Source organism: Odocoileus virginianus, chromosome 11, assembly GCF_023699985.2.
Source record: "Odocoileus virginianus isolate 20LAN1187 ecotype Illinois chromosome 11, Ovbor_1.2, whole genome shotgun sequence".
In the NCBI taxonomy this organism is placed as follows: Eukaryota; Metazoa; Chordata; class Mammalia; order Artiodactyla; family Cervidae; genus Odocoileus; species Odocoileus virginianus.
In genome coordinates, this window is record NC_069684.1 from 70,853,342 (window position 1) to 70,922,924 (window position 69,583).

The following is a 69,583-nucleotide window of genomic DNA, read 5'->3' on the forward strand; positions in this document are numbered from 1 at the left end:
GGGGCCGGCACCTGCATGAACCCCTGTGTGCCACGGCCCGGGGTACAGCGGTGGCCTCCGGTCCCGAGAGGAGCTGCAGCGAAGCAGCGTCTGCTCCAACATCCCTGTCGTGTGCTCCTCCGTTCTGCCCCTCTTCCCCTTTGCCCTCCGTGAAGACCCACAGCTGCGGCGGCTGACAGACCTGGACTCTATTTCGCTGTGGGACCCCAGGCGGGTCATTTAACCCCGGGGAACCTTACTGTCCTCACCAGCAAAGCGGGCAGAAAGGGGGCTGCTGTGAGGCTTTGATGAGACGCACAGAGGAGGCACAGAGTCGGGACCTTAGTAAACCTCAGGTCTTGCTCGTCTCCTCCCAAATTCAACCTCAAAAGCCCAACGCAGATCCCCACCAACATGGTTCCTGGCCCCTGCCCTCCAGTTTGGTGACCGGCTGCCTGTAGGAGGTGAGGGGATTAAGGCTGGCAGAATCAATGTTGAGAACCAAGCCCTGATCCACCCTCTGCGTCCATGGTCTTGGGGCACACCACCCAACCTCTCAACACAAGCTTCCTCCCCTGGGAAGCAGCTGGCCCCTCACGCGTGCCAGCAAACTGGAAAGTTCTCATGGCCAGATGTGAGGCATTAGACACAGCCAGGAGGCGTGGTTTGCAGCCGGACATTCTCAGGGTGGTCTTGGGGAGAACAAACCTGGACACCGAACTAGAAAACAGCACGACGCTGAGAACTCTGGGAGGTGAGTGTGAAAGGAGACGTGAACAGATCCAAGGTAAGGGGGCATCTGGGAAGCGGGAATGGGAGTCAGGTCTGTGCAGTTACCGTTGGGCCAGAAATACTGGAGGTCTGTGCCCTAGTTCTGCTGTGCTGGCCTTGACCATTCTCCACATCAACCCGCTCTTACACCTTCCTCCCTACCTCCCAAGAAGTCAGAGACTCACTCGGTTGGGGGAGCACAAAGGTCAGCTACATCAGACAGAACCCAGACCCTTCCCCGGGACCCCTGGCAGCAACTCGGGCCACGGCGGCTACAGACAGCACCAAGCCCCAGGCCTCTCCTGCACCCACCCCAGGGTACTCAGGACTGATTCCCAGCCCTGAAGGCAGCAGCATCCAGAACACAGCAGGGAAAATACAGGGCACCATGCCCATAGCCCCGAGTGGGCTCAGGGACACACACTAACCAAACTCTCCCCCTTTATCTACACAGACACAAGCCCGGCCTGCACTCAGGAGGCCTGGGGAGGCCCTTCCGTCCTCCACCTCTGGCATCAGTTTGTCAACATCAGCTTTTGTGCAGGAGACTGCTCACTCCTTTCTATACATGAATTAAATATATTATCTGTCTTTATGCTGAGTCACAGGACATTCACAGTACAGTGGTGGGGGGGGGGGGGCACTTATGGGGAAGCCAAGACCCTCTAGGGCCGCTCCTCAGGCGGAAGGGGGTTGGGCAGGCGGCCTGGCCTCCCTTTGGCCTTGACATCTAAGACCCAGCCCAGTGTTGAGACTTTGGGAATACAAGAGGCGTGCTCCATAGGGGGGTAGAGGCGCCTTCTCGGGGGCCATGGCCCTGCACACTCCCGGTACCCTGGGGCTCAGGGTAAGAGCTGACCCCATCCCACCCCACCTTCCTGCACCTCAGACTGTGGGCGCGGTCTCCTCTGGGCATGGGGAGGCTCCAGACAGGCCAGAGCAAGGACAGAGCCACGGGCACTGGGGAGGAGGAGGGAGGCTGTGCTAACACCACAGAGCTAGGGCCGGCCTGGCACCAGGCTCAGGGTGAGCCTGCACACCCGGGAGCTGCCCGCAGGACGCTGGTGCAGGGCGGACCCACCAGCACCTGGGGATGGTGAGCAGGAAGAGCTCTGGGGAGAGGGCAGACAGGTAGGAGCGGGAGGCAGAGCTCCCAGGGCAGTGCGTGCTCTCCCGCCTGCAGTTTAAGGCAATCCCGCTCAGACTTGGGGGGAGGGTGGGCTCCTCAAAGCTGCAGGAGCGCGGCTGGGGGCCAGGGCCCCGCGGGACTCGGCTGGGCCCCCAGCAGCACACAGGGCCCCTGGCGGGGAGCGGAGCGATGGGAGAGGGGGTGTGGCTCTGTCCCTTTGCAGACACCCGCCCCCTCAGGTGGGAGGGGCTTTGGCACAAACGTTGGCACTCAGGGTTCCAAAGTCCCAGACCAGGTGCCATGTCACTTCCTGCCCTCGGAGGGGAAACTGGGGGAAGATGTGCAGGCTCCCAGGGGGCCTGAAAGGGTCTCGACCAAACTGGTGAGGCAGGCAGGCAGGCAGGCAGGCCCCCAGGCGGTCGGCGGGCACGGTGGTGCCCGTATCCAGGGCACAGCGCTCAGCCCGGCCTCTGGACTCCCCGGTCCGTGTGGGCTCCCCGCGGGTGCCCCAGGGCTTCAAGGTGGGAAAGGGCCTGAGGTCTTCTCTGCCCACCGCCTCTTCCCAGGGAAGCAGCTCATGCCTGGCCCCAGGGCAGGTGGTGGAGGGGCTGGTGCCTGGGCCAAGGCCACCGGGGAGGCATGTGGGAAGCAGGGAGAGGAAGCAGCCACGGCCAGCAGGGCTGCCCGAGGTCTCCTGGGCCGGCCACTAGCCCGCACTCGTCTGTCCTCCGAGGCCGCGCGGGCCCCATCCCGCCGCAGCTCTGCATAGAGTGACCTCTCGCCCCTGGGCCACAGCAGGGCGGGTGCAGCTCAGAAGATGCTCTGCCGCCGGTTTTTCCCTCGCCCTGGAAAACGGAAGGAAAGATGTGGGGCTGCAAGGAGCAGGCGGGGGCCAAGATCGCCTGAGATCAGCAGGGGTGGACTGCTCTGCCAGACCCAGCAAGAGTATGTACTCGGGAGCTGGTCAGTCCTGAGGTCTAATCCCATCCCTTCTGCTCACCAGCTGTGTGAAACTGCAACTCAACCTCCCATAGCCTCAGTCTCCTTGCCTGAGAAATGGGGAGTGTTAGCCAATGGTATCAACTTCAAGGAAAATTTTAGGATTAAATAAGATGCTACATGGAAAGCACTTATCACGTCTGAGGCCATCAGCTAGCCTGGAAATAAGTACAGTTCTCCCAAGATAGAGGCTACATACAGAGCTCAGAATTTGCCGAGAGAAGGCACCAGGAAACAGGCGCACCTTCCTGGGGCTACTGTCAGACGCAGCGCTCTGTCTGGACTGGGGGTTGAGGAGGAACACACAGGGAGGAAGCCTGGGCAGGAGATAAGGAAACCGGCCCTGCCCTCCTCCCTGCAGGTCCCCGGAAGACAGGATCCCCTGTCTCCCCGCCCTACCTCTGTTCCTCAAGGAGGCAAGCGCTGCCCACCCTGGCCTCCTCTAATAGGGGCGAGTGGTGGGGAGGACAGGCCCCTACCTGGCTGCTGGAAGGCCAGGCGCTGGTAGCCGGGATCCTTCTGGAGCTGGATCTCCTTCAGGGAGAAGAGGGAGGCGGCTGTGGGCAGAGAGGGCACAGGCCAGGAGATGGCTCAGTGAACAGGTCTCGCTCCTGCAGTCTGCGGCCCCTCGCCCATCATGCGCAGGGAGCTGGGGGCACCCCTTCAGTCAGGGCTGGCAGCCCCAGGATGACCGGGTGTGCTCCCCTTGTTACGAAGGAAAACCCGGCAGGGAGAGCCAGGATGCTCAGCCAGACCCGGGCCCTGGGCTCTGGGCTCTGGGCTCTGCTCCCTCCTCCCCCAGACCCGCTGCCCCTCTCCCAGGTCCAGGAAGGCCCCCCCAGCCTCCCCTTCACACTCACTGTCTTCAAGCTGGTGCACACGCTCCCCCAGAGACCGGAAGTAGGGGTGCCTCAGTGCCGCCTCTGCTGACACGCGGCTCTTGGATTCATACTGAAAGGCAGAGGGGGGTGGCTGCAGGGACCTCTAGGCTAAGTCCCCTAGTCCAGATGGAGGGCCAGTCTGAGCTGAGCAACCCCTGGGGTCAGCTGCTAGCCCAGCTCAAGACCGGCCCAGAGCCCAGGGTCCCAGGTCCCCAGCCACCAGGAGAGAACCAGACGTGGGACCTAAAGAGGATGACCTCCTTTGGGGATAGAGACACAGATGTGAAAGCATACACAGTTATAACGTGAGTACCAGCAATGCTAACAAGGAACAGCAACCATCACCCTTGCCGTGGGCTTACGCAAGACACGCACAGTTCAAAGTGTCTTCAACAACCTCACTTTATCCATCTTACAAGGTGTGAGTGATTCTACTGTGCAGTTGAGCGAAGCGAGGCACAGCTAAGTTCTGTAACCCTCCCACGGCTACGCAGCTAGGGTTTGAACTGGGGTTTCCGTTTGGAGCATGCCCGCTCTGAAGCCTGGGGAGGCCGGCGCTCCTCTCATACCGGTGGGCTGGGGGTCCCAGGGAGCCCTAACCTGGGCCCGGGGCTGGGGCTGGGGGCCAGGGTGTCGTCCTGAGGCTCAGCTCCCTGCCTGCTGGGCCCCGGCCGACAGGGAGCACACTCACCAGGAGGAGGCCGCTCAGGAGGTTGATGCCGTCAGGGTCCAACCTGCGGGAGGAAGGAGCTAGTGCAGGCCTGTGGGGGTGCGGCGGGCCCCAAGGCCGCTTCCCCGAGGGACTGTAAGGACCACAGCAGACAGGAGCGGGGAGGACAGGCTACCTGGGAGCATGGCTGAGGAGCGGCTGCGGGAGGTACCGGGGGAAGTTGTAGGCTCGGAACTCGGACAGGGCCATCACCCCGGGCCACGTCTCTTCCGTGGGGGTCCCTGGGGAGATGAGAAGGGGTTGGGAGGGTGAGAGGCCAGGGCTGAGGGTGACGTGGGGTGGGGGGCAAGGGAGGAGGTGGGGGCAGAGAGTGGTCGAGGCCACCGGGACCCCCACCCTGGAGGAGGATCTTGCCCGACCCAGGAAGCGTCCATGCTGGACGGGGTGCTGGTGCCCCCTCGAGGTGAGACGGAGGGAGAGGCAGGAGACTGACCGAGGAGTCGGAAGATGAGGTGTAGCTCCTCCTTGACCGTGGAGCCGGGGAAGAGCGGCCTCCCTGTGGCCATCTCGTAGTGGATGCAGCCCACACCCCTGCAGGAAGTGATGGGCAGGGCTGGTGTCAGCCTGGGGCTCCTTGCACCCGCGCTCCCTGGAGCTGCTCCCCCAGGATCCGCCACCACGGAGGCTCCAGTGGGTCATGGCATGGGGGTGGGGGCCCCTAAGGGTGCCGAGGCCCCTAGCACAGCACCCCCCCCCATGCTGTCTCCGTCTGGGGAGCCTCTGGGCTCCAGGACACTTTGAGCTCTCTCCCTTTCACTCTGTAGGCTTTGTGTCTGCATAGCCAGCACTCCTGTGGCGGCTCTTCAAGCTGCACTATCTCAAACTTTGTCCATCGTGTACCCACACAGGAAGACAGAAGTCCACAGATCCACTCTCCAAGGAAACCCCTGCAGACCACAGAGGCCATTCATCGCAGACCTGTGTTTTACCTGGAAACCTGGGCCAACTTTTCATTCTACACTGAATCCTGTGTGTGTTAATTTTAACACAAAAAGCATGCATCCCTTCTAAATTTTTCAGCAGAACTGATGCTTGGGGAAGATTCATCATATGCACTGTGGGAGCCCTCCTGCACCCTCTGGTGACCCTCTATGTACTCTTGGGGGGTATTTCAGAAGCACAGCCCAGCACAGTCTGTTGAGAACCAGGGAAACCCCAATGTAGCTTTGACTTAGTTCTCTGACATCCAGTTCAGTAGGATGCCACAGAGCTTTTATTCAAAGGAAGTTAGACAGCCCTTTGAAGAAGCCCGTGGGGCAGCAGAGGCGAGTCGGGACGTCCCACAGGCCGGCTTACCACATGTCGAGGGGGGTGGAGTACTCCGTGGACCCCAGCAGCACGTCGGGGGGCCTGTACCACAGGGTCACCACCTCATTGGAGTAGGTCTTCGTGGGCACTGACTTGGCCCGGGCCAGTCCTAGGAGCAAACCGTCACTACACCTCCCCGCTCCACGGCACCCGCATCCCGGAGAGATTGTCAGGTCCTCCCAGCCCCACAGGCTCTGGCCCTCACCAAAATCAGCCAGCTTCAGCTCCCCTCTCTCATTGATGAGCAGGTTCTGGGGCTTCAGGTCCCGGTGCAGGATCTTGCGGCGGTGGCAGTAGGCGAGGCCCCGGAGCAGCTGGAACATGAAAATCTGGAGGGAGAGAGGGAAGGGGGCAGCCCGAGGCTGGAGCACACCCCGAGGCGGGAGCACGCCCCACGGCGGGGGAGCAAGGGGGCCTGCACCTCTGCCCCGGGGCTGGGACGTGGTCGGGGACACGACCGGGTGCAGGTGAGGTACTGGAGGCTATCTGGTTCTCCTGCCCACCTGGATGCCCCGTCCTGGGCCCCACCCAGAGGGGAGGGCACCGGGCAGGCAGAGGAGGCAGGAGGGTGGGCAGGAGAGAGCACTCTAGCGGGGAGCTGAGAGGGGCCACTGTGGGTCGGGAAGCCCGCCCGGTGTGTGCACACAGAAGAGGCCATTCACTCCTCCGAGCTTCCCTGGAAGCTCCTCTTCACCCTGGCAGGGAACTCATGCTCTCAAGTGACAGATGTGCTAGAAGCAGGGAGGGTTATACCAGCCCCGGTGGGGGTGGTCCATGAACAGACGTGTTGGAAGTGGGGAGGGTTACACCGGCCCTGGAGGGGCGGTTCAGAAACAGATGTGTTGGAAGCGAGGAAGGTTACAGCAACTCTGGGTGGGGGCCGTCCATGGACAGATGTGTTGGAAGCGGGGAGGGTTGCACCAGCCCTGGAGGAGCGGTCCAGAAACAGATGTGTTGGAAGCAGGGAGGGTTACAGCAGCCCTGGGACGGGGCGGTCCATGGACAGATGTGCTGGGAGCGGGGAAGGTTATACCAGCCCTGGGGGGGGAGGGGGCGGTCCATGGACAGATGTGTTGGAAGTGGGGAGGGTTACACCAGCCCTGGGAGGGGCGGTCCATGGACAGATGTGCTGGAAGTGGGGAGGGTTACACCGACCCTGGGTGGGGGGGCGGTCCAGAAACAGATGCGTTGGAAGCCGGGAGGGTTACAGCAGCCCTGGGGGGGGGGGGGGGGGGGCGGTCCATGGACAGATGTGTTGGAAGTGGGGAGGGTTACACCAGCCCTGGGGGGGGGGGGGGGGGACGGTCCAAGGACAGATGTGCGGGGAGGGTTACGCCGGCCCTGGGGGGTGGGGGGCAGTCCGTGACAAGGAGGCTCTCACCTTGACGTTGTGCATGCTCATGAGGTTCCCACAGTGGTCCAGATACTGCTTCAGGTCTCGGTCCTGGAACACGGGGCCTGGCTCAGCCCCACACTGACCAATCCCTGGCCAGAAGCCCTCCCGTAGGCAGGGCCCAGCCGTCGAGTGGGAACTCCCGAGCCTGGGCCCTCGGCAGTCCCTGGCTGGGGCCTCTGGGGGCAGGCCGGGCCAGCCTGCCCCAGCCCCGCGCACTCACCAGGTACTCAAACACCAGGGTGAGCGAGCGCTCGGTGTGCACGAGGTCATGCAGCGTCACGATGTTGGCGTGCTTCAGGTTCCGCAGGAGAGACACTGCGGGCGACAGGTGCGCCTGAGCCCCGCCTGCCCCTCACCCTCTTCCGGGGATCCGCCTCGGAGGCCCCACCCCAGCCACGTCTCCTGGCCCCCGGTGCCCCCAGCCCGCAGGACCCCGGGGCGCACCCTCGCGGATGGCGGTGCAGGGCGCCCCCTCCTCATGCTCCAGCCGGATCTCCTTCAGGGCCACGAGGTTCTCCGTCAGTTTGCTGCGCCCCTTGAAGACCGTGGCATAGGTTCCCTGGGAGCAAGAACCGCACTCAGGGCCGGCTCTCCTCTGTCCAGCGCCCTCCTCTCTGTGCCTCTGCCTGGACCGTGAGGTGGGCCAGACTGCCCTGCCAACTGCAGGGGGAGATGGCAGCCCACTCCAGTGCTCCTGCCTGGGAAATCCCACGGACAGAGGAGCCTGGTGGGCTACAGTCCATGGGGTCGCAGAGAGGCGGACACAACTGAAGTGACTTGGCATGCATGCCCTGCCTACCCTCCCCACCCTCTACCCTTCACTGAAACTCACTTTCCTCCAAAGCCCGCTTGTCTGTGAAGCTGTCCCTAATTCCTCCCTGGTCAGAAGGAACGTCTCTCCTGTAAGCTCCCAGCAGGTGAGGTGCCCCTCTATAACAGCACTAGCTTTTTCTTCCTTATATTCTGCCAATGTTTACAGGCAGGTCTCCTCTGGCTTCCTAGAAGGATAGGGCTACACCCTCCTCCTCTCTGTAAACCACTGCCCACCCCCAGCCTGGAACACAAAGGCCAATGCAGTAATAATGGAAATAGCCAGTAAATACACAGCACAAAAGCTTATTCTAGGGACCTCCTCAGTCCTCACAGCACCCCATGAGGTAGAACAGTTACCACTTCCACTGACAGAGGGGGAAACCAAGGCACAGTGGGGAGGTCACCCCAGACCTCACCCCAGGCCACACAGCTAGCCAACAGTGGAGCTGGGACATGATCCCAGGCATGAAATACTTGCAGAATAAAAAGACTGCACTCTGCCCCAGAGTTCATCAGCCACTCCATCCTCAGGGCCTCTGCCAGGACCTGGGCCCACCTTAACACCTGCCAAAGGCAGGGCCAGACAGACTGCATGGCCAAGAGCATGGATGGCAGGAGCTGTGGGCAGGGGCGTGAGCACAGACCAGGGGAGGCTGGGGAGACCCCCTTCCTCCTCCTCGCCATCCTGCCTGGCAACCTGGCCTCTTACCTCTCCCAGCTTGTCTAGTTTCACGTATGTTTCCAGTTTCCCAAAGCCGATATCTGACTGAGAGAGAGACAAAGGGTCCGTGAGCCTGGAGGCCCCCACATCAGTCAACCTCCCCACCCCGGGCTCCAGGTGGGAAGGGAACGAGACCCTGTGGGTCCGAGGCGAGCGGGGGAGGGCAGTGCCAGTCGTTCTCTCCCCCTCTTCTCTCTGTCCCTGGGAGTGAGTTACTTTCTCCCGTGGCAGTGCAGGGACCCAGGGTGTTGGCCTGGGATTGCCACATGCCTTCATCACCTGTCTCCATCCTGCTCAGAAGCCCCTCAAGGACAAGAACCGTGCCTTTTCTGTCACCGCACTGTGAGTGTCCAGTTCAGAACCCGCCTCCCTACAGCCTCCCATAAGCACACTTGCTCTCACTCAGCACTACCCAACCCTTGAAAGAACAGATTCCCGGGACCCACCACCCAGAGTCTGATTCTGTAGGCATCTGGATGGGGGATCAGAATCTGTGTTTTGTAAGATGCTCCCACGGAAATCTGACAGGCCAAGACTTGGAAACACGTGCCAACTTGCTTACTGATCTCATCTCAGTGAAGACTCTGGAACCCAGAGTGGGCTTGGAGCCCAGCTCCATCACTGGTGGGACCCAAATAGGCAATGGAGGCTGACAAGGGAAGATCTGCTGTGGGAATCCTCTCTGGCCAGCAGGTGGCGCCAGAGGCCCAGAAACCTCGCAGGAAACCGCTGCAGGCCTCAGCTGGCACAGGCGAATCCAGGACCGCGCGGGGGCGTGGGCGGCCATTCTGGTGACCTCTGACCCTCTTAGGACTCACCAGGGACGCGCGGCGGGACATCCGGGTGAGCGGTCTGGGCAAGTCTGGGCTCTCCAGCTGCAGCTTCTGTAGGAATTCCTGGGGCAGGCGGATGTCCACGGGCAGAGAGAGCCTCTTACTGATGTCCTGCGGGGGCCAGGATGAGACAAGGTGCCCGAGTCTGCTCCCGGGCAGCCAGCGCTTGTGGGGCCTGCGTCTCCCACCCTGGGTCTCGCCTTCCCTGTGACCAGTCCTAGCAGGGTTGGATCATGGGCGGGGATTGCGTCAAAGTTGTGCTCGGAGACGAACATGACATCCAGGCGGTGCTGGGTGATCTCGGGAGGTCCCGAGTGCTCTCTGGGCCTCAGAGCCACCATCTGTAGCATGGGATTCCTGTAGACACTGTGCTTTGGTAAGCCTGTTTTTCATACATTTGGGCACATGGATATGGGCATAAGAACAGTAGTCAAATTGTCTAGCCCTTGCTGTGTACCAGGAATGTTCTGAGCACGTGCCATATATTAACTGATTTCATCTTCATCATGATCATTGTAACAAAAGGAGACTGTGTTATGCAGAGGCTGAGTAACCTGCTCAAAGTTACAGATTTAATCAATAGCAGAGCTGGGATTTGAACCTCTGAAGTCTGGCCCCAAGGCAACCACCTTCCTGGGCACACACACTTGTGGATGTGTCTCTTATCACATCCACAGCATAGAGCCCGGAGCCCCTCACCTCCATGGAGAAGCGGCGTTGGTTCTGCCGCCGGTACTGCACGCCTGGGGATGGCTGCCCGCGGTCCTCCCCACTGTCTGTGGGGGAGAAGGTGCCGGACTCTGGCTGGGGGTCTCCATCAAGAGGACCAAGCTGCAGGTCTGAAGGGAGAGGCATCAGCTACCCTCCCGGCCTCTGCCCCGGGGTGGGGGCAGAGTGGGGAGTCCAGTCCACCCTGACCTCTGTCCTTCCCCACCAGGGCCAGTTGTGCTGGTGTGTGGGAAGGCAGGGGAGGGGAGGGGTGGGGAAAGGGCCCCAGACCCCTCACCCTCGTTGCGCCGGTTGTGGAGCTGGTTGAACTGCTCTGTGAACTCCGCCAAGGACTCCTCGATGGTCTCCGTGCGGGGCACGGATAGGGAGAAGCGGCGCTTAAAGTTCTTCATCTTGTTCATGATCAGCAGGGAGCAGCAGCAGGTCCTGGGACAGGAGATGTGAAAACAGGTGAAAACGGATAAGAACGGTGAGAACGGTAAGAATGGATGAGAACGGTGAGAATGGTGAGAACGGGTGAGAAGGTGAGAACGGGTGAGACCGGCTGAGAACGTGTGAGAATGGTGAGAATGGATGAGAACGGTAAGAATGGGCGAGAATGGGCGAGAACGGGCAAGAACGGTGAGAACAGGCAAGAACAGTGAGAATGATGAGAACGGGTGAGAACAGATGAGAATGGTGAGAATGGGTGAGAATGGTGAGAACGGGTGAGAATGGATGAGAACGGTGAGAATGGGTGTGAACGGTGAGAATGGGTAAGAATGGTGAGAACGGGCGAGAACGGGTGTAACGTGAGGATGAGAATGGTGAGAACGGGTGTGAACGGTGAGAACGATGAGAACGGTGAGAACGGGTGTGAACGGTGAGAACAGGTGTGAACGGTGAGAACGGGCGAGAATGGTGAGAACGGTGAGAATGGGTGAGAATGATGAGAACGGGTGAGAACAGATGAGAATGGTGAGAACGGCCGAGAACGGTGAGAACAGGCGAGAACGGTGAGAACGGGTGAGAACGGTGAGAACGGGTGAGAATGATGAGAACGGGTGAGAGCAGATGAGAATGGTGAGAACAGGGGAGAGTGGTGAGAACGGGTGAGAACAGTGAGAACGGGTAAGAATGGATGAGAATGGTGAGAATGGGTGTGAATGGGCGAGAACTGTGAGAACGGCGAGAACGGTGAGAACGGGTGAGAATGATGAGAACGGGGGAGAATGGTGAGAATGGGTGAGAACGGTGAGAACGGGTAAGAATGGATGAGAATGGTGAGAACGGGTGTGAACGGGCGAGAACTGTGAGAACGGATGAGAATGGTGAGAACGGGTGTGAACGGGCGAGAACTGTGAGAACCGGTGAGAACGGGTGAGAACAGGTGAGAACGGGTGTGAACGGTGAGAACGGGTGAGAACGTGCAGTGGGTCTCGTTGACACCAAGTGAGAATCCTGGGTCTTCCCATCAAGCTCTGACAATCACCCTGCACTTGGGGGCCAGGGCGACATGTTGCTAACCATCTTCCTTCCTGGGAATCTTATCCCCTCTGGATTCCCTGCCCCTGGGGAGACATTCACAGGTATAACAGGAAGGTATAACAGGATATAACAGGAAGCAGAGAAAAGTATTGCTCACAATAGTGATTTGATGAGCCAATAGGATCCTGAAGGTCTCCCCAGGGCTGGACAGTAGCCTTTTAGCTGCTGGAGGCCTAGAGAGTTCTGGAAGGAGGCTGGGGGGGGGGGGGGCGGCGGTGCAGGGGGGACACCAGAGCCTGGTGGCCCCTGGGCCAGCAGCTCTTTACCAACTTAGGTGAAGGAGACCGAATATGCAGTCTGGCCCAAACATTTTCATCCTAATACTGACACCTAGAAGCCCCTCTCCAGTTTGCTGTGAGTTCCCTGGAGACAGGAAAAGAGAGGAAAGGGATGAGGGGAGGATGTGTGCATCCGAGCTGGCCCTGCTCCCATCTCTCCTGCTGAAATAAGGGAGGTCTGGAGCAGCTGAATGTCTCAGGGAAAAGACAGAAATTTGCCGGCAACAGACAGGGCCCCGTGGGGAGAGGACACAGAGCACTGTCTGCCCTTCCCATACAGAAGCCAGCAGGCAGGGCATCCACTGCAGTGAAGACCATGAAGCAGCGGGGCAGGCTGTCTGCTCACCCCAGGGCCCCTTCCCCAGCCAGTTCCCTGCCTAGGCTCCGCAGCCGTCTTGGACTCTGAGAAGGGGACACCCTGCTGGCCTCTCAGTGGGACTGGTGCCACTGCTTCTTCACACCGACTCTTCCTTCTCTGTTCTGCCCTGAAAACTCAGAGTGGAGCTGTCACGCCTCCCCCTCCCCTTTCCTTCCCTTCCCTTCCCTTCCTTTCCCTTCCCTCCCCTCCCCTCCCCTCCCCTTCCCTCCCCTTCCCTTCCCTCCGTGGTTTCATAAGCTTCCAGTGTGTCCGCCCCCTCATTCTGCTCTGCCCACTTCTCCCTCGGCTACAGTGGGGCCAGGATCAAGAGGCCTCACCAGGCACACCCAACCCCCAACGCCTGCCAAGAAGCCATCAGGGCCAGCCCTGCGAGAAAGGGACCACCCTGCACTCTCTCCGGATTTCACCCATGCACCAAGCATGGCCCCTCCCCAGAGGATGCTCTCAGCACTGTCACTGGCCAGTAACCAGTTGCCAAGGCAACCAGGCCCCTCCTGAATCCTGGTTTAAGGGATGATGGGTCAGTAACATGTTTACTTTGCATAATGATCACATCCTTCTGTCCTCAGCCAGCCTGGAAAGGGTCCTTCCCCTGGCTCCTGGCTGCCCCCAAAGGCAGCTAAGTTGAGACCCTCCAGCTCTCCTGAGCCCAGACCCCCTGCTTCCTCGGGCTGGCACCTCTCAGAGTATAGGCCTCAGGTCCACACTGCCCGCTGAGCCTATCTCTGCCAGTGGGCCCTGAAGTCTCCCTCAGTTCAGCCCAACAAACGAAGAGCCAGGCCCTGGGGCTAGTGGTGAGTGAAGGCTGGTCCCTCTTCTCAAGGGACTTGGGGCTGTGAGGGCTCCTGAGGTGAGAAGGTAGCCGAGAACTCCTCTTGCAGCTTCCCTGCAAACCTCACCAGCCTGGAACTTCCCTGCTTCTCCATCTCCAAGCTCATCCCCATCAGTCAACCTCAGCCACTCCTCCAGGCTCCGTGTGATGTCCCGAGCCCACAGTCTGCAGGATTCTCAAGGACAGAAAGCTCCCAGAGGCTGCCAGCCACCTCACTCTTGTGTGGAGCTCGCAGGGAAATAGGAGCAGGAACGGGGGCTTCCTGATGGAGGCAGCATGTAGGTTCCAGTGACAGGAGGACCTCGACATGCCCTGCGTGTTTGCTCATACCTCCCACACGACGGGAGAGTAGAGATCTCCCCATTGCACAGACCACCTGTTTACAAGTTGGCTGAACATCAGCATCAGCAAGGAGCGTCAGAAAAAATTCCAATTGCTCGGTTTCACTCTCAGATTCTAGAACTGAGGCTCTGAGAGTGGTGCCTGGGAAAATGTGTTTTTAAAAACCATCCCCAGTGGTCTGAACATTGGAGCCATGGTTGGGAAGTAGCTGAGGTCCAGGTAAGGGATGGACTCTGCCCAGGTTTCCAGATGGCCCTAATGTGCTGAGATGGGGAATCCGGGGGGGGGGGGGGGGGGAACCACAGGAAGGTGGAGTGAACGCTGAGCGGAGGGTGAGGACCCCCCCCCCCCCAGGAGGGGAGGAAATGACTGCATTGCACAAACTGATGCCCCAAGCTCAGTCATGATCATCCTAGTGGGTGGCGGAACTGGGCACTGGGCTTCCTGAGGTCTGTGTTCCACCAAGGGGGGGCCAGTCATGCCCTCTTCCAGAAACAGGGCTTCTCATAAAGCCATCCTACAGTCTGGGATTTATGGGATGGCAGGTTGAGTTGGTGACTCAGGAATCCACCAGGAGCTGCCATAAATCTGATGCCCTTGCTCTTGCCTGGAGGGGAGTGGGAGGGAAACTCATCAGAAGCCTTGTGGGAGGGAAGTCCCCAATTTCTACAAGACAAAGGAGAACCAGCCTGAATCCCACCCGCCCTTCTCGTGGCTAAGTTGGGAGCAAGGAGCCACCAGTGGGACCAGGAGGCATGGAAAGAGTGAAACTGGAGACTTAAGCGGGAATGCGGAGCCAAGCGATGCAGACAACACAGGGGACCAGCTGCTCTCAGTGGCCTGAGAAGAGACAGAGGGGAAGTGGCTGCCACTGCAGCAGCAGCGATGGGGGCGAGACATCAGGATGGGCCTCCTGATGGCGGCCGGGGGGCAGGCGGCGGTAACCACCGAAGAGAGTGGACGCTGCTCTCCGATGGGGACAATTGGGGCATTGAACCCAGCAGGGTCTGAGTGCGACAGGGCAGACTGGGCAGTGAATGATCTGTTGTTTCCTAGCTCAGGACACAAGATGCCTCTGTCACTTCTTTCTTGGGAGCGTCAGCTCCTCAGATTTGAGGGTCAAGGGGGAAGGGAGACAGGAAAAAGGCCTGTTACCTTCGTGCAGTCTGCCCCTCACCCGCATCAGAGGACAGAACAGCTCAGTGTCACCCAGCCTGAAGCCAGCCCAGGGCTGGGCACAGTGTGGCCTTTGTCCCCAGGGCCAGGGAGCCATCTGGGGCTGTCCCCGGGCGACCGGTGCCAGGGGAAGAGGGAGATGTGCGTTCAGAGATGCTGGCCTGGCTGGGTGTGGGGGTTGTTGAAGAAGCAGTTCCCCTCGGGAGCTGCAGGGATGGAAGGCAGACCCTAGCCCGTCTTCCTGCCCAAGTGAGTCCATTAAGTTCTTGCCTAACTGCCATCACTTCCTCCTGGCACACACCAGCCAGCCAGAGAAGTGCCAGAGAAGTGCGTCGCACAGGATGAAGGGGGAGCTGGGCCAGGAGGACACTGACACTTCTCCAGAGGCCGCTGTGAGAAAGGGCTGGGCTCCTGGAGTGCTAGCCAGAGTGGGCAGTCACAGAGCCAGCATCCCAATCCTCACTGGCTCCCAGAGGGGAACTGACTTGCTCAAAATCATGCAGCAACTTCCTGGCTGTTTCCAAGTGCACAAACTCCGTGACCACATCTCTCCTTTCTTCTCCTAGCTGGAACTTCCCCCCTGCCCCTCCAGAGGCCCAGGTTGTAAGAGCTGTTCTCTGCCTCCCAGGTCTCCTCCACCCTCACCCCAAATTCAAAGCCAGACAACCCCAGATGGCAGTTCTGGGCTACCACTAGCGGCCGATGACTGCGTGCAGCCATCACTCGTAGTGACACCATTGCTCATATTTCAGCTCTAGTCTTTCATCCCATGAACACCTAATACGTGCCAGGCGCTGTTGCTGACCCTGATAATCTACTTGTGAACAAAATGGGCACTAATCCTGTCCTCATGGTGCTGACACTCTAATGGGGGTTGGGAGAGGTAGCAGACAATATAATTAAATAAAATACACAACATGTTAGATGGCGACAAGTACAAGGGAGAAAAAACAGGAAAGAGATGGGGTGTGAGAGGCGAGGTGTTGCAGTTTTAAATACGGTGATCAGGAAGTCCTCCTTGAGAAGGTGGCATCTTCTGAGGAAACTTCTGAGAAGGCACTGGGGAGGAGGCTAGTCGTACAGAATCCGGGGGAAGCAGGTAACAGGGAAACGGCAGGTGCAAAGGTCCTGAGGCAGAAGTGAGTTTGGGGTGATCTGGGAGCAGCAGATCATGCTGGGTCCCCGTGGCATCTGGGAGGGTCTGAGGGGATGAGTGATCTGATCGGGTTTAGGTTCTAACAGGCTCCCTCTGACTGCAGCACGGAGGCTGCAGGGAGGCTGGCCAGGAGGCGACAGTGACGGGGGTGATGGCCGGGGTCAGGGCGGCAGAGCGGAGGTGGGGAGAAGCGCTGGCTCCTGGGTGTGTCGCAGAGGGGCAGCCGGAGGGATCTGCTGACAGACTGCAAACGGGGGGTGAGAAAAGAGCCCCGCGGGGCTCCGTAGGGGTTGGCCTGAGCCAGGGAAGCACGGGCAGCCACTGTGGGGGTGACAGGTGCTGGGAGCAGAGGCCTGGTGGGTTTGGGGCATGAGCTTTACATTCGCTGATGCCTGAGTGGGGGTGCCAAGTTGACACAAGGAAGGCACTCAGAAAATGTTAGCTCTCTTCTCTCTTTTTTTTTTCCCTCGGCTTCAAGCACAGATGTAAAAATATATCAGAAAGGAGGCCCATATAAAGCTCATCCTATAACACATATCCCTCACAGACATTCCTACCATCCATAAGGCGCTTTGAGATCTTGGGATGGAAGAGGAACAGGAAGCAGGAACGTGGTCAGCGATTGGCAGGCAGGAGCCTCCAGATGGGAGGGTAGGGCAGGCAGGAGGGGTCCCCCATGGCTGACACCACCAGGCAGGGCCCTCCAGCCCCTGGGCAGACAGCGCCCATCCCCGGGGAGGCCACCGGCCTGCAGGCTGATCACCCCCATCCAGGAGGCGCAGAGACGGCGGCTGCTCTCCACCCCCAGGACAACCTCCGCCAGGACCCAGAACTAACCCCCGCCCTCTGGCTGGGACACCGGGAAGACCCAGATGGGCAGACCCTGGGGACAGAAAAGGAGCCTGGCAGAACATCGGGGAAGCTGGGCCACGGCCTCCCTCACAGGAGTTTGGCTGCAGGCCGCTGCAGAGGGCTAGGTCAGCATAACCTCCTAACTTCCAGGAAGCCAGGCTCTGAGATCCCTCAGGAAACCTTGTGAGAAGCCCCTTTGCCTTCCTCAATAGAGCCTTCACTCGGACTTCCCTGTGGTCCAGTGGTTAAGAATCTGCCTGTCAATGCAGGGGTCATGGGTTCAATCCCTGGCCTGCAAAGATCCCACATGCTGAGGACCAGCTGAGTCTGTGGGCTGCAATAAGAAAAGCCTGTGCACCGCAGCTAGGGAAGGCTGGTGCCCAGCCACAAACACCCAGCACAGCCAAAATAACTAAGAGATACAGTTTATTTTTTTTTAAAAAAGCCCTGATTCGCAGCCTGCAACCCAGGGCCCTTCAGAAGTCGCACCACCTTCCTCTGGGGCTCTCCCCACTCCCCACCATGGCATGCGGTTCGGGTCCCACATCGCCAGAAGCCTCCCCAGGAGGGAGCCCTCCTGACGGGCACACTTGTGAAAGTGCGTCATCCACGGGGCCACGGGCAGGACTGCCCACGCCCTCAGCGGGCGCGCTTCGACCCCCAGGCTAGCTCTGTGGCACACAGCAGCCTGGCTCTCTCACCAGCACTTGGAACACCTACTGAGTCCAGGCATGTGAGTGCTTTCTCAAGTCCCCCTTTCTGCTTTGTTTTCTTTTCAGTCTCAGTCTCTGCGAGGCCAGGGCTAGGAGATGAAGGAAGCAATTTCCAACTGCCCGCTTTCCGAAGCCCCGAGGGTCTGTCCCTCATTCTCAAAGGCTGACCACCAGCTCCGGTCCTCATTACACTTTCCACTGCTTGCCTCGGCCACTCTGGGCCCATGGGCAGGTTTTAAAATAACCAGGGGCCACGGTTGACCAAGTCTGCACACATCACACGCTGGGACTTCAGAGACACCCCTTCCACCCAGCAGAACCGTGCCTGCAGGGAGCTGGCAGATAGCATCTCTTCCTTCACCCTCTCACTGACCCTGCCCTGCACAACTTGAGGCTTTAGTTTCCCTAGCTTGCAACAAACCTCGGGGGAAGCCAGTCACTCCATGACTGCCCAGAGCCGGGAGGAAGCGGGGAAGCAGAGGCCCTGGAGCTCTCATCACTCACCTTGCTCTGTGAGCTCCAGCCAAGGGGAGAGGCCGTCAGCCCGGGCCCTTCTGAGGGGCCGGGGCCCAGTGGACAGTGAGGCCTGTGGTCACCCTGCCCATGAGCAGATGCTCTGGATGCAGGGACAGAGCTCAGATTCCCACAGCTCCTGCCAGAATGCATGGGGGCAGGTGGGGAAGGCCTTCCAGGAGCAAGCTGGACTAACCCGCAGGAAGCCTGTCAGGTGGCGGCTGTCTGGGGCCCTGGGTCGCCCCGCCCTAGACAAGTGCACCCCAATTCTTCCCCATGGCAGTGGGGGCAGGGTGGGCTGGGGAAGAGGGGACGGCTTCCGGCCAGCAGCCACTGCCCCAGGGAGGCCTGTGCGGGCCTCGGGCGGGCAGGTGCCACAGCAGTGAGGAATGGCATCCTACCTGATGCAAGAGTCCCATCTTGAGGGCCACGTGCTGCCCGGGCCTGCTCGCCAGAAGGCTCTGCAGTTTGGAGTCATGGGAGGAGCCCCAGCTCTCCCACCTACTAGCACTGTGACCTGGGAACACCTCAGCATCCTTGTCTGCAAAATGGGGATAATGTCCAACCTCCTATCCAGTTGCCACCAGCTGTGAGACCTGACTTTGTCAGCTGCCTTCTGATGATGTCACTTCCCTGTTTTAAATCCTTCAGTATTAACACCACCCTCAGGAAAAAGTCCAAACTCCAGCGGCCAGAAGACTAGGCCTCTTGTGTTTTGACCCGTCTCCTCCTCTCTCTGCTCTCACCCCTGCCTGGAGGGTCCAGTTGTCAGGAACGCAGCTGACATTCTCAGAGGAAAGCACCCTCCTGGCCCTGGGAAGGCCTTCCTCGCTTTTCCCTCGGTAAGACTGCTTCCAAACTCAGCTGCTGCTTCCCCTGGGAGGCTGCACATGGCCGCCCCCCCTCCCTGGAGGTAAAACGAGATGCCTCCAGACTGACATGTCCTTCAGGGCAAGAGCACGGACTCGGGCAGCTTTGCTTCCGCGGCCTCACGTGGAACCAACCTTCCAGGCGCTTGGCCAGTGTTGGTGGAATGAATGGACACACCGAATTAGACCACAGCCCGCACGCTGCAATGGCTCATCTGAGCCTCTCTGCTGCATTTAAACGTTAGACCCGTTGAAGACAAAGACCTTGACCCCCCAGGACACTCTGTCGGCGTGTAGACCCTTTCTTCCACTCTCAGGCCGGCAGGTCCTGCTTCTCTACATTTATCTTTCCCTTGTCAGGCCAGCCCCAACTCTTAGCAGGTGGGACTCGAGCCCACGTGGGTGGCCTGGCCCTGCCCTCTTCCTGGGGACACGAGAGCAAGCGTGGGGGTCCATCAGCCAGCCCAGGACTCCCTGGGACACCTTTCCTCTTCAGTTCTCCTGACTCTCCATGGAAACTGGAACCCAGGGACCGGTGCGCCAGGGACCGGGGGAAGCCAACCGAGTGTCTGCATCCTCAAGGCTCAAGGCAGACGTGGCCTCCTCCTTGTAGGCCTCCTGCCACACCCCTCCTGTTCTCTCTAGCCTGAAACTCTGCTGGCCCGGCCACGTGGGGCCCTCACTGGGCCCCCACGGCATTCTAGATGTCCCCAAGCAGCGCACTTGGGGTGCTGTACTGTGACTGCTGGCTTGTCTGTCTCCCTGGTTTGCCTGTGGGTGGGTTAAGGGCAAGGACTGGTCTGACTCATCATTACATCCCTAGCCCCTGGCACAGGGCTCCGCACCGCACAAAACCTCGAACAAGCAGTGAGCGAATCTGTGACAGCCCAGCTCTTCTGGTTCGCGGAGTGTTTGGAGGTAAGCAGGCCGCCCCGAGGCTGCCAGTTGCCCACTGGACTCCAAGCCTCAGCTGTAAGCTTGGCTCCTTCCCAGGGCAGTGGGGGTGCAGTGCAGGGTGGGGGTGGGGGGGTTGGGGCAGAGACAGCGGCTTCCGGCCCAGCAGCCGCGCTCCCACTGAGGTCTGTGCAGGCCTCGGGGTGGGCAGTTGCCACATCTTGGCGAGGCGTAGACAAGGGATGGAGACGATCCTCAAGAGAGGTTCCAGCTGAACATGTGCCGAGTTGGGGCTCCCAGGTCTTGTGGGGAGGGAGCTTGGCAGGCCCCGGGGCCCTCCTCCTGGGCTCCCGTCCCCCAGGGGCAGATTTCCAGGGCCTCACGGGTCACGTGTACCACCTAGGCTCAGACCTTGACCCCTACAGATGACCCCTCCTCACCCCAGACCACCCCATCAGCCCTGCTGATACCCTGTCACTCTTTTTGGCTTCCAGGGGCTCAAGGAATGAAGCCACATATATTATCTTCTGGCATTTTCTCTTTTGGCCTTTTTTGGACACCCAGGCAAGGCTGGCCTGGAATCTCTGGAGAGGTTGTGGATTTCTAAGCGATAAGGTGGGACGAGGCACCCTTCTGTCAGCTCTGGCCCTGGCCGTCCCAGACATCCCAGACCAGAGGTAGGAGCAAGGAGCCAGGGCAGGCAAGACCTCTGTCTCCTACATCTGCTTCCAGACCAGGCCCACCTCACCTCCCAGACAGAAGAGACCCTCCACTCCTTTCAGCAGCATGTATTAAAGACCCTCCAGGAAGGCCCCTCATCTACCATCCAGTGTTTTTAAAATTCCAAAGTCTGGAGCCTTTTCTTAAGTGTTCCTTGCCAAATCTCAGTGGAAACAGCTCATCTCTGTTTCCACTCTGTTTGCTTAAGCACAGAGCCTGAGGCCCACCATCCTCTATTTAACCAACAGGAGGAGAAATAAAGAGCACCCAGGTTGCCTGCCCTTTAGTCTTTGCTCGTCCAGACTGAACAGCCTGTCAGGGGATCTTAGTTAATATCTCTGGGCTTCCCTGGTGGCTCAGAGGGTAAAGCGTCTGCCTGCAGTGTGGGAGACCCGGGTTCGATCCCTGGGTTGGGAAGATCCCCTGGAGAAGGAAATGGCAACCCACTCTAGTACCCTTGCCTGGAAAATCCCATGGACAGAGGAGCCTGGTGGGCTACAGTCCATGGGGTCACAAAGAGTCTGACACGACTGAGAAACTTCACTGTTTTTCTCACCACGCCCAACTTTAGCAACAGAACAGCAGGGGCCTTCAAGTGTGCATCCCAGGGGAACAGCTGTCTCCCGAGCAGTGAGGGGGCCGGAGGGGAGGGTTTCCCACATCTCCAGACCACGTTCCTATTTATACTGCACTCCCTGCACTCCCCACCACCAGTCTGGCCCTGCGACGCCACGCCCACGTTCTGAAGGACCCTGGCCAACATTCTCCACCCTTCAGGGCACGCTGGCCTCCTCACACTCAGCATTACCTCCCTCTCACCAGGCGGGGTCCAGGCAGCCGCTGCGGCCACGACCACTGTCCTGCTCCTCTCTGTCTCCAAGGCCCACTCTGGGACACCTCCGAACACCCCGTGCTTTAGATGTCCCGTCAGGGGTACCCACCGCTCAGAGCTTGGGCCCGGCGCTGGCTTCTCCCAGTCCCAGTCTCCTTGTGTCTCCCCTCCCCCAGCCCCTGGTTCTCCGGCTTCCTCCTCTCTCCCCTGTCTGGGAACTCACTTCCTCTACCTGGCCCTGAATGTCATGCAGCTCAGAGTTCCCTCTTCGGTCCTCTGTTCTGTCTCTATGCTCATCCTGGTGACCTCAGGCTTTCCTGCCGTGGAAACCACCACCCACGTGCTGGTGACTTCCAGATTCGCAGCTCAGGCCCTACCAAGCCCCTGCATTCAGGCCTGCTGGGCACCTCGGTCTGGATGTTGCCCCAGGGCCTGGGATACTAGAATTACTCCACTGGGCCTAGGACAGTCCCTGAGACAGCAAGCAGTTTGAGATGTGTATTTAAATGAAAAAGGCATTTGTGTGCAACTTATAAAAGCTGTGTGCTAGACATATGTGTCATACATGTACACCCTATAAATACCTGTAGACAAACACTGTATATAATTCAGCAGGACACACACACACATACACACACACAATATATATATATTCCAGAAGGCTCTAAATTAAAATGCTAACAGTAGTTATCTAACTGGGTGACAGAATTACAGGTGATTTTAATACCTCCTTTTTGCTTATTTGCAGCTTCTAATATTTCCATAATGAACTTTCATTGCTAATGTTAAAAGAACAACACTTCTTTTTAAATGAAAAGAAAGTATTTTTAGATAGAGATTCCAGAACTGTTTGGTGCAAACCTTGGAAGAACTATGGTTATCTAAGCAGGGTGGGCAAGCGTTCCTGTAAAGGCCGGACTGCCAGTATTTTAGGCTCTGTGGCCATACGGTTTCTGCTGCCGTCACACAACTCTATCCCCCTAAAAGTACCCACAGACAGGATGGAAAGGAATGCGTGGCTGCATTCCAGTAAACCTTCACTCGTGGACACTAAAATTCATATATTATGTAATTTTCAAGTGTCACAAAATATTACTTTCATCTTTTGAATTTTTCCCAACCACTTAAACCTATAAATATCATTCTTAGCTCACAGGTCAGACTAATATAGGCTGGATTTGGCCAAGAGCCATGGTTCTTCAAGCCTTGCCGTTGGGCATCAGTGACTGTATGATGTCTGAATCCCACACCCACTGCTTTGGAAAGTACTTTTTCTCCTCCCATCTGACAAGGAGGCAGCCTTCCAGGGCTTCCTCACCCACCAGAGCGATGGCAAGGGCCAGCTACCCCGGCCTCAGCTGCAGAGTTTGGGGGATCAAGAGTCCCTCCTGGAGTCTCCGAGGACAGCTCCCCTTGCAAGCAGGATTGGCAAAAGCTGGAACCACAAACCAGCCATCCTGGACGGGGCTCTAGGAATCCCCAGGTCTGGGTCCTCATCTACCAGGTGAAGAAGGGAAGACTCAGAAAGGGCAGTGGCCGGCCCGAGGCCACTTGGACGATGGGGTAGAGCCAAACTAGAACCGAGGGCTTGTGACTCTGAGCTCGGTGCCCTTTCTGCTCCCCAGGGCTGGAAGGGACAGCAAGGGTCTGGCCAGAGGCGGCATTCCCTGCGCCGGGCACCATTATCAGGGACATCAGCCGTCCACTGGAGAGCCACCTTGCCCAGGCAAGCAGCCAGGCAGGTCTGGCGTCAGCCCAGAGCGTGGCACCCGGCCCAGCCGTGGCAAGGGGTGCTGCCAGCTGAGCTCCGTGCCAGGAACAGGGAGGGGCCTAGGGCCCCCTTTCCTGGCCTCAGCCCGTGGCCTGCTGGCAGAGAGGGTCTGGGGACCCAGCACTGCTGATGTCACGAGCGTGATGCCCTCCAGCACAGGGCCTACTCCCTACCTGCTTCCAGGTGCTGGATCCTGCCAGGATGTGGGGAAAGACAACTATGCCCCCCTCCCCCGGGGCCTGCTCTCTCAGCAAGAATCTCCTTTGCTGGGTGGCCAGGGCCAGAGGGGAGAAGCAGCCCTGTTTCCTGAGGGGACCCCCCAAAGAAGGAAAGGGGAGGTTCCTTTATGGAAGCGAGGGGTGAGGATAGAAATCATTCTGGAGCTTTGCCAGAGCTTTTCACGATAATGATAACCTGGAGAGGGTGCTTGGGGTAAGGAAGCGTAGAAACGTTTTAAGAATAGTTTCCTTCCCAGCTGGGGGCCTGAGCCCTGGTTTCTACAGTGATCAAGGAGAGGGCAGGGTTCTGAGAACTGCCAAATGTTGTCCGCTGACTCTCTCTGCCACCAGCCCTTGGTCACAACACCAGGTAAGGCAAAAGGCAAGCAGTACTGTTGACATTATCTCATCGGAATTCTCACAACCACATGAGGCAATACTGTTCCTCTCTCCATTTTCTAAAGGAGGAAACTAAAACTCGGGTGAGCGAGGTCCTTCACCTAAGGCAACCACTTCCTGAGCAACAGGGGCAGGACTGAACTGACCCTGAAGTCCAAACACTGCCCCCATCCATGACGGGCAAGAGACACACCCTCCACATGCAAAACTGAATGAACACACCAGCGCGCCATCATTAGCAGGCCATCCAGGACTTCCCTGGTGGTCCAGTGGCTAAGACCCCGAGCTCCCAAAGCAAGGAGCCCAAGTTTGATCCTTGGTTAGGGGACCAGGTCCCACGTGCCACAACTGAGTTTGCATGCCACAACTAAAGATCCCGCATGCTGCAAGGAAGATCGAAGATCCTGTGTGCTGCAACTAAAACCCAGTGCAGCCAAATAAATAAATATTTTAAAAAATTATTGGGTCATCTTGTCTATACCAACCCCTCTATTTCCAGGAAAGACTTTATTTAACATCAGAAGGGTGGGGTGGGAGCACAGGGTGAAACCACTATCCAGAGTTCCCAGTCTCACCACTGCCCTTCAGAGGTTCAGGCCAATGTCTCCAGACCAGTGAGTGTCCTGTCTTACCAGGGCCGCTCATGCTGTCAGAGAGCCTGAAGACCCTCGTGAGTTCAAAGGCACTTCTCACCCTGCCGCCTGGTAGCTCCTCCTCTGCAGACAGGACCCTGAAGATGTCGGGAGCTGGGGGGCTCTCCTTCCAACGGGAGGTCTGGCCGAGGTGCGCCCACAGCATCCCCTCTTCCTAGTCTGCTGCTGCGCCATGGGCCAGCTCCTGCCAGGCCAGCCACTGGCTCTGTCGTGATCCTGGGTCCCAGATGTCTGAGCGGCCACGAGCCCAGCCTCAGCGCTGGCTTCCGTGTGCATGCGTGGGCACGTGCGCTGTGGCGCCCAGGACAAGACCTTGGTCTGCTCCCACCCCGGAGATGGGAAAGTGCCTACTCAGCAGCTGATGCCAGGAGGGCGAAGGGTCCAGGGTGGACAGGAGAAGAGAAATGTGACTCACGCCCAAAGGGGCGAAGCTAATCAGGTGAGTCTGGATGCAGGCCAGCCACTCCCTCCCAGACAACAGAGCAGAGCTGGGCCCACAGTTAAGCACTGGGGGAGGGTCTTCTTACCCCAGGGAAGGGAGGCCTGGTGGAGGGCCCTCAGAGCAGGAGGCTGTTAGCTTTCCAGCCCTCAGGCCCACCTCGCTCCTCTTGGAAGCTGAGATAGAGGGGAGGGTAGAGTTCCACAGCGCAGACCCCTGGGTCCCTCCGGGCAGGTTCTCACCTAACAGGAACCCCACGTAGCCCCCACTCTCTTACACAGGGACCGCCTCCTCAATCTGGAGGAATGGAAAAGACACTGCTAAGGGCCCAGCCTGATGAGATTAGAAAAGCCTGCCTCCACCTCTACCCAAAGCCAGGCACAGTGTGATAACTAGGAATTCGTTCCCAAACAACAAATAAAGCCACTGGTTATTTAGCATTTGCCAGGTGCCAGGCACTGTACATTACTTCATTTAATTCGGGTAACAACCCTCCCTGTTATGACCTCCATTTCTCTGGTGAGGAAACAGGCTGGGAGAAGCTCAGGAGTTTGCTGGGAGAGAGGAGTCACACAGTGAGCACTTGCTGGGCTGGCCCTCTCCTTTAGATCTCAAACTCAGGGAAGGAAAAAACGAATCAGAGAAGGGATAGGTGGAGACACTGAACAAAAGTCCAAAGCAGGATGACCCCAGAAAGTAGAGGCCAGACTGGGGTAGGAGCTGGGAGGGGCCAAGCCAGACACGGGGCCTGTCTACCTGGGCACAGGAAGGTCACATCACCAGAGGTCAGTCTGGGTCTGCGGGGAAAACAAATGCAAGCATAAAGGCAGCTCCATCTCCTCAAGGCCTGAGGTGGGGGGCATTTCCAAGGCAGGCAGCCTGATCCCATGAGGTCTTAGACCAAGAACTTAGTTGTTCCTCGGATCGGGTGCCTCTCTCCCACGACCCGTGGAGAAGCCGGGCTCTGCCTGGCACGGGACAAGTGGGAGCCTCCTTACTCAGAGCACCAGACCCATCCTTCCTTCTCCAAGGACCAACATAGAACCAGACAGCTCCAGAGTAGGCTGAGGTCTCCCTTGACGGGGGCACAGACTTGAGGTCAGAGGAAGTGGGATCCCACCTATGTGGATCTGGGGAAAGTTGGTGTCCCAGAGTCTCTGCTTCCTCACCATAAAGTGGGATAATAGTAACAGCTGCGGTGGCGCTACTGGTAAAGAACCTGCCTGCAAATGCAGGAGATGTAAGAGACGTGGGTTCAATCCCTGGATCAGGAAGATACCCTGGAGGAGGGCATGGCTTCCCACTCCAGTATTCTTGCCTGAAGAATCCCATGGACAAAGGAGCCTGGCAGGCTACAGTCCATAGGGTCACAAAAGTTGCACATGACTAAAGTGACTTAGCACGCACTCATGCACAAATAATACCTACCTCATAAAGCTATATGACACACTGCTTGGCACCCAGTAGATAAGTGATAAATGGTAGCCACTAGGGCATTAAGAAATCAAATGTAACTTACTGAAAACTACTCTGGCTCTGGAAACCCCAATAGGTTTGGGAAGAATGAAGGCTCCTGGCTGCGGGTGGGCAGCCAGAGGGGAGAGTCCCAGGAACCAAGTGGGCGGGGCGTTTGCAGGGCTCGGGGGAGGTCAGGCTCACAGGCTCATCAGCTGCACAGGAGGTGCTTGGAGCTGGGTAACCTGAGACAGAAGCTCTCCTGTGGCAAGGTGACCCTCTCTCCAGAACACCTTGGGATGCAGACCCAAACCTAGAAGCCAGTGTTGCCTGGGCCATCTTTGCCATCCCCCAACCCTAAGCAAGGGGGTCCCAGACCCCCCGCCCAGGCCAGAGGAAAGGCAGGGCATCTCCGAGGATGTGCCTGGCAGCCAGACATTCCAGCATCCTCGTTCTAAGGATTCTGCTCCCTCAGGCCAGTGTCAAGGAATGTGCTGTGAGCCCCAGCCCAGTGGAAGACACCCCACGAGCACGCTGAATCTCACAGGGTGCCAGCACTGGAGGGCCAGGCCGGTGGTGTCAGAGTCACAGGGCTCAGGACGCAGCTGGGGAACCGCTGAGGGCTGGGCTAGGGGTGGGGATGAGGTTCTGGGGAGCGGTCTCCACTCATGCTGTGGGGAAGGAGTTCGGAGAGGATCAAAGGCCCCTGGTGCCCAGCAGGGTGTTGACCCCAAGCACAGGAGATCAGTCACTGTCTCAAGCACAGGACTCCCACTACAAGGCCTGCAGACAGCTCCAGAAACCCTGGCCCCCAACAGGCAGGGAAGAGAGGCCTCCAGCCAGAGCTGACTTCAGATTTCTGATTCCTGACCATCTCCCCCCCTCCCCAAGAATCCTTAGGCCCCATCTCCCAACTGGCCACCCACCCTTCCCATGACTGCATTAACCCTTTGCCTGTTGCGGCTGGGCAACAAAGGGGCATTGCCCCTTTGGTTGGCAGGGAGAGAAGAGCCCCCCCCCCCCCGCACCCCCCGCACCCCCCACACCCCCCCTAGCGCTGGACGCTTCAGGGCTTCACGTGTCCTGTCCTTCCACCTTCACCCTAGGGCCCTGGCCTCCCACCGCGCCAGCCTGCCTCTCTGGAAAGTTCACCGGAGCCCCGAAAGCCCTTCAAGGCGGGGTCTGGTCCCACACTGGCGGGTTCTCCCATTACCGGAGGCTCCTGACCCTTGCCCTTCCCAGGAGGAAGGGAGCAGAGAACGCGCCCGGTTCCCGACCGGGTGAAAAACTTTGCTTCCTAGGAGCTCGGGGGAGGTCAAAGTGAGTCCCGCTGGAGACGCCCGGGAGGGGTGGCGGACCTGAGAAGGCAAAACAGCCCTCGGTCCTAAGCCCCTGGACGCCGGGAGCCGGCCTGCGCAGGGAGGGCATCGCCCGCCCCCCAGCATGCCGGCCCAGCCGCGCGGCGATCGCCGACCTCCCCGCGTGGCCCTGGAGTCGCCCTACAGCCCCGGCCCCCGAGCAGAAGCAGCCCTGCGCCTTTAAGAGCCTCTGGGTTTACCTTTGCTCCGTTTCCCCGGCGCCGCGCTGCCCCCTCCTCCCGGGCCGACCGGCCGGCCGCCGCGAATGGCCCGCGGGACTCACCGCGCGTGTCCTGGGGACCGCGGCGCGCCGGCTCCCGCCCGCGACCGCCGAGGGGCCGGGCCCTGCGCCCTGCTGGGGTCCCTGCCCGCGCTCGGAGCGGCGGCCGCTGCTCGGGAAAGGTGAGCGGCTCCCGGGAGAGGCTGCAACCTGAGCGGGAGGAGGAGGAGGAGGAGGCGCGGGGGGGGGAGGGGAGGGGGGAGGAGGGCGGGGCGGGGAGGGGAGAGCCCGGCGCCCGCCGGAGTTTTTCACACGCACGGCCCGACTCCGCCCCCGGCCCGCCCGCCCTGCCCACAGCCGCTGCCAATCCCTGGGGCTCGCTCTGCCCTGGTGCCCACCCCTCTCTCCCATCTGGGAGCCAGGGTCCAAGCGCCTCTTCCGGTTTCGTTCCTCCGCCTGGCCTCTGTCAGCCCTCTAGGGCTGCCCTGAGTGCCTTGACCCGGGGATGAGGTCTCCGGACTTGGAGCACACAGAACTGGGGCCAGGGCACCGGGGAAGCGGGGGGATTTGCTGAGTGTCCTCCTCTCAGTGAAGCTCTCCCAGCCTTCTGGGTCTGACGCTGGATCCCAGCACCTGGCACCCCAGAAGCTAATATGCACAGATGGGCCCCGTGGGTCATTTTTGCCTTTAGAGTTCTTGACAGCCGCAGTCCTGGCAGGGCTGTCCCTCTGTCCAGTGGGACTTATCACTTACCTTCAGGTAAGTAAGGGCTTCCCTGGTGGCTCAGGCAATGAAGACTCTGCCTGCGATGCAGGAAACCCAGGTTCAATCTCTGAGTCAGGAAGATCCCCTGGAGAAGGGAATGGCTACCCGCGCCAGTATTCTTGCCTGAGAAATCCCATAGACAGAGGAACGGTGGGCTACAGTCTATAGGGTCGCAAAGAGTTGGACTCTACTGAGAGACTAACACACTTGCACACAGGTAAGTAAAGATAATCATCACTCCCACTTCCTACCCCGAGGAGTAATTCAGTATCTCCTTTTGGAATAAAACCCTGAGAGCCAACTGAGGATTGCCCAAGAAGGCTTATGGAATACCTCGTGCTAAGCCAGCTTTCATTTTAGAGAAGGGGAAGCTGAAACCCAGAAAGGGTATTGGATTGGCACAGTCTCACAGGGAGTTAGCGGCAAGCCACGATGAGGACCTAGGCCAATGGCCACCACCATCCCTGCCCCATCGGACTTCAGGGATCAAAGGAAAACTGGGATGGGATCAAGTGCCCAATCTGGCCCCGTTCCAGTGCTACTTCCTCCTGAAGGCTGTGAGGAGAGGAGATGGTCACCAAACTGGGGAGGTCTGTGGCCTCTGCCGTCTGGGGGTCCTGGCAGAGGACTCCTGAGGGGTAGTCCACAGTGGGGATGTGTTTCTGCTGAATGCTCTCTGACGATTGATCAAAAGTGACTGCCACTCTTTAAGTCCTAGGCTTTGAGCCTGGGCCCTTTCCCTAGAGAGAGAGACTGAGTGGTTAAGAATAGGAAAAATTTCTTTCTGGAAGACATAGGCCTGAGACCTGCCCTCCAACATCAGCCTGCATCCAGCCTGCAGCACAAGATCTCTCACGACTCCACAGGGCTTGGACTTGGGAGGGAGAAGAGAAACACTGGGCCCATCAGGACAGGGACCTGGCAGAGGGCCTCCCAACTCTTTGCTCCCTCTGTCTTCTCTGCCAGGGCCTGCAGATTTCCTGGGCCCATGTGCTCTGTAAGAATAAATCTGCTGCGTGTTGAAGGGGTGCAGAGAGCGATGGATCTGGAGCAAAGTCTCCTGGATCTGGAGGCTCCAGGCTTTCAGAAGCAGCAGCAACCTGCCTGGCTCCATAATCCACCTGTGTAATAAGAATACAGGCATGCAGGGAGGAGTCCATGCAATAGCAGGGCAGGAGCTATGCTGAAGAACTATGTTTTAGAGGATTAGAGAGAATGAGGCTAAAGGAACCAGGGCAGTATATGTAGTTAAGAGGCTTCAACAAAACTTTACTGATCATCTCTTCTGTGCAAACAACAGCCGATTCTCTGGGCACAAAAGATGAATAAAATGCAGTCCCACCCCTCAGGGAGCTCACTCTCCCGTGGGGCAGTAAGTGACCAGTTCCTGGGCTGGAGGGCTGAGGTCAGAGCTGTGGCCGCCTGGAGGGGTTGTTCTGCTACTTGAGCGCAGGGTTACAGGATGAGAGGACAGTGGAGGGGAGGAAATGCTTTTGTGTTTTTCCAGCAGGGATAATATCAAGTGCAAAGTGCAAGGGTAGAGAATCTGGCCACACAGCTCTGTGAGGCCAGGGCTTAGAGTGGGGCTGGAGGTGACTTCACGAAGGGAGCAGGTGCTGGGTTCTGAAGAGCCTTCTACATGCACCAGGGCTAATGAGCCAGGGCCCTCTCCTGACAAAAGGAGGCAACCTAGAACATTTCAGAGGAAAGCAGAATCACCTGGTCTGTGATTTAGGATAAGCCCTCAGGTAGTCAAGTGGAGGACTGATGGTCGGGTTGAACTGGGAGATAAGAACCCCAGTTTGGAGGCCGAATCTGGTAAAACATCATGAGGAGTAGCAGCAGAGAGGAGGGGAGACAGGAGACAGGGTCACAGAACTTTGTGCCTAGAAGATAAGGGATCAGAGTGTCCAGGTTGGAACCACTGGTGTGATAAGCCAAGCTGGGAGCTTCTTAGGGACACCTTGATTCCTAGAACCTCCTGTGTACCCTTGGGCAAGTGACTTAAACTTTCTGAGCTGAGTTTTGCAATCTGTAAGTAAAGATACTAAAATTAATGTGTGTGGTTGTGGTGCATACTAAAGATAATGTATGCCAAGGCACAGGGTTTGGCTCATAACAGGAACTCAGTACAGAGTAGATGTAATTACCTTCGTCCATTCAGCTAACATTTATTGAGCATCTGCTATGTGCCAGGGTCGGTGGTGGATCCTTGGGATTTAAATCTCATTGCCCATTCTCTGGCTGCTATCCAAGTCTACGAGCAATAAATGCTGGAAAGGGTGTGGAGAAAAGGGAACCCTCTTACACTGTTGGTGGGAATGCAAACTAGTACAGCCACTATGGAGAACAGTGTGGAGATTCCTTAAAAAACTGGAAATAGAACTGCCATATGACCCAGCAATCCCACTCCTGGGCATACACACCAAGGAAACCAGATCTGAAAGAGACACGTGTACCCCAATGTTCATCGCAGCACTGTTTATAATGGCCAGGACGTGGAAGCAACCTAGATGCCCATCAGCAGACAAATGGATAAGGAAGCTGTGGTATGTATACACTATGGAATATTACTCAGCCATTAAAAAAGAATTCATTTGAATCAGTTCTAATGAGATGGATGAAACTGGAGCCCATTAAACAGAGTGAAGTAAGCCAGAAAGATAAAGACAAATACAGTATACTAATGCATATATATGGAATTTAAAAAGATGGTAACGATAACCCTATATGCAAAACAGAAAAAGAGACACAGATGTACAGAACAGACTTTGGGACTCTGTGGGAGAAGGCGAGGGTGGGATGTTTCGAGAGAGCAGCATTGAAACAAGTATACTATCAAGGGTGAAACAGGTCACCAGCCCAGGTTGGATGCACGAGACAAGTGCTCGGGGCTGGTGCACTGGGAAGACCCAGAGGGATGGGATGGGGAGGGAGGCGGGAGGGGGGATCGGGATGGGGAACACATGTAAATCCATGGCTGATTCATGTCAATGTATGGCAAAAACCACTACAATATTGTAAAGTAATTAGCCTCCAACTAATAAAAACCAATGGACAAAAAAAATAAATAAATAAACCTCATTGCCCATTCTCATGCAGGTCAGTGTCCAGGGGGAGAGAGGTGTGCAGAGGAAGAGAAGCACAGTGAGGTGATCGGGGCTGGGGCCCAGGAGAGCCAGGAACACCTTCACAGAGGGGAGGGGACAGCTGAAATGACGGAGAGTCAGCTACTGCTCAGAGACTGTCCCGTCGCCCCTACCCTCTGACATGGGGTTGCATTTCAGAATCTTTGAAATCTTCAGTTTTGACGGCAAAGCCTTGCTCCTTGGAGTTGGGTGGGGGGAATGGGCTGTAGATGGGTGTCTCTATGGAGTCTGAATGGCAGATGGAGCCTTGGCAGCCCCAGGGAAGGGCACGAGCATAGGGACAGGTAGGAGGGGAAGCCAGGTGAGAGTGACCATGGGCTGCAGGCGGAGTTTGCTAGCTGGGTAAAGAGCCTGTGTGCGTGTGTGGGGCTCACCCTGATTTTTCTGCTCCCTTTCTCTGTTCTTTGGAAAGTTGCCTCCAAGTCCTCTGATGTCCCCACCCTTCTCCCATGCCGATTTTCTTTCCATCCATCTCTCAACAAGCCGAGCTTAGTAGAGGACTGCCTGGGTCCTCCACTAGGGAGTGACCCCCACCCTACCGCCACATCAAGTAAGACCTCGGGCTGTAAAGCCACATAGACATGACCTTGGGCAGTTATTCACATCCCTGGCTTGCCCGTCTGTAACATGAAGATGGTAACAGTCCCTCTCTCGTGGGGCTATTGTGAGATGTAAACCCGCGCCCAATCAATGCTTTCTTCCCTTTTCCACAGCCCAATAAGTGTCTCCTTGCAGAGAGTCAGACCAGACTCAGCTGGGGGTTTCCCCTGGCACCCCAGCCCACGGGGCCCCTCTTCTGCTGATGCCTCTGCTCTGCTAACCTGAAGGGTCTGCGGCTTTTCTGGGAGGCTCTGGCGGCCCCGGCACGACAGGCTGGGAGGCCCGGGCAGCATGACAGCGGGGCCCAGGGGCAGCCCAGTCCACTCCTTCCCCAATCCGAGCCGCTGCCCTGCAGGTAGGACAGGCATCCCTGCACCCTGAGGACCGAGTGCAGAAGCTGGAAACAGCTCTCCCTCACAGACTGTGTGGGCAGCTTCTGAAAAACCGAAGTTCAAGCCCGCCGCACTTTTTCCTGGGAGGCGTAGCATCCAGCCGGGGAGAGCTCAGCCCGCAGAGAAACCCTCTTCCTGCACCACTGCTGCGGGCTCTCCCCCCTCTCATCCCCCACCGCCCCGCACCCGGGCAGACAGTCTCCCGAAGCACTGCAGGAACCCTTAGCGGGCCCTGGACCTGCCTCTGCCCCTAAGGTGCAGGAGTCATTTCCTTTATCTGGGCCTCAGTTTTCCTCCTCTGCAAAATGGGAATAAAGCAAATGCTTGCATCTCAGGAGGCTTCTATGAGTATGAATGTAGAAGTGCTTAGTTAACTGTAAGAAGACCTGCATGTGTGTAGATCACTAGTGTTTGGCCAAAGGGCCCTTCTTAGGATTCTAGGAGACAAGTAGTGACAAGAGAATTGAGAGACTAAGTAAGAACAGAGAGAAAGTCTCCCGAAGGGCATGTATGTCCCTGGCAGGGAAGAGAGTGGCAGCAGCAACCTGAGCCCGCAGACTGAACCCCTGTGGCCTTGCTCCTTAGGCTGCACCAGTCAGCTGGAAAAGCAGGATGTGGCCGGACTCAGCCAATTCTTACTCCTCCTCTAAATAAACCCAGGCCAAATGTTTTCCAGTGATCTGTGAAGAGTGGGGATGAGCAGGAGAAAAATATAATTTACCTGATTCCATTATGAGTCTAGTAGAAGGCCTGGGAGTTTCCACTTTACCACCGCACCGAACATCACATCCTCTCTTCACTGTTTGTGCCAAATGTACAGACACATACATACTGCACTACCACTCCAGACTTCAGATGGGCTAACAGCTGCATCCCTAGAGGGTTCTAGGACAGGGTGGGCACATAAACAGAGCCAGCCAATCATAGTCCTGTTGACCCTAGCAACCATCAGACCAATTAGAACCCCACCCCTGTATCCAGCAGCACCTCTCAAACATTCCACACACACACACACACACACACAGCCTTCAGGTTGCTGCATTGCCACGGCAACAAAACCACCACATAGAGCCAAAAAAACGGGAAAGGCGATGAGACCGGACAGTCACTGGGATGAGGATGCAGGCAGCACAGGCTGGAGTTAGGACACTGAGTGGGGTCCCCATGCAGGACGAGGGAGGAGAAAGAGCTGGCTCACCGAGACTTTCCAAGCCCATTTTTTTAGCCACAGGCCTCCGTTTCCTCATTTGATGAGGGTCAAATGCTCCTGCTTGTATTATATTATGTGTTCAGAGCATATAATTACTTTTCAACTAGTTAATAGGGATGGGGACTGTAGGTTACATTTTTAGAAACACCTGAAGCAATGAGAGATCAGGGTAAAAAGAGAGTGGATAGGTCCCCAGAAAGACCTAAAATCAAGTCCTATAATTCAGCTCATGAATTCACTGTGAGTTGGAACTCATTTCAACTTGAGAACACTTACTTGGGATGTACCATTTGCAGGCACAGATGCTGATTTCAGCTGTGGCCAGGCAGACTTTGAGGGGTCTGCAGCGTGTCTTGGTGGAGACGACTGGAAAGGTCCAGGAGACCCACGAAGTGGGCCTGAGACAGGTGCTGGTACGGACGGCAGACTGCCTGCAGAGACCGCTCCAGCCAAAGAGAAAGCTGAGGCTTCGACCCTTGGGCCCCACTGGCATTTTGCTTCCACATCTCAGACTCCTCCCTTCTGTCAGCTGCCAGCATGATCTCAGTTAACAGTGAAGAGCAGACAGTGCACTCCTCTGCCCAGCTTCGTGATAGCTCCCCAACAGTGGGCCTTCGGACCCCCAAGGCCTCCTTCAGGGCTTGGTGAAAGCTGAGGAGCTCCCTTCCTAGAGTCACATATGCACAGTATTTTTCTTTCATTCTGGGGGACTCTGGGCCTCTTTCAAGCTCGTTCAGAGAGTCGCTTGCGGAGGCCTGGCCTACGAGGCCCCTAGGTAACCCGGCCTCTGCCTCTCTCGCCAGCTCATCCTGACCTCCCCCACTGGTGTATGCCCAGCCACATCAATCTGCATGTAGTTCTCTTGCACACCTGCTGTATTTCACTGTGACTTTGCTTATGTTGTCCTCACCAGCAAGAGAGGCTTCCTCCTGGTGTCTGGTTAACGCCTCCTCGTTCCTCAAAGCCCAGCTCAGGAGTCACACCTTCGATGCTAGCCAGACAGGCTCAATCACTCCGCAGCCTGAATCAGTTCTGCTCCCTCTACACACTTCTCTCCCCGAGGGCCTCCTGATACACGGGGACTCTGTGTCTGTCTTCCTTACTATGCTATGAGCTTCCTAAGGTCAGACACCACATCTGTAGCCTTTGTATTCCCAGGATTTAGCGTTTAGTAGGTCTGGAGAACCAAAAGGGTGGGACTGAATTGGCAGAGGAAACGGAGCAGACAAAAGAGGTGAAGAACAAGTCAGGAGCCTTGAGCAGAGAGGGCCTCAAGAAGGAAGGAGACATCAAGAGGAGCCTGGCAGTCAAGCTGGTGAAGGACTGAAAATTATCATTGAGTTTGACAACTAGGAAGCAAACAGTCCCACTTCTCCCAGGGCACATCCAGCTCTAGACTGAAAAGTCCTGGGCAGATGGAGGTGGTCAGTCACTCAACACTGGCGACCTTGATGAGGGCAGTTCTGCGGGTGGGGGTGGGCAGAAGCCTCATGTGAGGGGCCAAGGAGTGATGGAGGCAGGGAAGGGAGATTGGGGTGCTGTGACTGCTGAGTTGTTAGCCTGTGCTAAGAGGAGAGAGCAGGCAAGAACCTGGGGTGCTCCCCACCCCACCGCTCCGGAGAGACAGCAGACAAAGCTGTCAGGAGCACTGTGGGCATCTGGGTGACTTCTTCCCAAAGGGTTCCAGCCCTGCCGCCTCGGTCACCCGACTGTTCCTCCGGCCACCCTGATCCCCGCAGCAGCAGCTGCGGTCTCTGTCCTCTGTGTATTTTGTCCACTGAGCAAGGCGGATTCTGCTTGGACGGCTTGGGGGTCCTCTCTTCTTTTGAGTTGTGAAAGTCTTCTTTGAATCTGTGTATCTTGTCCAACTCATTAGATCCTGAACTTCTCGAAGGCAGGGACCATATCCTCCCCACTGCCTCCCCTTTCCTTCCTTCAGTAAACACTAATTAAGTGCTGTCTCTCCAGCGGTCACGATGATGGCTAGAGTTCCTGCTCTTAGGTGTCTCCCAGTCTGGGTTCAGGAGACCTGAACGTGGAGAATTGTATACCCTGGAGCCAGCAGAGAGCTCAGAGAGTCTGTAAAAACCCATACTGTTATATGCCAATGCTGACTCGGGGAGAGTGTGTGTGTGTGGGGGGGGGGGGGTGGGGGGGGGGGTGGAGACTGCGTGGTTCTAAAGAGAGACTCTACAAATGAACATATTCAAGTGGAGTCAATCAGCTGGATTCAAGTCTTATCTGTGTGATGTGGCAAATTATTCTCCATTCTGTGTCTCCTTTCCTGGCCTGTGAAATGGGGACTATATAGTACCTTTCTCCTAGGGTCACAGTGAGCGTTTAATGGGGAATGTATATAAATCAACTTGCCACAGTGCTTGGAACAGAATAAGAGGACGATTAGTGTTAACTCTTATTGTTTTTGAGAGAGAGGGTGAGAGAAGCATTCGTGAGACTCTCAAAGGGCTCTTGGTCCAGAAAAGACCAAAAGTCGGGGGTCCAGTGGGTGAGACTGACCTGCGTGCTGACTGCAGGACACGCATGACAGGTGCCAAAGGGTGGTAATCTGAGGGGCGCTGCGGCCACCTCCAACTTCCGCTCTGTGTCTCCCAAGCACCAGGTGGCTCAAGACCCTGCTCTGAACAGTGGTTCAGAAGTAAAGACTGTTGAACGGCCCCCTCGTGGCCACTGAGTTCAGGCTGGAACAACATATGAGGTGAGACCAGAACTCCGTTTCTCCCAGTTGGACGGATTAAAGGGAGGGAAAAAGAAGAAGAAGAAGAAGAAGAAGAGGGCCTTTGCTCCTGATCACATTAAAAAGCAATCGCCTGCACGGCAATTAGGCCCCCGTAAATTACAGAGCCTGCCTCTGTCAGCCGGCTCGGCGCTATCTCATTAGCCAGGGTGCCAGAGACGCTACACGCCCTGCCGGGAGCCGCCCCGTTGCCAAGCGCCTGCTCCATAATTAGACACAGAGTCCCGACCTCGTCGAGGCGCCCACCCGCCCCTCCTGAGGGGCAGGTGCAGGGCACGGGCGGGCCCAGCTGCCGGCCCTGCTCAGGGGAAGGGAGGTCAGAGCGCAGGTCTGAGCGGAGAGTCCCAGCCCTGTCGTGACCCTGGGAGGAGATCTGGGAAGTCCTCGGGGGAAGGAAGTGAAAGGGCAGGGACAAGGGCAGGGACCCCGCCTTCTGCCCACCTGGACGCCCAGTACCGGGAGCAGTGGGCCAGACGGGCCTCTCGGGAGACTCTGGGTTAGAGGGGAACTCCAGAAAGGTGCGGAAGTGGGGAGGTCTTTGCTCCAGGTTGGTCTGAGAACATTTAAGCACCCAAGCCACCCAGCATGCGTGCGCATACACACACACACACACACACACACACACTGGTTCTCAGTCACCCGGGGGCTGGTGGGGATGGTACCTGGGGCTGGGAGGGGACTCGGGGCTGGGGCAATATGGCCCCCGGAAGCCCCTGTAGCCAGAATTTGCAGTAAGGGCCGGGATGGCAGGCAGGTGCCCAAGATGGAAATATAACAAGATGTGTGTAGGAGAAATCATTCTCCAAGCCTCTCAGGGCAGAGGTGAGCACCCTTACGGTCAGGAATGCTCCAGTGACGAGACAGTGGGGTTGGACACCACAGAGCTTGTGCTTTGCCCAGTGGAGGACACAGACCCCCTGGGAAGGCGGGCGGGGCCCGGGCTGGTCCCAGCAGCCCTCTGCCCACCCCCACACAGCCTCTCTTCTGGATCCGCTTTGCGCAGGTGAAGAGAGCTCCCAGGGAGGTGCCAGGTGACCGGCCTGCCCGCGGGTCTCCAGCCAACCACGACCGCCCGCTGAAGGAGGCAGAAGACACTGCAGGATGCCTGCAGCACTCATCATACGCGGCAGACCAGGTCCGGAGAGAGGATGAAGCAAGAGAGGGGAGACTGGAGGGCAGTCAGCAGCCTGGGGCCTGGGGACAGCAGCACCGGGCCCCTCCGAGTTCCCTCGTGTGCCCCCTCCCCAGCCCAAGCGGCTTGGGCCTGGATGGGCGCTGTTCCGACCTCCAGCTCCAGCAGCCCCATCCTCATGGAGAAGGGGAGCACCGCAGAGAAAACATGGCGAACGGGCAAGACAGCCAGAAACAGGGAGACCCAGGCCGGAGCCCCCGAGGGCAGGTGTGGACGGATGTGGATGCCGTCTGGCATCCATCGATGAGGCATTTCATCTTAACAGGGCAGCGGGAGTGGTGGCTGGTGCCCAGCCAGAGCTCAGAAACTACCTCTGCTGAGAGAAGAGGGCTCGGACCCGGGCCTTGCCCTCCCCCAGGTGGTTCTGCTGGCTCTGACCGGCCCAGGCCGCGGCTGCTGCCCTCCCCCCACCCCTGGCCCCCCCAGTCCCGGCCAGGAGGACAGGAGGCAGCGGACGGCCTCAGAGGGTGACTCACACTGCTGGTCTCCGAGGCTGGCAGAGCCTGGAGCAATGCCAGGCAGGCTGTGCTCCTCCCAGCGCCCGCTCCAAGCCCCAGCTCATCAGCAGCCCTGGGCCAGGCTGGGGCCAGGGCCCCCCTCCCACCACGGCCCAAAGGAACCAAGGTTCCCAGCCCAGCCTGTCCCGCCAGCCCACTGGGAACCCTTTGCCACCACACCTTGAGAGCCCAGCCCAGGGACCATTGTTCCCTGGAGCAACGGCTCATTTTCCTGGGGGCTCCTCCCAGGCCAGCTTCCCCTTTTCCTGCAGCCAGGGAGGGGATGGGGCTCCCGGGTGGCCAGGTGTGGCCTGAGGAGTGGGAAGGAGCCAGGCAGACAGCAGGGGTCAGCGGGGTCAGGAGCCAGGAGCGATCTGGACGGGCCCCGGCATGGGGGCACGCCTGGAGGAGCAAGGAAGAAGTGGGAGGTTATACTCACAGTCCCCTTTGCTCTGGAGGGAGCCCATGACCAGAATGGTGAAGACTGCCAGGGCCTCCCAGAAACACATCTGGTCTGCGTGAGGGAGCAGATAAGACTGCTCAGCTCAGACCCCTCCGAGTGATCAGTGAGGTGCAGGGCCCTGACATCTGCATGAACAAGCCTGTCTGGTCAAAGCACATCTCGCTGTGTCGGGTCCCCACAGGTGAAAGTGGGCCTCAGAGGCCAGGCAGTGATGATAAGTCTCTGTGTGAACAGGTGTGACCAGCTACAATACCTGAATACTCCAGGCTGCCCCAGAGCAGACCCGAGTGCCAAATGACCTGGCAAGAGAGACCTGTTTTGGGGAGCCAGCTTCTCCACGCGACAGCCCGGCCTCACAGGTGGGCATCTGGCAGTGCCCGCCGTGGCAAGGGGAAGGAGGGCATTGTGACCCGTCCGGATCCCAGGCCTGCTGTTTGCCGCAGCAAGCTGGCCCCTGGCCCCTCGGGGGTGGTAACACCACTCTGCGTTTCTTCCCCAGGACCCCAGCCATTCATGAACTCACGGCTCCTCTCTTAGTTAAACATCTGGGGACTGAACCTGACCCAGTATTTACTCCTGGAGGGAGGGCAATGGAGCAGGTGTCACCTAGGAACCCGCTGCCCCCGCCGGCTGGGTGCTGGGGAGGGCCGGGGAGGGGGGCCTGCTGTCTTTTCTTGGGTCGTTGCTGTTGTTCGGCCCCTCAGTCGTGGCTCTTTACGACCCCATGGACTGCAACGCACCAGTCTTCCCTGTCCTTCACCATCTCCCGGAGTTTGCTCAAACTCATGTCCATTGAGTCGGTGATGCCATCCAGCCATCTCATCCTCTGTCGTCTTCTCCTCCTGCCATCAATCTTTCCCAACATCAGGGTCTTTTCCAAGGAGTCAGCTCTTCACATCAGGGGACCCAAGTATTGGAGCTTCAACATCAGTCCTTCCCATGAATATCTGCTTGGGCACCGGAGGGTCTCTCAGGCCGCAGGTGTGCCCCCGGGCAACCATCTCCCGCCTCCTCCTGGCTCAGGCTGGGAAGTACAGAAAGGGGACTCTGTCCCCAGGATCTGTCCCTAGGAGTGTGAGAGTCGAGTAGATAAGGGACCTCAGCCAGAAGCTGTTAGAAACCCAAACCTCTCCCTCTAGATAAGAAGGCACCCGGATCCTGCCCTGGACCCAGTGGGTGGGAGGCTTCCAGGGGAAGGAGCCTCCCTGTGGGAAGCAGCCAACCTGCTTTTCTCTGGAAGGGGATGGGAAGAGGAAATGGGGTCTGGGGAGCCCCTCGGAGGAATGAAAGCAGGTGGCTCCTCAACAACAGGGCTGGGCCACCTCCCCGCAAAGGACTCAGACCCAAGACTCTGTGAGAATCCAGGAACTTGGTGATTTCCCTGCATTAGGCACTGGAACTCTCTGGCGATTAGCCATAAACCTCGAAACCAAAAACACCAGGGAAGCCCTAAGGGCTCAGAGGGTAAAGAATCTGCCTGGAGTGCAGGTGACCCAGGTTCGATCCCTGGGTTGGGAAGATCCCGTGGAGAAGGGAATGGCTACCCACTCCAGAATTCTTGCCTGGAGAATCCCATAGATGGAGGAGCCTGGCGGGCTGCAATCCATGGAGTTGTAAAAGAGTCAGAGTCAGACACAACTGAGCGACTTCACTTTTGCTTTCTTTCACTTTCACTTTCTTTCGAAACCCGATGTAATTGCCAGGTTCTTACAGAAAGAGGAGCTGAGGGATCTCTCACTAGCCGGGCCTGGAGGAGAAGCCCTAGAGACAGAGCTTCAAAGAAGGGCAGGGAGGGGGCCAAGGTGGTGGGGAGGCTTGCTGAAGAAAGAAAAAGTAGGGACAAGGGTAGCAGCCAATGTGTTTTCCTGATGGGAATTTACTTTGCGCGTGCCTGTTATGTGTCAGGCACCCTATGCAGATCAGAATTAAAGTTCATGATGACATTAAGTTCATGGGGTTCTCAAGGCAGCAATACTGAAGTGGTTTGCCGTTCCCTTTGACAAGACCCTGATGCTGGGAAAGATTGAAAGCAGGAGGAGAAGGGGACAACAGAGGATGAGATGGTTGGATGGCATCACCGACTCAATGGACATGAGTTTGAGTAAACTCCGGGAGTTGGTGAGGGACAGGGAGGCCTGGCGTGCTGCAGTTCATGGGGTCGCAAAGAGTCGGACACGACTGAGCGACTGAACTGATGACATTAAGTAGACATTGTTATCCCATTTTACAGATGAGGAAACTAAGGCTTATAAGTGGTCGAGTGACTTTCCTGGTCCCTAGTGAGTGAAAGCGTTAGCCTCTCGGTCATGTCCAGCTCTTTGCAACCCCATGAAATATAACCTGCTCAGGCTCCTCTGTCCACGAAATTCTCCAAGCAAGAATATTGCAGTGGGTAGCCATTCGCTTCTCTAGGGGATCTTCCCAATCCAAGGATGGAACCCAGGTTGCCTGCATTGCAGGCAGATTCTTTACTGTCTGAGCCACCAGGAAGGTCCCCAGTGAGAGGCAGGGCTGAATACAAATCCAGGTCTGAGTCGAGGGCACATGTGCTTTCTGCAATGCTTCATTGCTGAAGCCAGGCTGCAGGCCCCCTCCAGACACCAGAGTCCAACCTAGGGCAGGTCAAGCCAGGGGAGGGAGTCTCAGTCACAACCTCACGGTGCCCAAACTCAGAGGTCATGCTCCCAGCAGCCTACAAAGACTGTCCATCAGAGGCAGCACCACTCAAAAGAAGAACACAGGTTCTAGCCTCGGAAAAATCTGGATTCACATACCACTCGCTGGGCTTCTCTCATGGCTCAGCAGGTAAAGGATCGCCTTCAATGCAGGAGACACAGGAGACGCAGGTTCGATCCCTGGGTCGGGAAGATCCCCTGGAAAAAGAAATAGCAACCCACTCCATTATTCTTGCCTGAAAGAGGAGCCCGGTGGGCTACAGTCCAAAGGGTCAGAAAGAGTCGGACACGACTGCGTGACTGAGCCCACTCATTAGCCCCTGTGTCTTTGGGCAAAGGGTTTAACTTCTCTGAGCCTACATTTGCTCATCTGTGAAGAGGACATACACACGCCTACCTCATAGAGCTATTTGAGATTTAAATGAGACACTGCATATAAAGAGTCTGGCCCATGGTAGGCGCTTAGTAAATGATGGTTCCAGGCAGGGTGGGCTGCTGGGCCCTGAGATCATGCACCACTCAGGGCCCTGTGCTAGGATGGGCCCACACATAGGAGGCTCCATTCCTGGTTTAAAGCTTTATTGGTGCCTACTTGAAATTTTGAATGCTTTTCGAAACAGGGGCACAGCATTTTCATGTTGTATTGGGTCCCCCAAATTCTCTATCGAATCCTGCTTATGGGTCTGGGTTCAGTTCTTTTGACTCCCACACTCTGGAACAAGCTGTCCTTTCATCATTTCACAGTTTTCCAGGTCCGGGAAGTGTTTCTCTGTTGCTGACAAGCAATCAGGAAGAGCAGACAAGAGCCCCTTCTCGCTTTGGCGGCCAGCACCTCCAGCGGGTCAGGAGAGGATCCCCCCTTTCTCTTCCTGGAGAGACTCGTGAGCTCGGGCCCCTGGTGGTCAACGTAACTTCCCAGATGCCAGCAGCCCCTTTAGGATTAAAGCTCTGTGAGGTTGGGAGCCTCCAGCTCCGAAACCCTCTTCCTCCAGGGCAAGCCTGCATGTCTCCAGAGCGTCAGGGAGAGGGCTGCTGGCCGGGACAGAGGCAGAGCTCTGAGCGCCTTCAGAGGGTCATGGGCAGGGCAGCCTCCAGACGCCGCAGGTCCCAGGCCTAGATCCCGAGGCGGGGCCGGAGGCAGCCCTCCTTTGGTGCGGACTGCTCCTAGGCTTCTGTCTCCGGCTGTGTCTGCCCTGAGCTGTTTTTAGACTCCAGTTCCCAGAGGCCCAGCTGTTTGCTAAACTGGCAGTCAGGGCCCACCTCCTGAACTCTGAGAAGCATCAGGGCAAGAGGGGAAAGACAACCTGATAGGCTGGAGAGCCTTCCTCATTCACTCTCACAGCCTGCCTCATCACTAGGTGTAGGAGCCTGCGACAAGGACGCGGGAGTCGGGAGAGGGAGGGTGCGGAGGACCGCGGGAGAGGAGGCGGGGCTGCAGCTGCGGGGCCGGGGAGAGGAGTCGTAAGCCCACTCGAGGACCGTAAAACATCAGCCTCAGAAGGCACCCTTGAGAAGCTGAGGCCAGAGAGGGAGAGCAGGGCACCCAAAGTCACGCAGCAAGGACTGGCAGCTGGGTCTCCTGCGGTCCAGCTGCGGCTCCCTCCAGCACATCATTTACTTCAGGCTCAGAGACAGAGCGGGGCAGTGAGGGAAGCCCCATCTTCTGTATGGTCACACAGGGATCCACACACGGACACCAGCTCCTCCTGGAGACTGTACGGGGAGCTGCGAGGCCCTGGCCAGGTCCGCAGGACATCAGGGTAAGGAGGCATGTGCCCTCTGGCCTTACCGTTGGCATGGCCTCTGGAACCTGAGGGTTTGGGGTGATGCGATCTGTTATGTGTCTCCCAGGACCCTTCTCCAGCGGCTGGTCTGACATGGCTGCTACCTTTCGGAGTCCTCAGGCTGAGATCTTGGGGCCTCTTCATGGGATGGGGGGACCTGGAAAGTTTCCCCTTCAGTATGGATTTTTAAGGTAACATTAACTGCTAATATATATTAAACACCTTATATGCCAGCACCATTCTAAGTGGTTTTCAGGTATCAGTTCATCATCTAATACTTACACAACCCTATGGAGACAGATGCCGTCATCGTCCCCACCTTAAAGTTGAAGCAGGGCTTCCCTAGTGGTCCAGTCGGTAAGGAAATGCCTTCCAATGCAGGGGACACAGGTTGGATCCCTGGTCGGGGAGCTAAGATCCCACATGCCACAGGGCAACCAAGCCCCCACATCGCAACTCCTGAGCCCATGGGCTCTAGAGCCTGCATGCCACAACTAGAGAAAAGCCCCTGCACCCAATGAAAGATGCCACATGCTGCAATGTATCCAGATAAAGTGGCAGAAACTGAAGGAGGCTGAGGTTTGAAGGTTGAAGAAACAGAGAGGTTGAGTAACCTGCCCATGGTCACACAGCTAGGAAACAGTGGAGCAGGGACTTGAACCCAGGCATCCTGGAAGAGGGTGGCCAGCGCTCCTCCCCCACTCCCTAAATGCCTGCTACCTCTGGGCTCCCAATTCAGGGCTCCTGGCAGTGTGACACCTGCTCCAGCCCCATCCAGTAGGGTTTCAGCTGGCAAAAGCTATGTGTATTTCTACTTCCATACACGTGTACCCTCTGATTCCGCGTCTCTCTCCTCCCACACCTGAATATCAGACAAGCAGCAAGCATGGTGCGTGCGCTCAGCTGGGGAAGAGGAAGTGACCTCTCTGAGGGGCCCACTGAGGCTGACCTCCTGGTTGGAGGATGTGTGTCTCTGTGCAGCCCTGCCCTGCCCTGCAGAACACCTCGGTGGCCTGTGCTGCCACCTCCTGGCCACAAAGGGTTAAGACAGGCCGTGCGGGAGTTCTTCAGGCTTCTTCCCTTCGGAGGCATCTCCCAGGGTCCTGAGACTATATGCTGTTGATTCCCAAACAAATATCTTTTTTGTTATTCCAGATTTTTCCGGCATCATTGAGATATAACTGACATGTCACATTGTATAAATTTTTAAAGAAATATTGGATTATTTTTACTGAATCGTAATAATAGCTTGAAACAATCTAGAAATTCTTGTCAACAGCAGCTTATTTCCCCCAGTTTTAACTTGAAGTATAGCTGATTTACAATGTTTCAGGCATACAATACAGTGACTCAGATATATTATAAGCTTAAGGCATGCATCCATGCTGATTTGATACACACACACATTGCGGAAGGATCACCACAGCACCTTCAGTTAACACATTCATTGCTTCACATAGTTAACTTTTTGTTTGGTGGTGAGAACTCTGCCCAAATCTTCATCTCTTTTGAGACGCAGGCCTGTGTGTGCTGATGTACCCCAACACCCTGTGACTCCCCTAAGTTCAGAGCTGGCACCAGAACACAGAGGTCCTGGCTCCTGACTCAGTGTTCATGTCACAACACTGCATTGCTTTTCCACCAAGGCAGCTGAGAACACGGACAAAACAAGGCCCTGGAGAAGAACAAGACCGCGACCCCATGCCGCCTGGTGACCGTCAGGGTGCAGACCCAGGTCAGGGCAGCGGCGACACCAGGGGGCCCTCTGCAATGCTGCACGTCAGTGAGAGGGTTTGGAGAAGACGTCAGACTGCCAGGACAGACAGCAAGGGACTGCGAGGCCATTTGGGGTGGCTGCACAAGAGCTTCGTGGCTGAGCAGAGGCAGGGAGCGGGTGGACACTGGGGGTCCCTGCCCCAAACTTGGGAGCTGGAGCAGCAAGAACGAGGGTCCCTGAGAGAGGTGGGAGAGGAGGACAGAGCAGGCCCGCACTTCCAGCCCCCCTGAGGGACAGAAGGAGAAAGAGCAAGGGACAGAGAAGGCGCAGTCAGATGGAAGAGCTGAAACCTGGGTGCTTTAGAGACAGACAGTGCATCTCAGAACAGGAGCCGGGTCGGGACGGCCCTGCGGCCTGTTGCTGTGCTGCCTGCAAGCTAAGGGTGTGTTTTGACATTTTCAAATAGTTTAAAAGCTTCAAAATAGAATAATGTTTCGTGTCACCTGAAAATTGTATGACATTCAAATCTCAGTGTCTATAAAGTTTCACTGGGACACAGCCATGAGCTCATTCTCTTATGTATCATGTCTCACTGCAACAGCAGAGGGTGTCGAGACGGACCACAGGGCCCACGAAGCTTGAAATATTTACACTTTGGCTCTTCAAGTGTGGACTCTTGGTCCACAAGAAAGCTTGAGGACCCCTACCTTAGAGAAAAGGGGCCGTGGGCCACAGGAGAGAAGTTGCCTGAGGGAATCAGGCTGCCTATAGGACAGTGGCCAAGGGGCAGAGGACGGGCGGCCTCTCAGGAGGCCTCTGCAGAGCCAGCTGCCCTGATTCTCCCATGACGGGGTCTAGACCCCTCCACATACCCTCTGGCCTGGGAACCCCTGCTCCACCACTGTGAACTTGTGGGCTGGTGCAGTTCCACAACTTCTAAGCCTTAGGATCTCCGTCTGTGAGATGAGGATGATAAGGAAGACCTTGAAGGACTGCTGCGAATTCTCTAAGATGACAGAGGGTACAGCTGGTGCACAGTGGCTTTCAGAAGACCTTGAGGGTAGGCAGCTCCGCCTGCAGGGGGGCTCCGTCAGCACTTGCACCTCGCAGCTGGGTCCACTAGAGGGCAGGAAGGGCCTGCTGGCAGCCTGCAGGGCGTCAGATGCAGTCAGTCTGCAGGTTTCCGGCCTGGGGAGGGGTGCCCGCCTTGCTGTTTACAACCCTGGCCTTTGATCAGCTCCTGTTCTCCCCACAGCCTGCTGAGGGCCAGACCGCTGCAGAGCTTTCCACTGAGGGTGGGCTGGGCTTCTTTCTTGCCCCTTCTTTGTCCCTCAGAGGCAGGCCAGGCTGACGCCAGGTAGGTGGGTAAAGGCTCCTTCTCCAGCCTATTGTACATCTCCTCGCATCATCCCCCAGTGACCCTGGATGTAGGCAGAGCCTTGGAGTGATGCCCCTCATTCCGCTGAGGGAACTGAAGCTCAGAGAGGCTAAATGACTTGCTCAGAGTCCCAGAGCCAGTCAGCAGGCTGTCCGGGGCTGTAGCTCTGGTCATATCTTGGGCGGCAAGTGTGGGTCTCGCCCCGACAGAGGGCTGGGCTTAACCACCACACTCCCCACGAGGCTCCACCTTCAGCAGTGTCTCTGCCAGTGTCTCTGTCCCTGCCCTCCAGGCTGGTGAAACACCAAAACACTGCTCCACCCAGCAGGATGTTCCAGGCGCTTCCGAACACGTGAGCTCACTGTGACCCAAAACAGGCTCTCCCAAGGTATCTGAAAGCAACAGTGACTGTTCTGTCCAGGGGCTTTGATGCAGTTCAGAACACAAGAGCATATGGATACAGACACACCCAGATGTGTCTCGGCAGTGAACAGCAGCAGGGAAGTTGCTGGGCAAAAGTAGTCAAGGCAGATCACCAGGAGGATGGCCTTTGGGAAGCTGCAGGAAGGAGAATAAAGAGGAAGGAACACTTGTGGTCATTTGGGATGAGCCTGAGTCCGTTAAGGGCAGAGTGAGAGTCCATAAAGTTAGAGGAGGCTGCTTCACAAGGAGCCTTGAATGCCAGGCTCAGGGAGGGGGACTTGGATGGGACAATGGGGAGACAGAAGGCCTTTGGGGGAGCGTGTGATAGGAATTAATGGTGTCTTGGAGAGGTTGATATGAAAGTGATAAGGAGACTGGGTGCCTTGGTAAGAAAGCAGGAGAGGATGTTTCTGTGGTCCAGCTTAAGGTGACTGTAGGTACAGTGGAGAGGGTGTGGGTTCCAGAATTGCCAGGGTGTCGAGCTTAATATGATTTAGGAGGCTGGAGGAGGCCTGGTCCAAGACGGGAATAACTGGAGAGTCAAGGTGTAATGGCTGAGAAAAGGGTAATAGGAGGGGGAAATAATTTTTTTCCTATGAGGATGAATTTGAAGACATCAAGTAGAAATGCTCTGTGGATGCATATGGTGAGATATTACAACAGAATCAGAACTCAAGATGCAGAAAAGGAAGGAATGAGCCACTGGACGTGATCTCCAAAGCTGTGAAAGGGAGTCCAGATACCAGGTAAGCAGCTGGAGAGAGGCTGTGGACAGGGAAGAAGAGGCGGTCCAGAGGGAAGTATGCCTTGGGGCTCCCCATCCCATCCCAGGGGGAAGTGTGCCCTGGGGACACCCTTCTCATCCCAGGGAGAAGGTGTGCCCTGGGCCCCCCCATCCCATCCCAGAGGGAAAGTGTGACCTGGGGCCCTCCACCTCATCCCATCCCATCCCAGATGGAAAGTGTACCCTGGGGCCCCCCATCCCATCCAGGGGGGAAAGTGTGCACTGGGCCCCCATCTCATCCCAGCGGGGAAGTGTGCACTGGGCCCCCAACCCAATCAATCCCAGAGGAAAGTGTGCACTGGGCCCCCATCCCATCCCAGGGGAAAGTGTGCACTGGGCCCCCCATCCCATCCCAGGGGAAAGTGTGCACTGGGGTCCACATCCCATCCCATCCAAGGGGGAAAGTGTGCACTGGGCCCCCCATCCCATTCCAGGGTGAAAGTATGCACTGGGCCCCCATCCCATCCCATCCCAGGGGAAAGTGTGCACTGGGCGCCCCATCCCATCCCAGGGGAAAGTGTGCACTGGGGTCCATATTCCATCCCAGGGGAAAGTGCACTGGGCCCCCCATCCCATCCCAGGGGGAAAGTATACACTGGGCCCCCATCCCATCCCATCCCAAGGGAAAGTTTACACTGGGGCCCCCATCCCATCCCAGGGGGAAAGTGTGCACTGGGGTCCACATCCCATCCCATCCCAGGGGAAAGTTTACACTGGGGCCCCCATCCCATCCCAGGGGGAAAGTGTGCACTGGGCCCCCATCCCATCCTATCCCAAGGGAAAGTGTGCACTGGGCCCCCATCCCATCCCAGGGGGAAAGTGTGCACTGGGCCCCCATCCCATCCTATCCCAAGGGAAAGTGTGCACTGGGGCCCCCATCCCATCCCAGGGGGAAAGTGTGCACTGGGCCCCCATCCCATCCCAGGGGGAAAGTGTGCACTGGGCCCCCATCCCATCCCAGGGGGAAAGTGTGCACTGGGCCCCCATCCCATCCCATCCCAAGGGAAAGTGTGCACTGGGGCCCCCATCCCATCCCAGGGGAAAGTGTGCACTGGGCCCCCCATCCCATCCCATCCAAGGGGGAAAGTGTGCACTGGGCCCCTATCCCATCCCATCCCAGGGGAAAGTGTGCACTGGGGTCCATATTCCATCCCAGGGGAAAGTGTGCACTGGGCCCCCCATCCCATCCTAGGGGGAAAGTGTGCACTGGGCCCCCATCCCATCCCATCCCAAGGGAAAGTGTGCACTGGGCCCCCATCCCATCCCAGGGGGAAAGTGTGCACTGGGGTCCACATCCCATCCCATCCCAGGGGAAAGTTTACACTGGGGCCCCCATCCCATCCCAGGGGAAAGTGTGCACTGGGCCCCCCATCCCATCCCATCCAAGGGGGAAAGTGTGCACTGGGCCCCCATCCCATCCCAGGGGGAAAGTGTGCACTGGGGTCCACATCCCACCCCATCCCAGGGGAAAGTTTACACTGGGGCCCCCATCCCATCCCAGGGGAAAGTGTGCACTGGGCCCCCCATCCCATCCCATCCAAGGGGGAAAGTGTGCACTGGGCCCCCATCCCATCCCATCCCAAAGACCCCACGTGGCGCACACGGCACCCCTCTAGCAACCATGACTGCGTGTTGGAGGGAGGATGTTTGTGTTACTTCAGGCCCATCAGAGAACCCCAGCGCTTTTTTTTTTTTTACCCCAGAGCTTTTGATGGACAAAAAAGCTGCCTGCACCAGGGCATGAACAAGAAGGCAGGCACCCGTGAGGCCTCCCCCAGCCTCACCTGAGCCACTGTGAGCAAACAACCACCCTTTGTTCTGTGGGGCGGGGTTGTCTCCTGCAAATGGAATATTCCTTAACCTTGCCGAGGAAGAAGGAATCCCTGAAGAAAGTCACTTTTTGGTAACTGAGGGGGAAGATGTCCAAGTGGAGGGAGAAGTGAATAAACAGTGTCGTGTGCTGGGAGTGTCGGGTCAGAGGTGTCCTACTGACCAAAACTGCGCAACTGAAGGAGAAATGCTTCCTGAGCCAAACCCAGACCCGGGCTCGGGCTTCACAACTCATCACCTCGAGAGGGGAAGGAGAGCCATCTCTTAGAGCGCTGTTCCTGAGTGCGCTTCCCCACCCATGGCTTTGCTGCTGAGCCCCCAGCTCCCAGTCCTTTCCAGAAAGTTCTGGAAGCTTAATCGCCATCTCCCTGCCCTCTTGCCAAACCACCACTCATGCAACTTCAACCTCAGACAAGAAAAAATCTCATATTTTTTAAACTCCAGACAAAGGAAGGCCACATGGCTTCAAACTCGACCACCCTGACCCTGGGACAGTTCTTGCTAGCGTCCAGCTCAGTTCCTCGCTGTTGAGAAGAACTCCTTAGCCGTGCCCCTGACGAGGGCTGGGTGGGTCTGGAGGGCGTCTGAAGGTGACCCCGGGGCGGGCCGGGACGAGAGGAGGCAGACGGGGGTGGCTGCGGGGCTCGGACGGCTCCGGCCCGCCCGGAACACGCCCCCGGCTGCAGTGTCAGGTCAGGCTCTTCCTGAGCGGATTACGCGCGGTCTAAGTGACTGAAGCTGCCAGAACGCGATTGGAACGAGCGGCTTACCGAAACGGAGACACCCAGCCCCGGCGCGTCCCAACACAGAGACGGGGCAATAAGCAGAGTAATCTCCCGGCGCTGAGCCGCCCCACTGCCCCGCTTCTTGCTCACACACCCGGCAGTCTCCGTCCGTGCCCCTCCCCCACCCAGAGCCGCATCTGGGGCCGGGGGCTTTCTACCCCAAAGGTGGGGCTGGCGGCCCTCCGGGAGCCCGAGGGATGTGCACAGCTGAAAGGTTCGCCCTTCGGCCTGGACAGTACAGAGGGGCCTGAGCAAGTGGGCCAGGGTCACGGGGTCACTGGCACTGTGTCTCCTGGCCCCCAGGCAGCGCTCACACCTGTGCACTCACGGACTATCAAGACTCTTCTCCAGCACCCCAGCTCAAGAGCATCAGTTCCTCGGCGCCCAGCCTTCTTTTTGGTCTAACTCTCACATCTGTACAAGACTGCTGGAAAACCCACAGCTTTGACTAGACGGGCCTTTGTCAGCAAAGTAATGTCTCTGCTTTTTAATATGCTGTCTAGGTTTCTTATAGCTTTCCTTCCAAGGAGTAAGCGTCTTTTAATTTCATGGCTGCAGTCACCATCTGCAGGGATTTTGGAGCCCAGGAAAATAAAATCTGTCACTGCTTCCAGTTTTTCCCCTTCTATTTGCCGTGAAGTGATGGGACCAGATACCATGGTCTTAGGTTTTGAATGTTGAGTTTCAAGCCAGCTTTTTCATTCTCCTCTTTCACCTTCATCAGGAGGCTCTTTAGTTCCTCTTCACTTTCTGTCATAAGGGTGGTGACATCTGCATATCTGAGGTTATTGGTATTTCTCCCAGCAATCTTGATTCCGGCTTGTGCTTCCTGCAGCCTGGCATTTCTCATGATGTACTCTGCATATAAGTTAAATAAGCAGGGTGACAATATACAGCCTTGATGTACTCCTTTCCCAATTTTGAACCAGTCTGTTGTTCCATATCCGGTTCTAACTATTGCTTCTTGACCTGCATACGGGTTTCTCAGGAGGCAGCTAAGGTGGTCTGGTATTCTCATCTCTTCGAGAATTTTCCACAGTTTATTGTGATCCACACAATCAAAGGCTTTAGCATAGTCAATGAAGCAGAAGTGGATGTTTTTCTGGAATTTACTTTCCTTCCTCCATGATCCAACAAATATTTGCAATTTGATCTCTGGGTCCTCTGCTTTTTCTAAACCCAGCTTGTACATCTGGAAGTTCTTGGTCCACATTGCTGAAGCCTAACTTGAAGAATTTTGAGTATATCCTTTCCAGCATGTAAAATGAGTTCAGTTGTACGGTAGTTTGTTCATTCTTTGGCATCGCCCTTCACCAAAGACAAGTCACTAAGCCGCCCTGTGCTGTGGCCTCCTTATCTATAGAATCAGAATGTTTAGAGTGCCTGCCGTGGGACTCCCCTAGTGGTCCAGTGTTTAACAATCTGCCTTGCAGTGCGGGGAGACAGGTTCGATCCCTGGTTGGGGAATTAAGATCCCACATGCCCGCATGCCTCAACTAAGACCCGGCACAGCCAGATGAACAATAAGTATTTTTTCAAAAGCGTCCCTGCCACATAGGCTTGTGAGGATTAAATGGATTTTTCTGTGCTAACCAGTTAGAACCGGGACTGTTACCCCTCCCCTTCCACCTCGCCTCGCTGCCCCTCTCTGCCTCACACATGTGCTTCGACAGCCAGGCTCTTCTTGTAGAATTGCAAAAACCTCAGCAGCAAATTGCGCTGTTTCTCCCCCTAGTGCCTCGGTCCTTCACAGAGACCCTGTCCTCTTCCCGGGCTCAGTGCGCCCACCGAGCGTGTTGCCTGTGTCACTGGCGTGTTTGCCTGATTTCTTGTGTGTCTCCCCAGCTGGACTGGGAGCGCTGCGGGCGGGCCTGGGTCCTGGTGCCTAGAATTCTGCCCAGCACACAGCATGCCCACGAGGAGTATGTGTCGACCAACAGAATGAATGGAACACTCAGCCCTAGAGCACTGGGTTCGGGTCTTCCCTGTAGCGTGGGTGCTTGTGTAGGAGGGTTTTGTAGTGGCACCAGGGTCCCAGAGATACACCTCAATGTTTGTCTCACTCCCCAGGCTGTCTACTATACTGTAATGGGCATCAAAACACAATGACAATCCAAGCTAGGGGAAGGGCCTGGAATCTTCCAGGGTCTACGGACTCACTGCTGGAGAGGACCAGCGGAGAGAGGCGGCAAAGAGGAAGGATAACAGGGCCTGAGGTGCTGAGAAGTCTGCTGTCGCCCAACTTGCCTTCGGTCTTCAGCGATCCTTGTGACCCTGGGACCTGCCCCTGTTGTGACCCAACAAAAGTGCCCTTGTCTGGAGTCAGATCACGGAGATGGTCCCTCTGCTGTGCCACTGCCCTGAGCCTCATAAAATGGGAGTAATAACACCTATTCCACCTTCCCCGAGTAGTTGTATGGTCGAGATTCATTAACTTGCCTACTGTTTACCTATCCATCCATCCATCCTTCTATTCCATAACTTTGATAAGTATCTTCTATGCCAGGCATGGCCCTGGTTGCAAAGGATAGACCTTTGCTTAAGACATACTTCCGGGGAACTTGGAGAGTTATGAAACAGACAATGAAATCATGAAGTATGAGTTATGACCAAGAAATAGAGTGTAATAGGCATGAATGAAATAAATGGGAGACAGGCCTCATTAGGGTTCCCAGGACCACCCTGTTCATGTGGGGGTAACGGGTCTGTGGTCCTCACGGGCACCATGATGCTGCTTCCTCGCTGCCCTCCCACGCCAAGGACTGACTCTGCCGAAAGAACTTTGACCTCTCGGGACTTAACATCGTGAAGCTCAAGGATTCCTGCCAGTCCCTTGTGTTTAGACCCAAGTGTAGGGTAGTTCAAGGTGTCTGGGAAAAGAAGGTAAACCATCCGCAATCCTTCACTACCCCTGTGGCAGCTGGGATGCTCTGGCCCCTGCGATTCTCCTTCCTGGACTCGTCCAGAAGCAATCTAGCATTGTTCAAAAGCTCCACTCTGGAGCTGGGTGGCCTGGATTTGAATCACTCCCCACCTCCTTTACTACTAGCTGGGTGATCTTGGACAAGTTACCTAACCTCTCTGAGCTTCAGCTTTTGCATTTGTAATATCCACACATGTACGATTACATGACGATATAAAGTGCTTAAAACAGTAATCGCACAAAAGCAGGTTCGCACACAGTAAGCTCTCTGTGTTTTATGACCACTACCTCTGCCATTACCATGATGTATCATGTGCTATTTGTCTGCCTCTCCTGAAGTCTTTGAGGGCAGGGACCCTCTGACTTCCTCATTCATCTTGATATCCCCAGGGCTGGCACAGGGCCTGACTCAGAGCAGACAGGCAGAAATATCTGTTGAATGATGACCGGCTCAGCGGTCAGCAGGAGCGCTGGGACGGGTTGCGTAGAGCCAGGGCTGGGCGGGGCTCTCTTGGGGGGGTCTGAGGGGAGCTGTCCGAGTCACGGGAGGCATGTCCGCGGACACCTGGTCTGGGCGTCATGCATTTCTTTTCCTGCTCGCAGCTCCCAAGTGCTCTGTGACCGTCGCTGGGGCGGGAAGGACAGGTGCCCACGGAGGTAGAGTGGAGCCAGTCTAGAGGATTCATGCTCCTGTCTCTAAGCTGCTGGACGAGGGACAGCTAGAGGGAGTCCACGGGGCCCTGCAGGATGCATGAGGCACCCTGGAGTGGCCACGGGTGGGGAGGAAAGAGGGGCAGGTCCTGGTGGCCACCGAGATGAGAGGGGCGCCATCCCCGTCAGACAGGACGGTCTGTCAGCAGACACCCGGCCAGTGCCTTGCCCACACTGCAGGGGAGCTGGGGCCTGCTCTGCGCCTCTCAGGGGTCAGTGCGGGGCGCGGGCTCCCTCCCCGGTCCCTCGCGTGCCTCCCAGCTGTCACACAGCCTTGCAGAACACTCACAGCCAGCCGTGTGGACCTTAGTCTTTAAAGCTCAGCAGAGCCTGGATGGGCAGAGCGGGGGGCTCTGACATCTCAGGAATTCACTCAGCTGAGTGGGCTGAGGCGTCACAGGTAATCAGAAGTGCATTCTAGGGGGATCATGTTCTATGTCCACGAAGAACTAGTTCTATTACCAGGGGAAAGGCCTGGACTGTTGGATTATGCATGAGGTGGCGCCCTCTCCTCTCTGAACCTGCTCAGAGTTGGGCTGCTTTTTCTTCTCTTAGTCCTTGGTCCCTAGAGATGGGACCAGTGAAGCAATGAACAGCTGGGCGTGTTGGCCAAGCCCCACTTGGCTGAGAACATCCTGCAGAAATGACAGCAACCTGCTGCAAAGACCCAGAGGACAGGGACCCCGATAGAGCTTCGTGGGTTGGAAGGAGACATGAAGGGCGCTGGGAGGGAGCTGGTTGTCCTAAGGCATCAGGAAGTGATCTCCCGCTTCTCAGTGACCTCCTTCATGGTTCTGTCAGCAACTCCTACCTGGTGACTTCCTCATTCACCTTGGTATCCCCAGGGCTGGCACAGGGCCTGACTCAGAGCAGACAGGCAGAAGTATCTGTTGAATGATGACCGACTCAGCGGTCAGCAGTGAAGAATCCGCGTGCAGTGCAGGAGGCCCGGGAAACAGGATTCGATCCCTGGGTTGGGAAGATCCCCTGGAGGAGGAAATGGCAGCCCACCCCAGGATCCTTGCCTGGAGAATCTCAAGGACAGAGGAGCCTGGCGCGCTACTGTCCCTAGGGTCACAGAGTCCGCTGCGACTGAAACAACTGAACGGACGTGCACGCACATTAATTACAATGACAACTCCTGTGTCACCCCACACATGCACTCACACACAGACACACATATAAACACCCCACGCACCATTACGCAAACACACACGCACCCTTACAGTCACGTGTGTACACACACACATACAGCTCCACTCACATAAACACATCCCTTTCCCACTCTTACCAACTCATTGACACACATACACACACCACTCTGCCCCCTTCACCGGTTTAGGCAACTCCAGACATGCCTGTCAGATTTGAGTTTGCTTCCAGTGGGGAATAAGGTGATGGCTAATGACAAGCTTGAGGGGGTGGTGGCTGCTGGTCTTAGCTGTTTGTTGTTGCTATTGTTGCACTGTGCATGAGGAACCTTAGTTCCCCGACCAGGGATCGCTGCTGCAGAGGAATCAGCAGGGAACCTTAACCCCTGGACCTCCAGGCGAGCCGGCGGCTGTGGTTCTGTTGACGTGGTTTGTGTGACTGCCGTCCAGGCTGTGTTTGCACTTGTTTTCCATTCATTTAGTGTTGCAAGGTGTGTTTCCACGTTGACTGAATGCCTACTATGTGGCAGGCACAATTCTAGGTTCTGGGGATCTCAGTTGGATTTCCCAAGAGGTTGGTCTTGAGATAAGGGCTTTAAAAGATAATTTTAAAAAAGCTTTATGGAGATAACACACATTTAAAGGGGACGATTTGATGATTTTTAGCGAATGCACAGAGCTGTGCAACCATCACCACAATCAATTTTAGAACATCTTCATCATCCCGTAAAGAAACCCTATGCCCACCAGCAGTCATTCCCCATTTTCCTCCTCCCTGCTCCACGGCAGCTGTGAATCTACTTTTTGTTTATAGATTTGCCTACCCTGGTTATTTCAAATAAATTCAATCACACAGTATGTGATCCTTTGAGACTGACTTCTTTCCCCTGACATAACGTTTTGAAGGTTCACCCATGTTGTAACATACGTAGGTTTTTCTTTCTTTTTATGGCTAAATACTATTCCATTTTATACACTGGCTATACAACATTTGCTTGTCTATTCATCAGTTGATGGACAACTTTTTCTATTTTTTGACTATTGCAAATTATGCTGCTATGAACATCTGTGTACAAATTTTTGTGTGGTCATATGTTTTCAGTTCTATTAAGTATATACCTAGAAATAGAATTGCTAAGCATTTTGAGAAACTGCCAACTGTTTTCTAAAGCAGCTGTACCATTTTACATCCCCACCAGCAATGTGTGAGCATTCCAACCTGAGATAAGATTTTATTTGGAAAGTGATCCCAGGAAACACCAGTAGGAAACAAGGAAGGGAGAAAAAGAAGGGAGAGCAGCCAATAGAAGATCATTATCAAGCAAATTACCACTGAGAGTAACTGAAGCCTAAGGCCATTTCAAGTCAGTCTGGGAGTCAGTATAGAACTAGCACTTCAGAGTCATCCCACCTGAGGAGCTCGGTGGGGTGGGGGGCACCGCTTCCTAACAGCCTTGGCTGAGTGCTCCTACGTGTGAATCTCCTGCCAATTCTCTTTTGCTTGATGCAGAACCAAGCAAAGCAAGTGCAGCAAGAAAAATCTGTCAGCAAAGGAATGCAGATGCTGGCAGCTGAAGCCAAGCCTGCTGGTCAGCGATGCTGGCAGGGGGAGGGAGTGTGCCAGGGCATCAACAGCGCCTGCTACCTGGGGTGGACCGCGGGTCCTGCCCTCGTGGAGTCACCCCCAGTGAGAGATACTGACAAGTATAAGTAGTGCACAGTCAAGTAGCACCATAAGGGAAATGGGGCAGGGAAGGGGGCGAAGGGAGATCAGGAGAGCTGCGTCAGCTCAGGGGGTCAGGGCAGCTTCTCGGAGGACGTGAGTTTGCAGCAGACACCTGAGCGAAGCCAGGGACAGGCCATCTAAGGCCGGGTGGGTGTCTGATGGAAGCAACACTGGAATCTGGGCTCTGGGGTCCGCACGTGCTCAAAGCCTGTTCTGGTGTCCTGGAGGAACTGCAAGAGCTTCCAAGCGAAAAAGGCAGAGAGCAGTGGGAACCCCCAGAAATGCAGCTGGGGGCCAAGCTGGGAAACAACGTTGCATTTTGTCCTAGTGGTAAAACAGAGGTCACAGAATGGGTGAGAGCAGGGAAATTTCCTATCTAATTTATACGTTGGTGTCTTGCTGTCAAAACCATTGGGTTCTAAAAGTATTGAAACTCCCTAACCCAACAATGAGCCCGTTAGGCTGCCAAACATGCTAACAGCTCGCTACTGGGCATCCAACCACCCCGTAAACATTCACTTGTTCCATTTATTAGTGCCAGGCACTGGTCTAGGTGCTGAGCATACAGCAGTGAGCATCTGACCAAGCTCTCACCAAGCATGCATTCTAACAGGCAAGGAACGTAAATATGTCAAATACGTTCTAAACATATGACTCATTAGAAAATGATCACGGCTTTAGACTACAGAAAAATGAAGGGGACACAGGAGTACAGAGTGTGGGCTGGGGGATCGGGACTTAGGTATTTTAAGTGTCAGGATGACTCCTGAAGGGGCTGATCACACCGGGACCGCGCTCTCAGCCTGGTTGACTCCCCAAGGCATCGTCCCCACCTCCAGGGAACGTATCCAGAAAACCTGCCACTGGACAGAGGGCACGGCAAAAAGAAAGAGGGAGGCAAAAGGGCCCCCAGGGTGGAGGATGGAGGTGTGCCCATCAGCAGGTCCAACACACAGCCTGGGGGGAGGAGGGGCCAGCCTGGGGGCAGGGCAGGGGGCGCTGAGTCTGCCCAGCACAGGGGAATATTGATGAGCTTTCTGGCAAGAAGTGACGAGCTGGTGGGGATGGTGTAATGAAGACAGATGATCCCAGGCCAGCCCTGCTCATCCTCCTGCGGGAGGAGGGAGCAGGGCGGGGGTGGGAGAGCTCCCCGCTAGCCTTGAGCTGTGGCTGGCAGCTGCCCGCCCTCCCTCCTCCTGGCCAGCCCCTGCCCCCCCCCCCCCACCTTAACCCTCCTTCCTCTCCTTCCTGCCCAGCCTCGGGATGAGTCCCTTTCCCCTTCTCCACTCCTTTCTTCTCTCTTCCCCATTCCTCCCTTGGCCCAACTCTCAGCTCTCCCACCTCCCTTCTCTCTCTCTTTGCCCCCATCCACCCATCCACCCCCGGCCTCCCTGGCATGCCCTCTCCTCTCTGGGGCTTCCTGTCCCCTGGCAGCTCTCTGAATAGCAGCCATCCCCCTCCCCGTTCCATCAACAATTTCCTGAGTGCCCACTGCATGTCGAGTCCCAGCCACGTAAGCCATGGCTACAACAGTTCTAGGCAAAAAAAGAGCAGATTTATTTTTCTGTGTCTTTGATTGTATCTCTCTTCCTTTCTTTCTCCCTTCCTACCTTCCTTCCTCTCTCCTTTTTCTTTTTTTCTTAAAATGGAAAAATATGCATAACATAAAATTTATCATTACAGACCTTTAGTGCATTCACAAAATTGTGCACCATCACCAGTATTTAGTTACAGGGCATTTTATCACCCAAAGGACCCCATACTCATTAACAGTCTCTCACCCCTCCCTTCAGCTCCTGGCAGCAATGAATGATTAATTTGCTTTCTGTGTCTATAGATTTGCTATTCTGGCATTTCATATGAATGGAATCATACAACATGTGCCTTTTTCTGTCTGAATTCTTTTACTCCACATGTTTTCAAGGTTCATCCATGTTTTAGCATGTACCAGTTCATCGTTTTTTCTGGCTGCATAATACCCCACGGCATGGTTATATCATTGATCTGCTCGCCCATCAGCTGATGGACACGTGGGTTGTTAGGCACTGAATTTTGAAACAGACACCCCCACACTGAGGTGCACACCACTCTTACCTGTGTGGCATTAAGCAGCCATGTAATGTCTTTGAGTCTTGACAATTTCACCTGTAAAACAGACCTGCAAAAATTTAAATCTCTCATCCCCTTTCAGAGAATAACAAAAATGAGCTGGTCCTCTAGGTTGAACAATTGGAAACCTGCTTCTCACCTCTCTTTTCCTGTACCCACTATCCATTTGTTCTTGAATTTGGGATAAATATTCAGTAAAAGGGTCTGTTGCCAAGAGCGAGTGGACTGATGTATACTTTTGTGTTCTCTGTCATTCATTCATTTCTCTAGTTTTAACATGCATGATTTTTTTCAGATTTCAGTATCTTTGGGATCGATGCACATCATATAACCAGTGGTTCTGTAGTAACTGACTAAAGTAATTGTGCTTATGACAATCAGTGGGCCAAGGTTTGCGTAGAATGCGAGGCAGAGGTTGGAGAATAGCACGATGAACAATGAGAGAAATTAAAAACTGGCTCCCTAATGACTTATTTTTGATGGGGGGCTCTTGTGAGTTAACCCGTATCCCGGTGTGTGAACTCTCAGCTAAATGTGTTATTGAGATGGAAATACTGATTTACTGCAGCTGACATAACATAGACATCATTGTAAAGGCCACGTGGGCGCACACTGCTGGCACAGACGGCTCTGAAATGCATGGCCGCGGTGACAGGGTGGCAGAGAGGATGAGAAGATACATGTGACTGGGTCTTGGGAGCTGAGACGCTTGATAGAAAGGGGAAGTGGGGTTATATCACGGTCTCATTCCCCCCAAGAACTGCCTGCCCCCACCTTTGTCCCCCCAGCCGTCTCCAACATAGGAGAAGCCACATGCAGAGACTGTACATGTTTGCCTTCATTGAATAGGCCAGACGTTGTGGTTGTGTCCCTGAGCACAGAAGCCTGCCTCTGAAAGGAAGGCTGGACATGTGGGATTCCTAAGTGGCTAGCCGAGCACCTCCATGAGGGAACACATCTCAGCTCCCTGGGGAAGGAAGCTGTACCTGGCTGTCCTCACCCCACTCAAGCTCTGCCTCCTCCAAGCTCTCAGAGCACTGACTGCCCCCGGGACTCTCCTTTACACAACTAGACTGTGAACCACTGGAGGATGGTGCCTTTGTAGCTGCTATGGTTTCCCCATGGGTGCAGGGATACAGTAGGAATATAGAGAGGAGTCATGAATCAGAGCAGTGGTTCTGAGAGTGTCCACACAGGCCACCTGCACGAACTGCCTCCTGCTGGAGCTGGTTACAAATGACATTGCCAGGAAGCCACCCAAGAGATTGTATTTCAGTAGAGAAGGTGGTTGGGGGCCATTAATCTGCATTTTAACAGCGTTCCCAAGTAATCCTATGCTTAGTAAAGTCACTAATACCCTGAATATTCATTGGAAGGACTGATGCTGCAGTGCCAACACTTTGGCCACCTGATGAGAAAAGCTGACTCATTGGAAAAGTCTCTGATGCTGGGAAAGATTTCAGGCAGGAGGAGAAGGGGGTGACAGAGGATGAGATGGTTGGATGGCATCACCTACTCAATGGACATGAGTTTGAGTAAACTCAGACCTTGGCAGCCCCTGGGTCACTGCTGGCGCCCTGCCCACCCAACCAGCCTGCTGGGAAGGAGGGACCGTTGCTGCCCAGGCACGGCTCTGCTTTGATCACCAAGAGGGCTCACCAGGCCATGGAGAACAGGCTGTTGAGGTTTAATAGAACTGATGTCAGAGGATGAGAAGCCAGTCCCCGGGCCTTTGGACACCCTCATCTCCTCCCCAAAGCCAGTGTCTCTGGGCACACCGACGGCAGGGAGACCCCTGTCCTTGGCCCTCCAGCATGTCTCTGATAGTTCCCCTTTTCTGAGAGGAGCACACCCAGTGTTTAATAACCGCTCCTGTATTACACAGATTACCTCACTGATTCTTTATGCCACCCCAACTATTAATAATAAACCCCTTTCACGGATGAGAAAACTGAGTCAGTCATATATTGCGGAGCTTGCAAAAGGTCACTTAATTCTTTCAGCTGGTGCGTGTCTCACCGCACCCCTAGCATCCGTCTGGATCCCAGGTGTTCTCTTCTGCATCCTGCCCACCTTTCTCAGAGCAGAGGGCCTGGGACTCAACCCCTGCAAGGCTGCTTTTGGGGCTCTCACCTCTCTGGTTCAAGACACCGCCCTTCCACTGATGCAGCCCCACGGCGGGCTTTTCTGAAACCTCACCACACTGGTGACTCAGTTTGAGTTTGCTATCAGATGAAACCAGTAACTTGATGATTTTTGGTCCTAACGCCCCCATCCTATTCTTACAGATTAGGAATGCTGTGCCCAGGGACGGGAGTTTACATTCATTCCTTTGAATGTTTTCACCTACAAGATGTGTGGTTCTGTCTGCCATATTCCTTGTAGACAGACAGACATGCATGCACACATTCATCTCCTCCAGACAACAAGCACACACTTTGGACAGTCCACTCCTTGAAGACTCTGTTCTCCACGTCTCTTTTGCTGAGTGGTGAGGCAGGGTTAGGCTGTGCTTCTCCCAGAGTTCTCCGAGTCACACCACATACTCAGACAGGACAGCCCCATGCCCGAGACGGGAGGCTCTGCATCAGAATCCCAGCCTGAGCATTTGGCAGTGTGACCCTGGAAAATTAATTTAGCCTCTGTGCCTCAGCATTCTTCCCGGTAAAATGGGGATAACTGTATTAGTTGCGGGATTAAATGTGATGTGCATACACATGTGCTAAGTCGCTTCAGTTGTGTCTGACTCCCTGTGACCCATGGACTGTAGCCCACCAGGCTCCTCTGTCCATGGGATTCTCCAGGCAAGAACACTGGAGTGGGTTGCCATGCCCGCCTCCAGGGGGTCTTTCCCGACCCAGGGATCAAGCCCGTGTCTCTTTGTCTCCTGCATTGGCAGGCAGGCTCTTTACTATCGCCACCGAGTAATTGGTTAATAAACGTCTCCTCTCCCTCCTTGCTTCCTCTGGGCTCTCTGGGTCCCCTAATCTGCTTTCTTGCCCTGACCCCTCCCACCTCTGCTTGCTCCTGGTTACAAAGTGGAATCCAGAATGTCTGTGATGAAAGGGCCTCAGATGCAGTCTAATCCAGCCCCTTTGTTGTCCAGATGAAAAAACCACAGTCCCTCCTCCCATTTCTTTGTTGCTTCATTTTGTTCCAAAGTGGTTGTATTTCCAGCACCCCAGTCACCACCTTCTCTCTCTCCAGCTCACGTAGCACTCAGATAGGACTGCTTTTCGCCAGTGCAATCAGTGAGCGCCCAGCCTCCCGCCTGCTGGATTTACGGCTCTCTGCTGCCGCGCGGGGCCCTCAGAGGTCTGCGTGGCTCAGGAGTTACGGGCGCACAGAGACCGGTTCCGTGCACTTGGCCCAACTTGTCAGTCACCTCCCGGGGTGGGCTGCTTGGAATAAAGAAAATAAAATACCAGGGCCAATATGCTGACTACATTTTTATGCTTCCCATTCAAATCCAAAATTTTCCCCATGGGGCCTGCTGGAAAATATTCAGAGGAAAAAAGCAGAGATCGTTCTAGGATTAGCCAGGGAAGGCGTCCCGGGAGGGTGCGCCATGTCCAGCGGCTGGGCATTCCTTCTCGGACGGGTCTGCGCCTGTGTAAGCAGGACGCTGCAGTCACAGAGGGCGGCTGGGGAGAGACTCCAATTTCTTTGAAATATCCATTAATCTTTCCAAACCAAAGTTAATAGCAACCAGCTTCAACTCAACTCCTGAACCCCCTCCTTCCAACCCAAAAATCCCTCTCAGCCCAGTCAAATGCCTCTGCCGGAGGGAGAGAGTGGCAGCCCGCGTGCATATCTGGGGCAGTTTTGTAATAGTGGGATTGGATGGTGTGGGAGCTAGTTTCTTTCCCAAGTGATGAGGAAAATACAATTTCTTAAGATGAAGGACATTCTAACACTGAAGGAGAGAAAGAGAGAGAACAAAATGTCAGGCTGAGGACTATCCTTTAGACAGAATCAATTTGGCTTTATTAAAAAGATACGCGATTGTCTTTATGTCTGCTCCTCGCAGTACAGCAAGAAGCTCTGGGTCGGGATTCAGAGATTTGGGGTTTCATCTGGGGCCTGCCACCAGATGGAGCCGAGTGCGACTTTGGGTAAATTAATGGGCACACTTGAACATCAGTGGACTTGCCTTCTCACGTGGCGCTAGTGGTAAAGAGCCTGCCTGCCAATGCAGGAGACATAAGAGACTGGGGTTCGATCCCTGGGTCGGGAAGATCCCCTGGAGGCGGGCATGGCCAGCCACGCCAGTGTTCTTGCCTGGAGAACCCCATGGACAGAGGAACCTGGAGGGCTGCAGTCCACAGGGTCACACAGAGTCGGACATGGCTGAGCTGATTCAGCACAAGCGCACATGGTCTTGCCTTCATCTCTTCACCCCTCGAGCAGGAACGCTGACATCTACCTCATGGTGGGGAGCGGGGAGAAGAGTCGGGAAAGGAAGGAGACCTCTAGTGAGCATGAGTGAACAGGCACGTGACAAAGGATGCCGTTTGATTCTCCGGACAAGCTAACGAGGCTGGGGTCATCAGGACCATTTTACAGACAGGCAAACTGAGACGCCTGGGTTAGGCAATCTGTCTCCAGCCCTCACAGACCCAGGGCTGGCACCCACAGCTGCCTGAATGCAAAGCCACATCCTTTTCAGAGGGCAGGCAGGCAACGGTAGGTAGAGACTGGAGTTCCTGCTCTCGGCCTCGTCCTCCACTGCAATGAGAAGGCGGTGACCTGTCAGGAAAAGTGGAGGTTTCGCGAAGCTCCTTTGACTAGAGGATGTGTACCCAGCCTCATAGAACATGCTGCTAAGACACCGGTCAGGAGCTCCTTGTCTCTGTAATACGCTCCTTGGGGGGACAGTCACTGTCCAATTCATGGAAAAGGAATAGATTTTGTTTCTCATTATCACCGAATACCTAGATCTCAGTACAGTGCCCGGCATACAGTAGTACATTATTTAATAACACAGATCCCTACTCTGTACTTGCTCTGTTGTCGGTTCTGGGGTTTCAACAGTGAGAAAGCAGATGAGACCCCTTCTGACAACTGCAGTCAAAGAGGAGAATCAGCTAGCAAACACAGAAAGCAGCAAATAAAACAGTCTCAGATGGCAACAAAGGTCTGAATTTAAAGACACAGAGTAAGGGGAGAGAGTGTTTGTTGCAGCGGGGGATTTTTCTCAAGAGGCAACATCTGAAATCTGACTGGAATGAAGGGAAAAGCTCTTCTTTGACAAGACGGGGGAGAGGTGTCTCAAAGGAAACAGCAAGTGCAAAACCCTGAGGCAGAAACAAGCTCAGAATGTTGGAGGGAGACAGAAGGAGGCGAGTGTGGGGGAGAGTTGTAGGAAACGAGAGGAGAGGGGGTCAGATCATATAAACCCCCATAAGCCAAGCTAAGAAGCTTGGGTTTTATTCTAATTCCAGTAAGAAGTCTTTGGAAGGTTTTAAGCAGTGGGAGGGATGTGATCTGATTTACGCGTTAAAACAATCACTCTGGTGTTTAGAAGGAAAGTAGACTCGGGTGGGAAGGAGGACTGGAAGCAGGCAGAAGGCTGGTGCAGTGGTCCAGGGAAAAGGGTGAACCCAGCCCCGACCACTCCCTCATGGGACTCAAGTGCTAACAAGGCGGACAGGAGAGAGCAGTGGGTTTGGGCACTGGGTCTTGCTGATGGATTAGGTTCACAGGGTGAGGAAAAGGGGAATCAAAGATATTCTCCAGGCTTTTGGACAGAGCTGATGGTGCTGTCACCTGAGATGGGGAAAAAACGGAGCAGGAACAGGTTGGGGGCAAGAGGTACAGAAATCAAGAATTCCATTGTGGACTATTAAATCTGAGGTATCTAACAGACATCTGTAATGATTTGAACTGTGTTTCTCCTCCAAAGATATGTTGAAATCCTAAACCCTAATGTGCACGATCTTATTTGGAAAAAGCATCTTTGCAGATATAAGTTAGGAGGAAATCATTGGGGTAGCCCTAATATAACTAGTGTTCTTTTAAGAAGAGAAAATTTGGGGACAAACAAGCGCAGAGGAAAACACCATGTAAAGACAGATTCAGCAGGAACATGGCCATGTGACATTGGAGGCAGAGACTGGAGTGATGCTGTTACCAGGGGGGCTACTAGAAATCAGGAATGGTGAGGAAGGCCATCCCCTTGGAGGTCTCCAAGGAAGCAGGGCCCTGCTGACACCTTGACTTTGGACTTCCAGACTCCAGAGCTGTGAGAGAATAAAATTCTGTCACTTAAGCCAACCGGTCTGTGGTACTTTCTTACAGCAGCCCTAGGAAATTAAAACAGCATCTCAGCAGAGAGATCAGGTGGGCATCTGGATACGCAGACCTGGAGCTCAGGGGAGAGGTTGTGTTTTCAGAGTCGCAGATCTAGATGAGCTTGCCTTGAACATGAATGAGAGAGAGCTGGCAGAAAGCAGGCTTCTGAGAGATGAGAGGCCGGCCAGTGGGGTGGGGTGGGGTGGGGGGAGTGCAGCGGTGTTTCAAGGAGGAGAGCCTGGTCAGTTGTGTCAAAGACTGATGATAGAGCAAGTCAGACAGCTTTGTTTGTACTTCGGACCTGGTAAGAGAGAGGCTGAAAAAAAAAAAAATAAACAAGAGAGGCTGCATATGACCTTGACAAGAGAGGTGTCAGCAGGTGGTGAAGACAGAAACCAAGCTGGAGCTAGTTGAGGAAAGGATGTAAGTTTAAGAGTCTATAGAGTGATTACAGAGAACTGCTTTGAATTTTGCTATGAAATAACAAATAAATGGGCCTTTCCTAAAAAAAGGTATAGGGCTCAAGGGAAGGTTTTCTTTTAAGGCAGGCATTATTCAGGCATATTCTTGTGTTAGTGAGTGATCTAAGGGGAGACAAATGGTTCAGAAGAGAAACGGGGTAACCGCTAGGAGCAGAGTCCTGGCAGGAGTTGAGGGGACAATGCAATCAGGAGGGAACTGGCCCTGGATGAAAATAGACCCTTCCCCTCTGTTCCAGCTGCAGGGATGGCAGAAAACGGAGTCGAGATCATGCCGGTGGGTTGGCAGATTTGGTGGCGGGGAGATGCACCAAAGATGCACCAAGATGCATCTTGTTTGTTGCATTTCTTTGTATTTCTTATATTAGTGAATATATTATATATAGGATATATATATAGGAGAGGAGAAAGAGGACGTATGAAACAGTCTTTTGAGAGGAAGAGAAAACGAACACACCCTGGAAATGTATAAGGTTGCTAGACAAAGTTGAGTGCTCTTTTGAGACTTAAAGTCCTGAGTTTCGGGGCTTCCCTGGGGCCCAGTGGTTAAGATTTTACCTTCCAATGTAGGGGAAGCGGGTTCCATCCCTGCTCAGGGCGCTAACATCCCACATGACTTGTGGCCAAAAAAGCCCAAAGAACATAAAACACAAGTGGTATTGTAAGAAATTCAATAAAAACTTAAAAAATTAAGCCCTAAGTTTCTGCTGAGACCAGTCAATAGGCCTGGTTGTGTGATTTTCCTCAGTAATGTTCAACTGCTTGGGTACCGGAGAAGCGTGGGTGGCTAGCTGGGTTTAACCAGAGTTTGGGAGTTCGGCGAGTTCCCGAATTGAGAGAGGCAAAGAAAATGAGTGTTTGTAAGAGACAGATCACAGTAATAAGGAAGAAGTGGTCACATGTAGAGCATGGTGTACAATAAAAACTTATTTGGTGGATTAGGTGCCTATGAGCTCAAAGAATAGTTGGAATGCAGGTTCCACAAAAAAGTTAATTTATAAAGATAGGAGGCATCAGAGACTGAGATGCCTGAAACGAGATTATTGGAGGTGAATTATCGGTGAGAGCAACATTTAGGTATGAGAATACAAGTGGATGGAGGAGATAGCAAAAAGGTAGCAAGGGATGGGGTCTAACCCCTTTCATTATCAAAGTTGCTGGAGTTTTTGCAGGAGGAAGAAGTAGCTTGGAAGCACCTCCCTTGACCCCAAGATGTGTGAGGTGCAAGAGAAAAAAACACCCTTCACTGTTGTCTTTTCCCTTCATCCTTGCCTATAGGCAGGGCTGTGGAGGAGTCAGTATTTTCAGAGACATCCAGATGCCAGTGAAGCAAGATAGGGAGGGAACACTCAGGGATGGGTTTCAGGATAGAGGGGCTTGGGCTGGTGACAGACTGCGTTCCAGGGGATACCGGGGAAAGGCTGGGCAGGGTGGGAAGAGGTGGGAGATGGGATTCAACTTGTAGTTATACAGAGCGGTTGGGGGATTCTGATCTGGGACTATGGATAAGGTGGGAAGCAAGGACTTGTGATAGGAGGTGTGACGGGTGTGTTCTGGCCATGTCATCATCAGTTAAAGCCACATACAGTCCAGAGTATTTAGCTTGCAAATATGAGAAGAAAAGGATGAATGAAATGAGCCCTTGTATCCTTGAGATGCCCAGTGCCCTGCCAGACACGTGGCATATTCATTGATTAAAACTGCGTGTATTTGATGCTCTGGTGACTGTAACAGGAGAGGGTCATAACCCAGAGCATTGCATGCAATAGGTGCTCAGAACCCTGCAGATAGTGATGATCTCTTACTACCTTTGATTGCTTAATACGGAAATCGTTTGCATTTTAGCCCTTCTGATGAAAGTCCCTTCCTGCATTCTAGACTGACCAGGGGTAGAGGTTGATTGTATTCTGCCTTAATTGACAAGGTGTGGATGGCTGAGACAAAGGTGGGGATAGGAAGGTGATCTGTCCAAGGTTGGAGCTGCAAAACACCCCTGTCCCCCAACCTCTGCCCCAGATTGAAGCCCAGCACAGTCCTTGCAAGTCCTACTTTGGAGACACGGAGCAGCTGCACCCATTGGTCAGACTGAGGATGGCCACTCCTGCCCTGGGACTTTGGCATTCCTTCCTTTCCCCTATAGCTGTTTTTCCCCCAGAATAAATGGTTTCTAATTTTTTAACTCATTTTTTCTAGATTTTTGGGTTTCGTTTGCCTCCTCTTTGCTTCATTGAGGCTGGGCTCAATCTCTGTCTTTTCTTCCCCAGAAAAATGCTTCCCTCCTGTCCCCACCCCTCCCCCACGCCATTAGCTATGAGCCCAGATCTTTCTCTAAGAGGCCTCTAACGTTCCCCCTGATGTTATGCCCCAGTGTCTGAGGTGACCTGGCCTGGTCCCCGTGTGGCTGAGAGAGTGCCCCTTTGTGCTGGCTGATGAAAGGCTGCCCTGTCCTGTCTAGGACCTCAATACCGGGAAGGTAACAGGAGAAAGCCCACTCCTCTCCTTAGGCTCTGCACCTGCTGCTCTCAACTTTCCTCGGGGGCCACAGGGTGCCCGGGCAGGCAGCTCGCTCACTAAGCTTTAGAAGAGCAACCCTAGGAAGCAGGTCCATGAGTCCTTCCTGCCCTGTCCTCTCCAGACAGAATGGGGCCTGCAGAGAGGCTGCCCATCACCCCTGCTCCATCCCCATCCAGCTCAAGTTTCTTGCAGGGATTTGGTCTTTCAGTAGAACAATAAGCCTGCTGGGGGGCTGTTCCCCTCTGTGACTGAGAGTTTGAACTACAGAATTTCTGGACTGGAAAATAGCTCATCCTATTAGACATCCTTGCCTTTGGCTGTAGACAGAACAGCATGCAAACCTTCAGACCAGAGTCACTTTCTGAAAGAGACTCTGTGACTTTCCTTGGTAACACATCCTGGTGCTTCAAACTGCAAAAGTCAATTCAGTTCAACCAATGTGTACAGAGTGACTTTTTAAACTGTCATTGTTACATTGCTTCACCTATTATCTCATTAAGTTATTTCATTACTCATTTTTATTATACCATATTTCATTACTCATTTTTATTATACCATACAGGGTATAATATCAGAACTACTGGTGGGTAAACCATGAAAAGTGAATTTCTCTACTTACTCCTGTGCCCCACCCACTCAGATCCCCTTCCCAGAACCGATTGCTACCTTGTCTTGTGTATTTTCCTGTAGCTGTTCCACACACATCTAATCTCACTTCATGTTCACGACAGCCTTCTCAGGTGGGTACTGTGAATCCCCTATGGTTCAGAAAGGCTAGGTAAAGAGCACCAAGTGTGTTAGTAGCAGTGGCAATTCCACTTGAGCTTTGTGTAATTCCAAAGCCCACACAGCTTCTGCTCTAACAGGTTCCCATTCAGCCAGCTCACCCTTCCCTTCCACAGTCATTCACTCGGCAGGGTTGGCTCGAAGAGTCGGGGTGTACAGGGCCCTGTCCTAGGTGCTGAAGACTCTCACAGACGCCGGGGATCACTTTGGCCTCTACACTTACCAGACTCATGGAGGAGCTTGGCCTCAGGATTTGTATATGACACTTAAGCAGGCCACTCTCTCTTTCTGACTCTGTTTCCCTATCTGTCTGATGGGGATCAGCTTCCCCATCTGATGAACTTGACTCAAGGGGCTGGTGTCAGAAGTCCTTGGGAAGCATACAGTCCCAGCACATGGGAAGGAGTCCAGGGTGTTCCTATGGACGGCTTCCCTGTGTGGGCGACAAGGGTCACCGGCTGATGTAATCAACAGCACAGTACAAGGAGCTGGGATGCGATAAACTGAAGCAGGGTTACCATCATGGTGCTCTTTATTTCAGGCTTATCTTTAGCATGCAGAGTAGGTTGCAACAGGCTGTGACTAGGAGGAAAACGTGGGCAGCAT

General features: G+C 55.4%; 1 protein-coding gene across 3 annotated transcripts; it reads right to left on the reverse strand.

Annotated features, from left to right (window-relative positions):
* Positions 1-1,309: 1,309 nt before the first annotated feature.
* On the reverse strand, positions 1,310-33,654 carry CDK18 (cyclin dependent kinase 18). Of its 3 annotated transcripts, none has more exons than XM_020891704.2 (16): positions 33,513-33,654; positions 10,567-10,715; positions 10,260-10,399; positions 9,546-9,671; positions 8,716-8,772; positions 7,638-7,752; positions 7,414-7,508; positions 7,179-7,241; positions 6,003-6,126; positions 5,786-5,906; positions 4,923-5,020; positions 4,605-4,710; positions 4,451-4,493; positions 3,739-3,829; positions 3,358-3,435; positions 1,310-2,724 (listed from the first exon to the last, which is right to left on the reverse strand). In XM_020891704.2, the coding sequence occupies exons 2-16, from the start codon at positions 10,688-10,690 to the stop codon at positions 2,690-2,692; spliced, it is 1,416 nt and encodes a 471-aa protein (XP_020747363.2). In that variant the 5' UTR covers positions 10,691-10,715; positions 33,513-33,654; the 3' UTR covers positions 1,310-2,689. The 3 variants fall into 3 exon arrangements, with proteins under 3 accessions (XP_020747363.2, XP_070330701.1, XP_070330702.1); XM_070474600.1 differs by lacking the exon at positions 33,513-33,654 and adding an exon at positions 27,866-28,132; XM_070474601.1 differs by lacking the exon at positions 33,513-33,654 and adding an exon at positions 27,949-28,131.
* Between the last annotated feature and the right edge of the window lie 35,929 nt (positions 33,655-69,583).

What these genes read in the sequence shown, in the direction of transcription:
- CDK18 (XM_020891704.2), bottom strand. Translation starts at nt 10,690, where the DNA reads ATGAACAAGATGAAGAACTTTAAGCGCCGCTTCTCCCTATCCGTGCCC. An exon ending in TCCTGAGCGGCCTCCTCCTG is followed by an intron (nt 3,830 to 4,450) that starts GTGAGTGTGCTC and finishes TCTGCCTTTCAG; the next exon opens with TATGAATCCAAGAGCCGCGT. An exon ending in TGTGCACCAGCTTGAAGACA is followed by an intron (nt 3,436 to 3,738) that starts GTGAGTGTGAAG and finishes CTCTGCCCACAG; the next exon opens with CCGCCTCCCTCTTCTCCCTG.